Genomic DNA, 72,089 nt, shown 5'->3' on the forward strand with positions numbered 1-72,089 from the left:
ACTTCATGAAGAAGTAAGTCACACTAATGTTGTAATTATCTTTCCTGCCTGCACCTGGAAACCTTGGGCTGGCGAGGATACATAAGGAGCTGTTATCACTCGCGGGTGAAGTACTCATTAGAATCTCCCATGTGTGTTTCCCATTCAATGCCTTCATATCAGTCATTCTTGTCTCCCTGACTAACTCTGCTGCCGTAATTAAATGATGTTATTTGTTCCAATTTGCAACTTAACCCAGCTAATGGTTGTTCAGGAATGTGACTAATTCAGCTAAAAGCCATTTTGTGTCTTTAGTATTGCTAACTTAGCTAACAGCCATTTTGTGTAACTTCTTTTGATTGTATGTCTGTGTTTTCTGATATTCGTAATTCTTAGGTTATAAAATCACAAGCAATGTTAATAAGCTATCAATTCCTACAAATTGCTCTTATACAGGCATCTCAGACAGGGTATCTTTAATCTAAAATCTTCATTCCAAATCTGACTTCAACAGGGACAAATAATGTATTAATTCTGTTGTCCAAGGCCTTTGTAAGTCAACAGCTGAAGTGCTGTGTCCGGTCTTGTATCCTTCCCAAAGAAGCAATGTCGTTTCCATAGATGGCTCTAAACGAAAGTTCATTAAACTGATATCTGTGATGGCAAGAATTTCACATGTGCAAGATTGGGTTGAATAGACCAGCTTCTGAATACCGCATTGAAACGCACAAAATTCTATCAGCGCTGGGCCGACTGGATGCAGGGATGTTAGCCCGGAACTTGCGAGTATCAGCGGGAATTCACGCCCCCATTGTGACGCAGATGCAATGTCCATTGAGGTTGGACATTTAAACTGCAGATTTGAAGACAACAGGCTACATTTCGCAAATGTTTTCAAGGTATCTTGAAGTTTTCTGAACAGTTTTTTGCTCTTTCCATTACACAGGCAATGCTGCTTTAAATTAATTTTCGTATTTCTGTAATTAAAGTTGATTATTATAATATGTATGTGTGAACATGGGTTTTGGAATTTGTTTGACATCTGTGCAACTATTTAAATCTGCGCTGTATTATTTCATAACTTTATGTGCTGCAAGCTTAAAGGTATTTGCATATTTTAATTTAGATAGTGGCAACAGAAAATTTAGTTTGGAAGGAGAGAAGGCAGATCTTCTCGGATAACGAACAATGAGGATTTTTGAAGCAGGACAAAGTGTAAATAACCCCGTCTCCTTGCAGACCTGCAAAGTGCGTCATAACACGTCATTGCAAATTGGTTTTGACCAGGTAAAATGATTCAAATCCGCTCCCGATGGCTTTTTGCTTTTAGCTGTTACTGTCCTTGTGATATTTGATTTTTGAAAACATTTTATTTATCATTAATTATTCAGTTTTCTCTACCTCAATTATGTCAGCAGACTTAAATTGCATGATAGTTAAATTCTGTGCTTTGATTTTTTTGAATAAAACATTTGCAGACATTTGTAAAGTTTAATAAAAGGTATTTATGAACAAAAATAATTTTAAAGTAAAAAATGTTGAAACGAGTTAATATTTAACATAACGTTTACCTGTAGCAGCTGAGCAACGCAGTTAAATATCTGCCTTAACTTACAATAATTTATTGCAATAAGATATATTTTCTAACTTAAATGCAACAGTCAAAAATATATGTTTTTCCACATCAATACAACGGATCTCTCCATTTGTCAGCGGGAGGGGTGGGAGGAGGAAAGAGGGGAGCGACAGAGTGATATGAGGATGGAGGTTTTTTTGGCATATCGAATGTTAATTATGTTGGATCAAAGACCGAAAGTAGCCGCTGCCAGCTGATCTCAAAGGCACTTGTGTCACCTGGAGCCTCAGCTTGCACACGTGCACCGCGAAGTAAGCCAGTTTCAGGCTCCATATGCCCTTCCTCCAATCACTCAATTTCTGGTGACAAGATATATTCCAGAAATACTGTAGAATTCGTAGACCTCTCCATAATCTTCACTGGGGATGTGTCAAGACTAATATGCTCCGAAATTTTGTGCTAAATTACATTCATCACCAGGTGAGCACATCATCGCAGCACTCTGTGAAATGTTACAGTAACATGTTGAAATTACCCAGGAAAAGAAATCAGCAGTGGCGAGTGTTTCATTTTCACTGTGAAGACGGTACACCAGTTGGATTTCAGCTCCAGGTCTCTCGTCAACATTTCACAAAGGTGTCTCAATGCTTCCTTGCTGAAGCACAGGCCCACATCACCTCCGATTTAATTTCGTAAAATGTCCTTTGCATGCACACTCTTAGGGTTGTATAATAGTTTTGCTTCCTCGCCAGGCAGAGATGAAGTCTGACTCTGCTCTCACGAATCGGCACCTATGTTGAACCTCAGCAGAACGGTAAGGATTTTACGAAGCCAAGCTATAAGTGTGATGCCGAAGCGAACTTGAAACAGGGCTACAGATTTGGAATCTGCAGTGGATTCTGCAATTCCTGTTAGAGAGATAGTTCATATTAATTTATTAATTTGCAAATTTACCTCTGCTCAAGCTTTGTAGTAATCACTGAGGCTTATAAGGATCAACAATACATCCCAGAGACGCTTAAACTGCTCAACTAAAAATGCATTGCAAAATCCAAAAGTACTTTTGCACCGAAGCAGCTGTGAGGACAGGTGTGCTGACACTATTGTACTGAAAGGAGTCAAGAGTACCAGTATCGAGGCATGATCATCTGGAACGAACTCCGCTTGGTCACCCATGTGCGTAGGATGTCAGAATCCTGACACAACTCTTCGAAGAAACGTGACGGCAACAGGAGGCTCCGAAACAGAGCTTGAGAAAAGAATGGCCGCGATCTGGAACCCAAAGACCGATTGCACCTTCTGAAAACATCTGCTAGGTGTGCTGTCGGAGACGTGGCTCTACGATCGGGCTCAGAAGCCACGCAAGGCCTCAGAGAACCACTACCAATGACATGGACATCTGAGGTGGAGAATTATACTTTCTACCGAATGATCGCTCAACATTAAATGCACTCCATACCCATTCTATTCATCAAAATTCCTTTAATGGAATGAACATCGTCATGACAAACAAATGCTAAAAAAATGTATTTCACTTTCTGTGATGCAAAATTAAAGTTTACAAAATATATCTTGCTGTAGCTTTATATACAGTTTAAACATATTCATATAATCTAAATACGAATATTATAAAACATTGAAAATGCACGTCGATTTCTCCTGCATCTGCTCGATTATTCTGGAGCAAAAGAAAAAGTGCTAATAAAAAGAGTAAAAATTTGCCTAACGCCGGGGCAAGCCAGCAAAGTTAGAATTTAATTAGTTTCTATGAGATCCCCCCCTCCTCTTTCTTCTAAACTCCAGAGAATACAATCCTATCCGAGTCAATCTTTCCTCTTATGCCATACTTACCATGCCAGGAATCAGTCTGGTAGATCTTCGCTGCGCTCCCTGTATAGCTATAACTACCTTCCTCAGATAAGGAGACCAAAACTGATATTACAGGTGTGGCCTCACCAAGGCCCTGTATAATTGCACTAGGACATCCCTGCTCCTGTATTCGAATCCGCTGGCAATGAAGACCAACATACCATTTGCCTTCTTTACCGCTTGCTGCACCTGCATGCTTATCTTCAGGGACACGTTCATGAGGACACCCAGGTCTCATTACTCTTTCCCCTCTCCTAGTTTGTCACCATTCGGATAATAGTCTGCCATCTTGTTTTTGCTACCAAGGTGCATAATCTCGCAAGTCTCCAAATTATACTGCATGTCTCATTCATTTGCCCACTCACTCAACTTGTCCAAATCACAATGAAGAATCTCCGCATCCTCCTCCCAGCTCACACTTCCACTCAACTTGTTGTCATGTGCAAATTTGATGGCATGACGTTTTGTTCCATCATCAAAATCATTACTATATATTGTGAATAGCTGGGTCCTAGCACTGACCCCTGTGGTACACCACTAGTCACTGCCTGCCATTTGGAAAAAGACCCGTCAAATCCTACTCTTGTGTCCAGTTTGCAACCCAGTTTTCTGTGCATCTGAATACACTAACCCCAATCCAATGTGCTTTAATTTTACACACTAATATTTTATGCAGGACTTTGTCAAAGCCTTCTGAAAGTCCAAATATACTACATCCAATTAACCCCATTCATCAATTATATTAGTTGCATCCTCGAAGAATTGTCAAGCTGCATTTCGCCTTCATAAATCCATGCTGACTATCAACGATCCGGCCACTGTTTTCGAAGTGCTCTGCAATTAAATCTTTGATTTGGTTCAGCACAGGGCTAAAGAGCTGGCTTTGAAAGCAGACCAAGGCAGGCCAGCAGCACGGTTCAATTCCCGTACCGGCCTCCCCGAATAGGCACCGCAATGTGGCGTCCAGTGGCTTTTCACAGTAACTTCATTTGAAGCCTATTTGTGACAAATATACCAAATATATATCAAATATACCACATCCAGTGGATCCCCTTCATCAATTCTATTAGTTGCATCCTCGAAGAATTCCAATAAATTTGTCAAGCTCGATTTCATCTTCATGAATCCATGCTGACTATCACTGTTTTCGAAGTGCTCTATAATTAAATCTTTGATTTGGTTTAGCACAGGACTAAAGAGCTGGCTTTGAAAGCAGACCAATGCAGGCCAGCAGCGCGGTTCAATTCCTGTACCGGCCTCCCCGAACAGGCGCCGAAATGTGGCGACCAGTGGCTTTTCACAGTAACTTAATTTGAAGCCTACAATAAGCGATTTTCATTTCATTTTTCATAATGGACTCTAGCATTTTCCCCACGAATGACGTCAGGCGTACTGGTTTATCATTTCTTTTTAACTGTCTACTTTCTCTATAAGTCCATTTTTAAATAGAGGAGTTACATTAGCCACCCTCCAATTAACACTGCTGCATCCCGGTGCCAGGAACCCGGGTTCAATTCCGGCCTGGGATGTCGATCTGTGGGTTGTTTTGTACGTTCTCCCCGTGTCTGCGTGGTTATTCTCTGGGTGCTCAAAAGACGTGTGGATGAAGTGGATTGGCTATGCGAGATTGTCACTTAGTGTCCAGGGATGTGCAGATTAGGTCACGGAAAAGAGTCCTTGGAGTACAAGGAATTGAGTATGTGATTTTTCGAAGGGTCCGTGCAGACCCGTTGAGACAAATGTCCTCCTTCTGCCCTGTAGGCCTCACATGATGCCTCATAAATTTCTGGAAGGGGTTCTGTGCCATGGTTCCGGTGGAATCTTGCTGAGACTAGTGTCATGTGAGTGTCCATTTAAGAAAGGGTTCTTATCTTGTGACTCGCAGCACATTGGGCTGTGGCTGTGAGGTGAGAAGGGGTTTCCGTTTCAGTTTGACTGTTTTGGGCTACAGAAGGAAGAACACGTGTTTTCTCTGTTTTCAGTTGAAAAAGCTGTTCCAGTGAAAACCACATTGGGTGTGGCAAACTGCATTGGTAATTTGAAAGATGTAGTTGTTTTCCAGAAGGAGTTTGAACTTCTGACTGAACTGGATCAGAACAGTCCTGTCTAGTGAGAATACAGTGTGCTGGCCCACGTCCTTGTAAAGGGGTTTTGGATTAATTGGATTTTGGTATTGAAGTGGAACAGCTAAGGGGGAAATCATTAAGTGCTATACATAGATTACTGTCGTGTGTGGTGTCTTTACGGTTGTAATTGATAAAAATAATATTGTTGTGTTTTAATATATGTAAATGTTCGCTACAATCTTAGACTAAACCTTGTTTTGACTGAAGTGTCCAGGAAGACTGATGAATCACACCTGCAGTGAAGGTTCATCCTAGCCCAATTCAACATAACGGCTGGAGGTCAGGTGAACATCAGAATACATTTTGGAGTTTCTAAGCCATGGCCCCTAACACTGGGTTGTATGGGTTTCCCTGCTTTCCATATTTAACTGGGCCATGCTGCCCATGACGAAATGGCATAAAAATGATTTGACTCCCTAAGCCGTTTCTAAATCATTAGTCGCATGTCTCATTGTGCATTTTGAGTCTTTAACTTAACTGTCAGGATAATCCTGCCTCAGCTCTTCATTCTCGTCATGATGTGGACTCAAGCATGCCGCTGATCGGTGAGTATTCAGCTAAACAGGAGCATTTTCATGCAACAAACGTCAGTCCATTGTGCATTAATTTTAAGTACAAAATGCAGTGTGTTGTTTCACACGGCACGCTGGCACAGTGGTTAGCACTGATCCCTCACAACTCCAGGGACCTGGGTTCATTTCCGGCATCATGTGATTCTCTGTGTGGAGTTTGCACTTTCTCAAGTGTCAGTGTGGTTTCCTCTGGGTGCTGCAGTTTTGTCCCACCGTCCAAAGCTGTGCAGGTTTGGTGCATTGGCCATGCCAATTTTACTCCTAGTATTCAAAAGGTTAGGTAAGGTTACGTGGGTAGCCTGGATGTGTGGCCTTAAGTAGGGTGCACAGCAGATAGCACTGATCTATCACAGCTCCAGGGACCAGGGTTCAAATCACGGCCCTGGGTTACTGTCCATGTGGAGTTTGCACATTCTTCCGTCTTTGTGGGTCTCGTCCCTCACACAATCATGTGCACTGGGCGGATTGGCTAGGCTAAATTGATCCATAATTGGTACAAAAATAGAATTGGGTACTCTAAATCTATTTTTTTAAATGGCCACCTTCTGCACTGTAAATTCTATGATCTATGATATAACTCCAGGAATAGTTCCTACATTGAAACGCGAGTAACTGAACCTACTAACTGTATATAACTCTGTGTCAAAAGGTGTCCCCTAATACCATGCCTGTGGAATAGATATTTCAATATTTTCCAATTACGAGCAATATCTTTTGGAGTCACTCAACAATTACCCTCTCAATAATTATTTGAAAATACCAAATATTAAACGACCAAAAGAAATAAGAGAGGACTTGCACACTGGGGACCTCGAGTCTGCTCCGTCCTTCAATACAAACATGACTGACCTGACTGATGCTCCATATAATTTTCAAGCCCGTGGCCCGATAGCCCTTGACTGCCTTGTCGATATAAAATCTGACTAACTCAGCCCTGAGTATATTCCATGAACCGACCTCCACTGTTCACTGGGGAAGAGAAGTCAAACACTGAACCCTGCCGAGAGGAGATCTTTCTCCTAATCCCCATCTTAAACAGCCTATTATGAAACTATGGCTCCTTTCCTGGATTCCCCCATGAGGGGGATCATTCTCTCTGCATCTACCCTTTGAAGCTTGCTGGGAATCTTTAATGTTTCAACAAGATTGGAGTTACAATTAGGAATTTCTTTTGGATTATTTACCTGCCCGTACTTTCAGTTTGAACGGAATATTTCTCGTCATTAACGGAGGGCATGTGGAGCCTGTCAACATAATCTCCATTTGCATCCAATCCCCATCATCACTAAAACTGGCAACTGCACTGGCATCTAAGGTGAGAAGAATATGCTGTAGTTCAGAGAATTATGTCTTCGATGGACACTCATCCAAATCATTCATGGAAATAACAAAAAATCGTGGACCCAGCACTGATCCCTGAGGTACACTGCTGGTTTGAGTCCGACAGTTTGAAAAAGAAACCTCTGCAACCACCCTTTGTCCTCTGTCGTCAAGCCAATTTTGTGTCCAATTGGCGACTTCACCGTGGATACCAAGAGATTTAACCTCATGCAACATCCTACCATGCGGTACCTTGTCAAAGGCCTTGTAAAGGTCCATGTAGACAACGTCGACGTCAGTGCCCTCATCGCCCTTGTTGGTCACCATTCATGAATTTCAATTAAATTGGTGAGTCGTAATTTTCCACTCATAAATCCATGCTGACTGTTCTTCATCGGTCCTTGCCTCTGTAAGTGCCTGTTGATTCTGCCTCAGAGAAAACAAAAACAGATGGTAAGTATTTTTATCAATATCTGAAGAAGAGGAATGACCAAAGTGAATGTTTGACGTATAGAAAGTGAATCTGCAGAATGGAAATGGAAAATAGGAAAGTGGCACTTGAATCGAACAGGTATTTTGCATTGACCTTCACTGTCGAATACACAAGTTAAATCCAAGAAGCAGCAATAAGCCAGGAAATAATAATATTAATCTTTATTGGTGTCACGCGTAGTTTTACATTAACACTGCAATGAAGTTACTGTGAAAGTCCCCGAGTGTCCACACTCCGGCGCCTTTTCGGGTACACTGAGGGAGAATTCAGAATGTCCAATTCACCTAACAAGCACGTCTTTCGGGACTTGTGGGAGGAAACCGGTGCACCCTGAGGAAACCCACGCAGACACGTGGGGGACGCGCAGACTCCGCACAGACAGTCGCCCACGCCCTAGATCAAAATCGGGTTCCTGGCGCTCCGAAGCAACAGTGATAACCACTGTGCTACCGAGCCGTGGGAGAGAAGTACCTCGGAAAATTACAATCACCAAAGAGACACGGGTGAAATCTTTTGAGATGCGTGATGACAAGTGCCCCGATTCCGATGGGATATATCCTCCCGTCATAACATGTGTGTCGAGTGAGAGAATTGCAGTATTGGTTTTAATTTTCCCATTACCTTGGAAGATAGGCAACGTGACTCTTTAATTCAACAAGGATGTGAGACAGAAAGTACGAAATATAGACCAGTTGATTTAACATCTTATATGGGGAAATCATTCGAAGTTATTCTTAAAGACGGTGAAGAATGACAGTTAGATCAATTCAATGAAATCATTCAAAGTCAACATGTTTTATGCAAGAGAAATCAAGTTTAACCGACTTATAGATTTTTTTTGGACAAGTATCATGAGCTGTGAATAAAAAGGTTGGTGAGATACTTTGAGAAGAGATTTGGTAAAGTGAGACCACACGGTATTACCGAAATTAATAAATAACAAAACTGATGCTTTTGGGTAACATGTTGGTAAGTATAGACAATTAGTTGGATAAAAGGAAGCAGGGACTCGGCAGAACACGTTGGCAAGCAGGAAGGTTTGGTTGTCAAATGGAACTGTTCTGGGACCTCGACTATTTACAATTGATACAAATGACTCGTATGAAATGTTTGGAAGGGTGGTTGCCAAAATTATTGACAACTCAAATATATGTCGGAAGAAGTTGACAAATGGAGGCAACGACAAATAGAGAGAAGTTAAGGGGTTGGGCAAAGATCTGTTAGCTGGAGAATAATGTGGGGAAAATGTGAATTGATCCAGTTTGGGAGGAGGAAGAAAAGAAAAACACATTACCAAGATGATGAGAGATTGCAAATCTCTGAGGTGCGATACATCTGGGTGTCCTGGCGAATGAATCACAGTGTGCAGGCAGAGCAAGTAATTGAGAAATCTAACAGAACGTTTTCATTTACTGAGAGGAGTACTCAATGAAAAAGTAGGGAGTTTACACTTCAGTTGTACGAGCGATACCACATTTGGTATACTCTGGACAACATTGGTCACTTTAGTTAAGGAAGGATGTAAATGCGTTGGAAGTCATTCACAGAAATGCATCAGAATAATGCCCGGAATTTGTCCCATGAGGGAAAGTTGGAATGGTTATATGTATCATATCCGCTAGAGTTTAAAGAGCAAGAGGCTACTTTATTGAAATATATCAGATCCAGAAGGGTATTGAAAAGGTGGATGTGGAGAAGATGTTTTCTCTTGTAGGAAAATGTAGAATTGGGGGGTCACTGTTTAAAAATAATGGGTCGTCCGTTTAAAAGGAAAATTAGGATAATTTGTTTACTCTGAGAGGGTCGTGAATCTTGATAACTTCCATCGTTTCAATGGCGGTTGAAGGAGTATCTTTGAATCTTTTTAAGGCAGAGATTGGTATGTTCTTGGTAAGCAGGGAGTTGAGAGGTGATCGGGAGCAGGCCGTATGCTGAACTGAGGTTACTATCAGATCAGACATGGTCTGGTTAAACTGTGAAGCAGAGTCCCGAGGAGGAATAGAGCATTCCGGATCCTTCTTCGTATTTTCGTCCTTAAAACAGATAGAATTCCGAAACGATGACCACAGTAAATGTTGGAAAGATGCGTCCTCTGGTGAGGGAATAGTGAAGTAGGGAACACAGTTTCCGCAGTAAGAGGGGGACGAAGATCAATGTCTACTCTCAGTGGCTCACTGGTGTTTGAAATTCCCATTCACACAGAGGAGTGTGGCGGGGGTCATTGAATATAGTCAAGGCTGAATTAGAGCGGTTGCAATTAACAATGGAGGACAGGGTTGTAGGGAGGCAGAAAGGAGGATGGAGGTAAAATCAACAATCAGGTCAGCTATAATCTTGTTGTATAGCAGAGCAGGCTCGAGGGGCCGAATGGCCTCGTCGTGTTGCAATTTGCTATGGCCATTTAGTCTCTGCTCAGTTAAGTAAAGGCAATCGGAATTATTAATTCATCTCAGAATAAAACATGAAGGAACGTGGGAAGATTAAAGCATCAATACCATGGTTACGGCTTTGGGAATGAACTGATTTCTGAAACAGTTATAAATACAGTGAGAACACAAAGTACAAAAAATTAAGAAAATTACAGCACAGGAACAGGCCCTTCGGCCCTTCCAGCCTGCGCCGATCCAGATCCTCTATCTAAAACTGTCGCCTATTTTCCAAGGATCTACCTCCCTTTGTTCCCCTCCCATTCATATATCTATCTAGATACATCTTAAATGAAGCTATCGTGCCCGCCTCTACCACCTCCGCTGGCAAAGCGTTCCAGGCACCCACCACCCTCTACGTAAAACACTTTCCACGCACATCTCCCGTAACCTTTCCCCCTCTCACCTTGAAATCGTGACCCTTTGTAATTGACACCACCACTCTTGGAAAAAGCTTCTTGCTAACCACCCTGTCCATACCTCTCATAATTTTGTAGACCTCAATCAGGTCCCCCCTCAACCTCCGCCTTTCCAACGAAAACAATACTAACCTGTCTTAGCACCCTCCATGCCAGGCAACATGCTGGTGAAACTCCTCTGCACCCTCTCTAAAGCATCCACATCATTCTCGTAATGTGGCGATCAGAACTGCACGCAGTATTCCAAATGTGGTCTAACGAAAGTCTTATACAACTGTAACATGACCTGCCGACACTTGTACTCAATACCCGTCCGATGAAGGCAAGCATGCTGTCTGCCTTCTTGAACACTCTATCTACCTGCATTGCCACCTTCAGGGTACAATGAACCTGAACTCCCAGTTCCCTCTGTACACCAATATTCCCCAGGACTCTTCCATTGACCGTATAGTCCGCTCTCGAATTGATTCTTCCAAAATGCATCACCTCGCATTTGCCTGGATTGAACTCAATCTGCCATTTCTCTCCCCAACTCTCCAAACTATCTATATTGTGCTTTATTCATTGACAGTCTCCTTCGCTATCTGCAACTGCACCAATCTTAGTATCGTCTGCAAACTTGCTAATCAGACCACCTGTACCTTCGTCCAGAACATTTATGTATATCACAAACAACAGTGGTCCGAGCACGGATCCCTGTGGAACACCACTAGTGACCTTTTTCCATTTTGAGAAACTCCCTTCCACCACTACTCTCTGTCTCCTGTTGCCCAGCCAGTTCTTTATCCATCTAGCTTGTACACCCTGAACCCCATGCGACTTCACTCTTTCCATCAACCTGCCATGGGAAACTTTATCAAACGCCTTATTGAAGTCCATGTATACGACAGCCCTTCCCTCATTAATTAACTTTGTCACTTCCTCAAATAATTCTATTAGGTTTCAAAGACAAGATCTTCCCTTTACAAAACTATGCTGCCTATCACTGATAAGTCTATTTTCTTCCAAGTGTGAATAGATCCTATCCCTCAGTATCTTCTCGACAGTCTGCCTACCACTGACGTCAAGCTCACAGGTCTATAATTCCCTGGATTATCCCTGCTACCCTTCTTAAACAAAGGGACAACTTTAGCAATTCTCCATTCCTCCGGGACCTCAGCCATGCTCAAGGATGCTGCAAAGATATCTATTAAGGCGCCAGCTATTTCGTCCCTCGATTCCCTCAGTAACCTGGGATAGATCCCATCCGGACATGGGGACTTGTCCACCTTAATGCCTTTTAGAATACCGAAAACTTTCCCGTTCCTTATGCCGACATCCAACCCTAACCTCAACATCCGTCATGTTCCTCTCCTTGATGAATACCGATGCAAAGTACTCATTAAGAATCTCACCCATTTCCTCTGACTCCACGCATAAATTCCCTCTTTTGTCTTTGAGTCGGCCAATTTTTCCCTAGTTACCCTCTTGCTCCTTATATACGAATAAAAGGTTTTGGGATTTTCCTTAACACTGTTAGCCAAAGATATTCCATGACCCCTATTAGCCCTCTTTATTGCGCGTTTGAGATTTATCCTATTTCCCGATATTCCTCCAAAACTTCATCATTTTTAAGTCTCACAATTACAGCCGTCATTCATGGTTCCCTAATCTTGCCATTTCTATCCCTCATTTTCACAGGGACATTTCTGTCCTGCACTCTGATCAACCTTTCCTTAAAAGAATCCCAAATTTCAAGTGTGGATTTACCCTTAAACAGCTGCTCCCAGTCTACATTCCCTAGCTCCTGCCGAATTTGGTTATACTTGGCCTTTCCCCAATTTAGCACTCTTCCTTCAGGACCACTCTCGTCTTTGGCCAGGAGTATTCTAAAAATTACGGAATTGTGATCGCTATTCCCAATATAATCACCGACTGAAACTTCAAGGACCTGGCCGGGATCATTCCCCAATACCAGGTCCAGTATGGCCCCTTCCCGAGTTGGACTATTTACATACTGATGTCAGTGATGAGCTTTAAAAACACTTCACTTCCAGACTTGTCACTGTGGGGTCTGTTCATTCGGTTTACAGAAATAATAAACGCAATTAGTACTTTAAACAATGGACATTAAACATACGTTCAGTAAAATATCGGTGTTAATCATCAATATTCACCCGATCAGCCACAATATGAATTCCAAATCCAAATGAGGATGAATATTCTAGGCCGGATCATCCAGGCAGTTCCGGCAATGGATGAAAATGTACAACCCTGACAGAGAGAAAACAATTAGTAACTGCCGCTGGGTCAAATGATTCTTCATGGGAATATCTCAGAGGAAACATGACCCAATTCTGAACTCAAAGCCGGAAAATCCGTGCTGAAAATTCTCTGCAAGACTCCTCAGGAACCCAGGTAACGGAATCTTCAGCGGAATGGTGAGGAATGGAAGGTGGGAGGCAAGAGAGAAATGCATTCCTGTTGTTGTCTGTTGGCAGGAATCACTGGCAGCATGAGTTACGAAATTAGCTGTACTCAGAGTTTGACCTTTTCTGCAGAAATGCTTGACCTTCCATGGCGAAGGAGCGGGGGAGTAGAACTTGCAGCAGAGAGCGGGTCTGGCAGCAACGAGGCGCATTGGCGGTGACCGCAGCTATTTGCTTTGAGCGTTAAAAATACCTCGCCCACAGCCCAAAGCGCGTTGAAGTCTAGATATCAGTACCCGGGATTGTGACCACTCTCAGCTTGAGATGGAAAATATGTTCGAGCCAAAAGCTCTCTGTGGTTTTCATGTTTTTACAGTTGAGGCGCTTCACCCACTGAACTGCCTTCAGAGGTCACACACTGGCATTCAATGAGAAACTGCAGAAACAATGCGGGGTTACTGCCCAGAGTGGATTCAACTAAACAGAGAACAGGCTGGTGTACAATCATGCTCAGTAACAGTGTGTTTATTAATGTTATACTGATTTCCTATTTCTCTGCCCTTACCCGGCTTTGAATAAAATTAACTGATCCCCAACTTTATTCACAAGTGCACAATGCCTTCATCTTACTGGGATCGCACTGTGCAATATCGACACAGAGAACAGGGCAACACAGGAAGGGAGATGGGAACAAGACCCCAATTGTCTTCCTAACCGCACACTGGCTTGGGACTTCATCGCCATTCCTTTACTGTTCCTGGACCAAGCGCCTGGAGAAACAAGCCAAAGGTTGGTGTGCCGACACGCCATGGACTACAGAGGTGAACAAACCTGCCCCTCATCCCCTTATAAAAGAACAATCACAAATACATAATCGGAACAGGCCCTTCGGCCCTCCACGGTTCTGACCATGATGCCCTAACTAAAAAAACTGCTGCCCTTACTCGTATCCCTCTATTTCCCCTTCTTCATCTATCCATCAAGATGTCTCTTAAATGGTGTTAATGTGCCTGATTTCACCACATCCTCTCGCCGCGAGTTCCAGGCACCCACCGCTCTCTGCATGATAAACCTACTCCGCACATCGCCATTAAACAAAACTCCTCTCACCTTGAACCTGTGGCCCCTTGTCATTGACAAGTCCACCCTTGGAGAAAGACTCTGAGTTTCCACCCTATCTATTCCTCTCATAATGTAGAGACAGTTAGGGATGGACAATTAATGCCGCCCTGACCAGCGATGATCACATCCTATGAACGAACGAATATAAATTGGTGACCGCTTGCTTTCATCACAAGATAAATGCAAATCTTTGCATTTAGAAAGAAATACATGGTACAACTTTCACTCTTAATTTCTCTCCACTAATGTATTTCCATATTGCAGCTTCTAAGACATGTTCTCTGCCCGGCATGTACTGAATTTCCACTGATAATGATTTCCAAATATTTCCTGACGACTATCTTCGGAAAATGTGGGGCATTGCATTGGGAATGTCGATCACCACAAATCTTTATTCGCGGCTTTACGAACAGATGGCATGCAGGCTAAATTTACTCGAGTATCTTCCCTGTTCACCATTTAATAATGTTGTCTACTATTTTACCAAGAGGGGAAATGCTTTTAACTTAACCCTTTGGGAAGACGGAATGCAAGTCGTTTCTGCTCGAAATTTTATTTTAAAGAGAAGCCACTCGCTCAACAGCAGAATGTGCGAGTGTGAATGCGGCTCAGAATCGAAATCCAACCCAGTTGAAGAGACGCCCAGGGTTTTGGTCTGTCCCTGTTGCTACTCAAAAGATTGGTTTATTCGATCTGTGAATAATTCCAAAGCAACGCCCATTTGCATGATCTTGTTGGTGATATTCACGAGAAAAATAGATAGAAGGCTACAGAGGAAAATGATCCTAATTCTGTTGAATTGTTTTTATATATGGGTCCTTGTTTGGAAAACTTGTACTAATTGCGAATTTCTGCCCCCCACCCCCTCCCCCCGCAAATTACAAAAATGATATTGGCAATGGAGCAAACACGATTTACAAGAACGAGAGCTGGGCCGAAATGTCATAAATAACTAGAAATAGGGAACAGGCTGGGAATTGTTTAACTGGCGAAGACAAGGCTGAGGCACGACCTGGACGATGTCTTTTAAGTTGGATCAGGAACATCATTCCGATGACACTCTGGGATGGATCAACTTGAGTGAATTACTAACTGCTATATTCAGCATAGATCCCTGCAGTTATTATTCCGCCCCGCCCTCTGAACTACAGCCAATCAGATTGTTGTGAGCTCTTCTGTTCCTTGTCAGCTGTGACACCCAGGCGGTGACGGCAGCGCAAATGAACGTCACATTCACCAAGACACTGCTCACAGAATGGTGTCATACTTTCCCGACAACAGATCGTCATCGTTTCCAGCGGATCTGGCCCTGAGCTCGGGTCAGTCAGCGGGCACTCTGGCCACAGTAACAAGCGAGTGAGAGCGAAAACGGGGAGCAGGCTCCGGCTCAAGATGGCAAAGGAACATTTCCCCCTGATACTCATTTTGCTGGTTCTGCGGAGTTACGGTGAGTAAACGGCGGCGGGAAATTTAACCGGAATTAGCTTCGTTCAGTAAAATGCGAGAATGATTGTTTCCTGAGATAAAAATGTGATCCAGTGATCAGGTGAAGGGATTTCACCAGATAGTGTCAATGTGTTTACTGCTTCCTCTTACGGAAACAGAAGTAAATTGAAGAATACATCTCCCCAAAAACTCTGTAAAACTACAAAGAGATTATTCTCTCATTATAGCTAAAGCGTTTCAAAGCGGATGTTTCCAATCTGTCAATAATCACTGATAAGGTAACAATAATCTCTCTGGTTACAGACTCCGAGACCTCTTTGTCTCAGAAGCCCTTCCCAATGACCGCTGAAGTCGGACAGATGGTGGAATTAACCTGTCATTACATTTACGAAGTGGAATTGGTGTCTAGCTATGGCTGGTATAAACAAGGAGTGGGTGAAGCCCCGAAAGCAATCGACATTTCATCCTGTAACGGGGCAAATTGTAAGTTCATTTCTAAAAAAGGCAACAGCAAAAAAGTACTGATTCTGGAAATCCACAATGTTCAGGCGAATGACTCAGGTTCCTACTACTGTGCTGATATGGATAGCTATGCACCGCTCCAGAAAGCAGCTACATTATTGGTTGGAGGTAAGAGAACAATTGAAATGAATGCTGATCATGCACAGTATTATCATTTTGTGTGAATCAATCGTTGAATATGTCTCAATCTGTGTCCAGACAGTTCCACCAACAAGACGGCGGTGCTGATATTTGTGCCACAGGGTGAGGAGAATTCGAGTGAAACCGTCCCCTTGGTGTGTTTGGTCAGTGGACTTTCTTCTAACCGGATTGCTATTTTCTGGAATATTTCCGGCCTGTTAACCGAGGGATCGAGCGGTCCCGGTACAATGGCGGAGGACGGGACCTACAGCATCACCAGTCAGATCATGGTGTCGAAGGAAATCTGGACTAGTGGCGCTGTCTGTACTTGTATTGTTCAACTGGGGTCTCAAATCAAAAAATGGACAATCAAATCAGCAGAGACAAGGACAGGTGAGCTAGCGATCTTCACAATGATGGTTTAAATTCAAGTTATAATCAATAAGAATGATTAGCTGGAAGATAAGACTCTGAAGCCTGTTAAATAAATACAAATGCTCGCTAATCTTTATCCCGATAGCTCTGTCACATTTTCCCATTAAACTAGAATCTGGTTTCCCTTTTCGAAGTTATTGAATCTGCTTCAACCATCCTGTTTACGGAGTAGACTTTGGAATGGACTTGTGATCAGTTCTATGCTGGATGGGCTTTACAAACAGAAACCAGACAAAAGTGGAAATTGTTGTCTAAAAATGACTTGTTTTATGAGACATTCATTTATTTTCTCTGAATCTCATTTTCCAGAACCCATCATCCGTGAACATCTGTTTTATTGGTTGAATGCTGCTTCCTGAGACCTACAATCTTTCGAACATTAATCTCTGGGTCTAGCACTTCACACAAATGTCATTTTCAGAAATTATCCCACGTATATCGCACAGGTTTTACTTGGGCAGGGAATCGGAGCTTTATTGTCACAAACCATTGACATGGGCAGGGCGGTTACTAATGCATGCAAAGGCCTTGACATTAGCAATAGGGCAGAAAGTAGAACAAGAAGGGAGCTGTGATGAACATTAACAAAACTCTGGTTCAGCATCAACTGAAGTATTACGTCCTATCTGGGCACCAGACTGTCTGGAGAATGTGTTAGAGACAGTGCAGAAAAGATTCAAAGCAATGGTATCAAGGGCGGGAAAATTAATTCCCGTGCATTACCGATAGACATTGATGCTGTTCTCCTCGGAGAAGAGAAGTTTGAGCAGATATTTGATAGTGGCGTTTACAGATCAGGAGGGATATGGGCTGAGTACAGAGTGAAAATCAGTACCGCGTGACCGAAGGATGGAGGGCCAGGCGCTACAAATGTGCTGTGATTGGGAAAGGAATGAACTGCAACAGGAAGGAGAACCCTTCTGTACACCGAATGTTCATCATTGGAACATACTGCCTGAGAGTGTGGTTGAAGCAGTTCAATCGTGGCGTTCGAAAGGGAATTGGAGAATGGTGAGAAATGGAAGAATGGGCAGGGGGAAGAGGAATTGCAGGCGAGGAGAATAAAGCAGGTTGTTGCCGACGAGAGGTAGCAGAGAGTTGGTGGGCTGAATGGCCTCCTTCTGTGCTGCAATTATTCTCTGATTGAGTAATGTTTGGAGATGGAAATGGGAAGATAAATTAATGCTGGAAGACATCCGTAATCATTGAATTTTTAAATTGAGGAATCGAGTTTAAAAGCAAGGGCGATGTGTTGATGCGCCAGAAAGCATTGGCTGGTCACGTTCACAGTATTGTGATCAGCTGCACACAGCTTTTTAGGGGTGGAAGTCACAAGTCTACCGAGAGAGCCGCGGAGATTTGTTGGGAACTGGCCACTTCAGTTAATGTGGAGAGACTGGAGAAACTTGGACTCCTGTCCTTACGGAAGAGAAGGTTAAGAAGAGAAATGATCGAGGCGGCGATCAAAACCAGAAAGCTTCGATGGAGCAACTAATAGGAACAGTGTACAATGGCAGGAGGTGAGCAATCAAGGGGACACAGATTGAAGATAATCAGCAAAAACTGCGGATCTTTGGAGAGTGTGATTTACACTGAAAGTTCATGAAATCTGGAACACGCAGTAAAATCATATTTACTAGGTCCTTTCAGAAGGGGATCTGCAGAAATATTTAATGGGGAGCAATGTACAGGTCTATGAGGGAACGCTGAGGGAGATTGACCCAAATTGGATAGAACTTTCAGAGTTGACACGAGGACAAAATGCAGCATCATTCAATGGCTCCGTTTTTCCACTATGACACCAAGTGCTGTTTGCATCATAAAAACTGATGCACTGTGAGTGTGGAACAACACTGACAGGCCTGCCAGATAGTTAATGTCCATGGCCTAACGTTGTGCACTCGAATACTCTAGCCATTTTCTTATTCGGAGATATTTCTAACACCTTTAACATTGTTACTTTTTCAAAACACTTCAACAGAGCGAAATCAAAGGGCGGCACGGTAGCACAGTGGTTAGCACTGTTGCTTCACAGCTCCAGGGTCCCAGTTTCGGTTCCCGGGTGGGTCACTGCCTGTACGGAGTCTGCATGCTCTCGACTTGTCTGCGTGGGTTTCCTCCGGGTGCTCCGGTTTCCTCCCACAGTCCAAAGATGTGCAGGTTAGGTGGATTGACCATGCTAAATTGTCCATCGTGTCCAAAAAGGTTAGGTGGGGTAACGGGGTTAAAGGGATAGGCTGAAGGGTGCTCTTTCCAAGGGCCGATGCAAACTCGATGGGCCGAATGGCCTCCTTCTGCACTGTAAATTCTTTGATTCCATTTCATGTGTTGCTATCAGTTTCCCGGGGTTTACTTTCCCCCTTCGCTCCCAAGGTTCAGGTTCCGATTTTTTAACTGAGTTCCGTTCCCAACTGAGAATGCCAGGAGATAAGGACGAGACAGAGAAACAGATTTTAATTGTGTTGTCTCTGCAGGATGGTGCAGTCGGGCCCTTCCCGCTTTCATCACTGTCCTGGCGGTTCTGGTTCTCTTGTTGATTCTACTTCCCATTTGGATTTGTAAAGGCGGCAGATCAGGTGAGGAATCCGGTTCATGAGGGACATTGCCATGATTGCGTATCCAATGTTATTATCTTCTCCTGATTTTATTTTGCTAATTATAGTTCCTTCTTTCAGGAAAATGGGACAACAAAAGCCAAAATGAAAAGTAAGTGATTGAGACATTTGCAAACTACATCACGGACACTCTCTTTGTGTTTAGTATTGTGTGAAGTCCAGTTCAAACCCGACTCTGACTTCAATGTTTCATGTTGACATTCTGTTCGATATTTGAAGATGAATCTAAAACTACTGTACAATTAATTATTTTCTCAGCTATTTCTGGGACCTGGGCCTGGATTTGGATGACCTAACACTTCATTAATACTTCTTGTCCTTGTTCAGTTTCAGTTTGAGCGAGACAACACAAAGACAGGGGCGGAAAAAGCGACAAACGGGTAAGTTCCATTGAAACATTGGTACAGATTAAATATCAAATGGCGGGAATTCACCGATTGAGAAGTGCACTGACCGCCATCAGAATATTCTTCAATCATCTCATTCCTGTTGGTGCCAGAAAACGGCCAATTGTGGATTATTAAACCTGCCACTAATATGCCAGATGGGCAGTGGACACTAGATAGGGATTGTCCAGCCATTGGCAAATTGGACTCCATTGCCGTTTTATCTGAGAAGTGATGCATTGAGGGGCTGTTGATCTATTGGGGGAACACAGGCTTATGTGTGAAGCTTTTGGATTGACTACCATTGACAATTAAGGCCATTGGCGCATTGATTCGTCATTGTCTTCGCCTATCTCCAGCTGAATATCTATTCGCCGGAAGAAATAATATTTAAATTCATATTGTATTCTTTAATACCTAGGCGAACTCCGCCAAACACAGACACAGCGATTACATGACGGTGCGTTACGGGTAAGTGCAATTAATATGCTGTCAAGCTGCCCAGATAATTGCTGAATTTTGGAATAATGTGCACCCCATCCCACGCTAGATGTTTCACTTGGTTGGCAGAGCACATTCTAGAACACATTCATTTGTTTCAAATCACACTCGTCGCTTTAACTAAAATCAGAGCATATTCCTCTGCGGGGGCAGGAGCGGAGGAGCGAGGGGGTTGTGTTGGGACTCGGGAGCAGGAAGCTCTCAGTATCCAGTGTTGACATCAATTCCCTCAACAAACATCCAAATAAAATACATTCGCTGCGCCGTTATTAAATGGATGTTGTTGGAACACTATTGATTCCGAATGGGCTGCAGAATACCTTCATTGAAAGCTTTGACGAGTATTTTGAAAAGTTGCTGTGAAACGACCAGGGTCTTGCATAGCCGTGAAATGCGCAAAATAAGAGCAGTGTGGGTTCTCCTACCTGATTTGGAGGTTGAGGCAGAAACATTTAATAAGGCACCTGGATCTTCACTTAAAGTGTTGGAATGTTTAAAACAACGGATCGGGAGATGGGCAGTGTGATAAGAATGACCAGCGTGCTTTATCTTTCAAGTTATTTTATTTAGGCACTGACAGCATGGTCTAAATGGACTCTTGATATTCACCCCCCCCCCCCCCCTCCCTCGCCCTTCTCTGCGATTCTTCGGTGTAAGTCTCTTTATTGTGTCTGTGTTTCTGTCTGGATGTGGATTGATCTGCCGGACCCTATAGATAACACACGGGGGAAACATGATCATCAGGTTCGCTCTTTAACAATAAATATATCGAATAAAAGTAACAGGTACATCGCCGCAGTTGTCTGGTTATACAATGACCATGTCTGCTTTAATTTGCTTTCTAATTTCACGACTCTATCACAGATCATTTGTCCAGACAATTATTGCAGATACATATTAAGCAGCACCCTCGCAGATAGATATAGCGGGCACTGGAAGAAGATTCAACAGTGGTTTTCAAAAGGGAATCTGTGAAATGGTTGAAGGGAGGAGAATTGTTGAAGATATGGGGAATGTTAAACTGAGGTTGCGCTAACTGAGTAGCACATTCATGGAGCCAGTACGGATTGAATGGGCCGAATGGTATCCTTCTTAGTTGTCTCGTTTTCTCACTTCATTGAAGTCGATTTCATTTCGGGATAATTTGACATCTATGTTAACTATTTTTGAATGTCAATGCTTCATATATTTCCCAGTCTCAGGGCGGACCTCTCTATGCCTCCCTGGACTTGGCCGCTTTGGAGAAGAGATCAAAAAAGAAGGCAGGTGGCAGATGAGAACCTGGATGGCTTTTCCTTGATGAATCCGGGAGGAGACAGGATATGCCGAACAACCCGAAACTTAATGGAAATAAACATAGACCCAAATGAGACTTCTATAAAGCAGCTAAACTCTCCCCGTGCATTGCGCTAAACACTGACTCCTTTGTTCAGTGTAGAGGATAAAGTGTTGAGAATCATTTGTGATAATCAGCTGTAACCATGTCGCGAAGGTATGGCAGAATTGTACAGCAAAGTCTAGTCACAGTGAAAACTCTCTGATGATGGGATAGTTCCAGTGACATTTCATTCCAAATGTCGATATGTAAATATAAATAAATTGATCGACCATTAAACGATGTTGCAATACGACCAATAATTGACAAATAATTGAATGTAGGTTAGTGAGGCATGACCTACCCTTCAGAAAGCCATGCTAACTAGCCCTGATCATATTATTCCTATCTAGATGATTATAAATCTTGTCTCTTATAATCCCCTCCAAGACTTTACCCACTACAGACGTGAGGCTCACCGGTCTATAGTTGCCGGGGTTGTATCTACTCCCCTTCTTGAACAAAGGGACCACATTTGCTATCCTCCAGTCCTCTGCCACGATTCCTGCAGCCAATGATGACATAAAAATCAAAGCCAAAGGTCCAGCAATCTCTTCCCTCGCCTCCCAGAGAATTCTTGGATAAATCCCATCAGGCCCCGGGGACCTATCTATTTTCAGCCTGTCCAGAATTGCCAACACCTCTTCCCTACGTACATCAATGCCATCTATTCTAATAGCCTGGGTCTCAGCATTCTCCTCCACAACATATTCTTTTTCCTGAGTGAATACTGACGAAAAATATTCATTTAGTATCTCGCCTATCTCTTCAGACTCCACACACAACTTCCCATCCCTGTCCTTGACTGGTCCTACTCTTTCCGTAGCCATTCGCTTATTCCTGACATACCAATAGAAAGCTTTTGGGTTTTCCTTGATCCTACCTGCCAAATACTTCTCATGTCCCCTCCTTGCTCGTCTTAGCTCTCTCTTTAGATCCTTCCGCGCTACCTTGAAACTGTCCATCGCCCCAACTGAAACTTCACACCTCATCTTCACATAGGCCTACTTCTTCCTCTTAACAAGAGATTCCACTTCTTTGGTAAACCACGGTTCCCTCGCTCTACCCCTTCCTCCCTGCCTGACCGGTACATACTTATCAAGAACACGCAGAAGCTGATCCTTGAACAAGCTCCACTTATCCAGTGCGCCCAACACTTACAGCCTACTTCTCAACCTTATCCCACCCTCCCACCCACCCCGCAAGTCGCGTCTGATGGCATCATAATTGCCCTTCTCCCAGCTATAACTCTTGCCCTGCGGTGTATACTTATCCCTTTCCATCATTAACGTAAACGTCACCGAATTGTGGTCACTGTCCCCAAAGTGCTCTCCTACCTCCAAATCCAACACCTGGCCTGGTTTATTACCCAAAACCAAATCGCCTCTTGTTGACCTGTCAACATATTGTGTCAGGAAACCCTCCTGCACACACTGTAAAAAAAACGACCCATCTAATGTACTCGAACTATATATTTTCCAGTCAATATTTGGAAAGTAAAAGTCTCCCATAATAACTACCCTGTTACTTTCGCTCTTATCCAGGATCATCCTCTCCATTCTTTCCTCTACATCCCTAGAACTATTTGTTGGCCTATAGAAAACTCCCAACAGGGTGACCTCTCCTTTCCTGTTTCTAACATCAGCCCATACTACCTCGGAGCATGAGTCCCCATCTAGCATCCTCTCTGCCACCGTAATACTGCTCTTGACTAGCAGCGCCACACCTCCCCCCTTTTGCCTCCTTCTGTGAGCTTACTAAAACACCTAAACCCCGGAACCTGCAACATCCAGTCCTTTCCCTACTCTATCCATGTCACCGAAATGGCCACAACATCGAAGTCCCAGGTACCAACCCATGCTGTCAGTTCCCCTACCTTATTTCGTATGGCATTGAAGTAGACACACTTCAAACCACTTACCTGAACACTGGCCCCCTCCTGCGAAGTCAAATCTGTGCTCCTGACCTCTATACTCTCATTCTCCCTTACTCTAAAACTACAATCCAGGTTCCCATGCCCCTGCTGCATTAGTTTAAACCCGCCCCCCAAAGAGCACTAACAAATCTCCCCCCCCCCAGGATATTTGTGCCCCTCAGGTTCAGATGTAGACCATCCTGTCTGTAGAGGTCCCACCTTCTCCAGAAAGAGCCCCAGTTATCCAGAAATCTGCATCCCTCCCGCCTGCACCATCCCTGTAGCCACGTGTTTAATTGCTCTCTCTCCCTATTCCGCATCTCATTATCACGTGGCACGGGCAACAACCCAGAGATAACAACTCTGTTTGTTCTAGTTATGAGCTTCCATCCTAGCTCCCTGAGAGCCTGCCTGACATCCTTGTCCCCTTTCCTGCCTATGTCGTTGCCAATGTGGACCACGACTTGGGGCTGCTGTCCCTCCCCCTTAAGGACCCGGAAAACACGATCCGAGACATCACGTACCCTTGCACCTGGGAGGCAACATACCAAACGTGAGTCTCTCACGCTCCCACAACATCTCCTATCTGTGCCCCTGACTATCGAGTCCCCAATTACTAATGCTCTCTTCCTCTCCTCCCTTCCCTTCTGAGCAACAGGGACAGAGGCTCGTACCCCATGGCTTACCCCTGGTAAGTCCCCCCCCCCCCACAAGTATCCAAAGCGGTATACTTGTTTCTCAGGGGAACGACCACAGGGGATACCTGCACTGACTGCTTCTTCCCAGTCCCTCTTACAGTTACCCATCTATCTCCAATCTTTGGTGTAACTAATTCCATAAAGCTGCTATCTATGACCCCCTCTGCCTCCCGAATGATCCGAAGTTCTTCCAACTCCAGCTCCAGTTCCCTAACTCGGTCTTGGAGGAGCTGGAGATGGCAGCACTTCCTGCAGGTAAAATCAGCAGGGACACTAACGGCATCCCTCACCTCAAACATCCTGCAGGAGGAACATTGCACTCCCTTCCCTGCCATCCCTCTAACTTTCTACCAAGATCTGGCTAACAACTAAATTTTTTTTTAAAAAAAATTAATAATAATAATAAAATATGGTACTTACCTCACACCAATGGGTGAGGAGGGCGGGTGGGAGACTCTCCACCAGAATTTATTGGTGAGGGACTTCCCAGAAGTCCGCGGGTCTAACTTCCTGTTCCCGCCTTAAACACTAAAATTTAAAAAAAAACATCTGCGATTTCTGTTGAAAATATCAGTTCAGGATTCAGATGCGTTTCACGGGTTGAGATGTGAATTGGGGAAAGTGATCAAAGTAACAATAGCCCCAGATGACCACAGGCTGCTTTCCCCTTTGAGTGGCAGAGCTGACTGGTGCTGAGGTAACCTGAGGATCGCAGCACCTCATGCGAGCGGCAATAGGCCAGGACGGGTCTACCGGCCTTCATGAACAGCCTCAGCCGGTACGGAAGTTTAACTTCGTGAACACACTGTTGAGCCAGATGGTGTAAACAGGCCCTGAACAGTCAGAGACAGATGTGGAGAGTGATGTATGAAATTTCCCATGATTCCATCTTTCCTTGACCCAGGAAGTATTGATTGAAACCAACATGTCAGAGATGGAAGATGTAGAGTATGTTTAGAAAGAAGGGGCGCATTTGGAACTATTCTCTCCACAAGTGGTAGATTTCCTCGTTATGTCAGGACGAGTTCTGAGCTAATTGGTAGGAATTCAGTCCATCATCTTAGCGCAATGGCCGGATTCCATCTCGATGGACTTTTGGCGTGTTCTGTCTGGATATTCCAATTTATATCTCCATTCTGATTACTCCGGATGAACAGATATTTTGTTACACCGAGTCACAACTTAGACATCTCCCGAGTACAAGAAACTCTTTTCCATATCAATCTCCCAGAAATTTCCCAACCAATATCTTGGTGATTGTAATTAACACGTAACAGCATTCTAATTGTTAATGTGAATTTAGATAGTGCGGCAGGATTAGAGGGGACAAATGGCCAGTTGCTTGCTGGAAATGGCGTTGCGATATTTCGAATGATTTAGAGCAATAATAATAATAGCGTTTAATTTCCCATGCAAAAGTGTACAATTGTATTTGGTTTCACATCCAGTATAGCAGTAAAAACAGTTCAAAAGAGTAAATATTGCTTGTATGCCACCATCCATTCTTTTGCGAATACATGTCGTGCATCCATACCACACACGCAGAACACAATTCACTAAATATATATGAAAAACAGCAAGTTAAATTATAATTATGTTACTGAGTGTTCATGGTACTGGGAACAAAATACCTCTGGAGCCGATTGTCCCACGCAACATTATAAAGCATCGGCTCAAAGAGTGAGAGGGTCTACCGGTGATGGTCTGAACATTCCTCTGAGCTACTTTGTGAAACAAATTATTGAGTTGCGTCTGCTGTCTACCAACTGTTTCACCTGAAGTGTTGACAATTCTCGCGAGCTTACCGTTGCTGTTCACACTGTGGTAACCATACCAGACTGCCATGTTAACCGTTCAAATAATATCTGCCCGAACTTTTTATACCTTCTCTGAAGCATTAAGATTCATTTCAAACACTTTTAGTTTCTAATTAAAAGTAATTTTTAAATATGCTGCCGCTGTTCTCTGTGAAGCTTAGCTTCTGGTCTACATATGTTCCCGGACTCTTGAAACACACTTCAAACTCTGCCGGTTGATCATTAAGATACACAGCGTCACACGTATGTAGGTCATTAATATACAAAAGTAGTGCTTATACAAATCTGAAGAGAATTCAATTGGCGCGATTTCTGAAGAGTGGTCACACGTTCAAAGTAGAATCGAGGGACAACGTGGTAAATGGAAATTGGTTTCAATTTCATCATTGGAAAGTCAAAATAACGTCTTAAATCATCGAAAGGTCACGGTACAGAAGGAGGCCATTTGGCCACGTTATCCATGCCAGCCCGAGGACGCTCAGATTCCATACTCATCCCACTATCTCCCGCCAGTCACGTGTATTCTAAATACTGATAGGGTTGACAATTCAGAAACATAAAGATAGAAAGAGTAAGGTGTATGAAATATCTTGGTCATATAAGTACACGTGGACACATGGACTCGCACTTATAAAGCGATGACACATAAGTAGTTCAATAAAAGTGGTGTGACCCTCCGTATCCCGCCCTGTAAACATTCTAGTGGATAGCAAAGGAATTGGATTCCAAACTCCTCACCAAGCATAGGAACAATCCTGGCAATTTCAGCCGTTGGTGTAATAATGAGAGAGGTGACTGGAAAGCTTCTTGGGATGGGGAGTTTCGGATCGACCACAGTTGTACCGAGACTCCTGATTATTAAAGAAGGAATCGCAAGTTTTTGTCGTGCAGAGCCAATTGGAGCCATTTCCACCTACCAAGGACATCCCTGAGAGCTCCTTCCTTTCATAAATAAATGACAGAATCACTGTCCTAGACACCCGCAATGATCAGAGAGCAGAGAGTCGATGTGTCCATACCAAGCCGTGTCTTCCGTCATTAAATTATTCCCGGTGCTGCCGTTCATTCATGCAGATCGGACATGCTGCCAAACAAGCCTTGTGATTGTGCACCTTTTAGGTAGTTCAGCCAGAAAGTGAATTGCCGGAGGCTGGGACAAAACTACCTGAAACACAATAACTGTGAGAGACAAAATCATTCACCAGTGGTTCTGTTGTATCAGGAAGAGACAATATTCCAAATTAAGGATGGGGTGCAAGAGTACACTATAAAATAGCCCATTCCCTCATTAATGAATCTAATTTGAATCAAATGCCGAGACTAACAATTGAATGGTGAATGATTTTGTCTCTCACAGTTATTGTGTCTAAGGTTGTTTTGTCCCAGACTCCGGCTCTTCAGGATCTCTGACTTTCAACTATCTAAATGTGCACAGTCACAAGGCTTGTTTGGCAGCATTTCCCTTCTGCTTGCATGGACGGCACCACCGGGAGTAATCTAGTGACAAGATACAAATGAATGAATACCAGGACAAAAAGAGAAAGGGACACACTTCCGGACTAATGGAAGTATAGTGGATGTTGCTATGTGGGGAACGCTGCTGAGCAAGAGCTCACAATCAACCATGTGTCAATGGCCAAGGTTATGTTTTTTTATTATATATGTTCAGGGCCAATCATTGATCCTGATACACGGGGGCGAATGCCTCCCTCCCCCACGCGAACACCACTGACAGACGCAATCCACTCTTCCGCTCAGAGAGAACATGTTCTTTCTTTACAGCCCAGAAGGGCAGGCAAGGCTTTGCGATTTAAAATTTCATACCAATATTAAATACTCATGGTATGGGAGTGATTTCCTACACGAATGACGATATCAATGACCCACCTCCTGCAATTGGACAGTTCTGAATGAGGAATTATACCATTCCAGTATAATTCCTCCATTATATTCTACCATTATACAGTGAATGGTAGAACCCTCAAGAGTATTGAAAATCAAAGAGATCTAGGAGTACAGGTCCACAGGTCATTGAAAGGGGCAACACAGGTGGAGAAGGTAGTCAAGAAGGCATACGGCATGCTTGCCTTCATTGGACGGGGCATTGAGTATAAGAATTGGCAAGTCATGTTGCAGCTGTATAGAACCTTAGTTAGGCCACACTTGGAGTATAGTGTTCAATTCTGGTCGCCACACTACCAGAAGGATGTGGAGGCTTTAGAGAGGGTGCAGAAGAGATTTACCAGAATGTTGCCTGGTATGGAGGGCATAAGCTTTGAGGAGCGATTGAATAAACTCGGTTTGTTCTCTCTGGAACGAAGGAGGTAGAGGGGAGACCTGATAGAGGTCTACAAAATTATGAGGGGCATAGACAGAGTGGATAGTCAGAGGCTTTTCCCCAGGGTAGAGGGGTCAATTACTAGGGGGCATAGGTTTAAGGTGAGAGGGGCAAGGTTTAGAGTAGATGTACGAGGCAAGTTTTTTACGCAGAGGGTAGTGGGTGCCTGGAACTCGCTACCGGAGGAGGTAGTGGAAGCAGGGACGATAGGGACATTTAAGGGGCATCTTGACAAATATATGAATAGGATGGGAATAGAAGGATACGGACCCAGGAAGTGTAGAAGATTGTAGTTTAGTCGGGCAGTATGGTCGGCGCGGGCTTGGAGGGCCGAAGGGCCTGTTCCTGTGCTGTACATTTCTTTGTTCTTTGTTCTTTGTTTGAATGAAGAGGTCTGATCCGGGAAACAGCTGCTGCAGCGTACTGGACATTAACCAGTTCACTGGTACTCTGGGATTGACACCGATTAGGCGCTCCATAACTCTGTACTCGCAAAGCATTTTGAAAATGCTCATGTTGCGGAAGTTACGTGCAGTGTTTAAAAGTTGCGCACTGGAAAATTGAACGAGGTGCACATCTTGGATGAGGGCGTCCTGTTGGGTACCTGATAGGTACTTAGTAAAGGTACTACCGCAGTGCTCTGCCTTGAAAGAGCAAGATCTTCAACTCGTGGTTATCGCTGCTGAAAATGTGGTGTAGGGACCAGACTCAACAAACTGCATCAAACGTCAATGGTGCTAAATCCAACGACATCATTGCTGTTACATAGAACATAGAACGATACAGCTCAGTACAGGCCCTTCGGCCCACGATGTTGCACCGAAACAAAAGCCATCTAACCTACACTATGACATTCTCATCCATATGTTTATCCAATAAACTTTTAAATGCCCTCAATGTTGGCGAGTTCACTACTGTTGAAGGTAGGGCATTCCACGGCCTCACTACTCTTTGCGTAAAGAAACTACCTCTGATCTCTGTCCTATATCTATTACCCCTCAGTTTAAAGCCATGTCCCCTCGTGCCAGCCATTTCCATCCGCGGGAGAAGGCTCTCACTTTCCTCCCTATCTAACCCCCTGATCATTTTGTATGCCTCAATTAAGTCTCCTCTTCACCTTCTTCTCTCTAACGAAAACAACCTCAGGTCCATCAGCCTTTCCTCATAAGATTTTCCCTCCATACCAGGCAACATCCTGGTAAATCTACTCTGCACTCGCTCCAAAGCCTCTACGTCCTTCCTATAATGCGGTGACCAGAACTGTACGCAATACTCCAAATGCGGCCTTACCAGAGTTTTGTACAGCTGCAACATGACCTCCTGACTCCGGAACTCAATCCCTCTACCAATAAAGGCCAACACTCCATAGGCCTTCTTCACAACCCTATCTACCTGGGTGGCAACTTTCAGGGATCTATGTACATGGACACCTAGATCCCTCTGCTCATCCACACTTCCAAGAACTTTACCATTAGCCAAATATTCCGCATTCCTGTTATTCCTTCCAAAGTGAATCACCTCACACTTCTCTACATTAAACTCCATTTGGCACCTCTCAGCCCAGCTCTGCAGCTTATCTATATCCCTCTTAACCTGCTACATCCTTCAGCACTGTCGACAACACCACCGACTTTAGTGTCGTCTGCAAATTTACTCACCCATCCTTCCGCGCCTTCCTCTAGGTCATTGATGAAAATGACAAACAGCAACGGCCCCAGAACAGATCCTTGTGGTACTCCACTTGTGACTGTACTCCATTCTGAACATTTCCCATCAACCACCACCCTCTGTCTTCTTTCAGCTAGCCAATTTCTGATCCACATCTCTAAATCACCCTCAATCCCCAGCCTCCGTATTTTCTGCAATAGCCTACCGTGGGGAACCTTATCAAACGCTTTCCTGAAATCCATATGCACCGCAACAACTGCTCTACCCTCGGCTACCTGTTCAGTCACCTTCTCAAAGAACGCGATAAGGTGTGTGAGGCATGACCTACCATTCACAAAGCCATGTTGACTATCCCTGATCAAATTATTCCTATCTAGATGATTGTAAATCTTGTCTCTTATAATCCCATCCAAGACTTTACCCACAACAGACGTGAGGCTCACCGGTCTATAGTTGCCGGGGTTGTCTCTACTCGCCTTTTTGAACAAAGGGACCACATTTGCTATCCTCCCGTCCTCTGGCACTATTCCTGTAGCCAACGATGACATAAAAATCAAAGCCAAAGGCCCAGCAATCTCTTCCCTGGCTTCCCAGAGAATCCTAGGATAAATCCCATCAGGCCCCGGGGACTTATCTATTTTCAGCCAGTCCAGAATTGCCAACACCTCTTCCCTACGTACCTCAATGCCATCTATTCTAATAGCATGGGTCCAGAGAAATGCCCATTATTCAGAGCGTTGGTTGTGTTACATTTACCCGCAACACATTAACTTGTTCGGAATTCAACAAAAATATACCAAACTAAAAATCGCCAGAATTCGATGTCTATATTTTAGTAACAGTCTCACCCAATTGCGTCTCCCCGCCTGTCTCTTCGAGTCAGATTTGCATCTCTGGTTCTGGGGAGTATGGTAATTTTATGTTCTACTGGTAACTCCTTCCACCTCCTCTTTGTCTCGACCCATCAACATATACATTCTATACATTCCTCCATGTGCTGATCCAGCTTCCCCACTGAAATGCAACACTGTTATTCACCAGGATCTTTTCCTTTGGGAGCTCGGTCAACATTCACCCCATACTCTGTTCAAAGACCTTGCACCTGAGCTCCGCCGATTGGATGTATGATAATGTCTATGATATTGATGGACGCTCAGTCATTTCTCTCCCCCACAAGTCGAATTGTTGTTTTTCTCTATCTCCGCTGAAGCCTCTTTCATAATTTTCAACAGCTCTATCAGTTCGCCCACCAGCCTGTTCTTTCCTGGAGTTCAGAGCGCCAGCCTATGCAATCTTTCCCCACAGTAACAGCCTCGAAACACGAGCAGGCAATTTCTTGACAAGGAGCTAATCTTTCCATCCGGTGTCTCCGAATCTGCATTTTGTGACATCGGCATTTAACACCGTTAACGTCTCTCCCGGTTCCCGCCCTCCTCACTCCCTCATGTGCTCACCTCTGTCCCTCTTTAGTCCCTAAATGCCACGCTATAATCAATCCCTTCTACTGCTGTTTCTATGTTCACTTTTCTGCAAGAACTTGGTGGCCTCCTCCGCGTTGGCGAAATAGTGGTCCTTTACCTGCTAGCTGACCCATAGCTCGTGGGGTAGAGCATGCCAAACTGCACCTTGCTGTTATACAGTCAGGATTCGGAGCTGTTACATTCTGCCCAGCGCTTGGCCAGGTCTGCTCCAATGTCCACGTGCAGGCGAATGGATTGTCCTTCCCATTTGCATCCTTTCCTGCTTATTGCCATCCTCAGGATCCGCTCCTTATCCTGGCGCCTTGGGCCATTGCGAAGCTATATGTGAGCGAGGTCTACCTCCGCGGCTTTGGCGAAATGTTCCTCGCTCACCAGCTTCCTGAGCATCGCTGCTCCCTATTCGACTGGGATCCTCCCTCCGATCCCTCTGGAAGTCCCACGATCTGCAGCTTTTGCCGACTTGAGCTGTTTCTCTCGTCATCGCCATTTCCCCTCAGCCCTATCTAAGACCTGGCCAACCTCGCCACCTCGGCTTCCAGATCCGCAATCCGATCCCCCTGATGTGTGGCGACTTTCTCGAGGTCTCGTGTGGTTACCTCTTGGGCCTCAAGCCTCCTTCATGGGGTCATCGCGGCCTCCACTGCCGCCCCCACGCCTGCCATGACGTCTACCTGCATTGTTGCCCTGTGCTTCTGGAACTCGGAGGGAATGAAACTCAGCATGTTACATCTGCCTGTGTCTGCACTGGAAATTCCGTGAGGTCATCCGTCGCTGCTCCGTGTCGCCACGGGGTCATCCCTTCTCCAAAGTTGAGGGATCGCTCTCCTCAGTTTTGCTGCTTTTCCGGCCGGGTTGCATGTTCCTCGGCATGTTGCTTGGCCCTGTGGTTCATGCGGTGGCGGGGGGTGGCGGGGGGGTGGGGGGGGGGGGGGGAAGTGGGGGTGTTGCTAAATTTCTGTCCTTTTGGTTCCCGGCTGTTTCGGTTAAAGAGTCTTAGCGAAAGTTTATAAACGAGAGCAACCTTCTGTGAGACCGCTCAGCTCATAGCCACCACTGAAAGTGGACAACAGGTGATCTCGGGTCACACTGATTGCTTACGGACGCAAATCGCCAAAAGTTTCTGAATTTCAGGAAATAAGTGGGACTGACTTATGTTCCCTGTGAAAGGGTTAAGCAGAGCAATTGTAATAGGTGGAAAGGAGAATTGGGGGATCAAACTGCCTATGGGCCTCTGACAGAAATCATTCTCTTGGAATAATCTATGATTCATGCCCTTCTCTGATCAGAATCCATCTTGAAGACAAAAGGGTTATGGCCGCCCGACAGCCAGCAATGATGGCTGACAATAAGCTGATCCATAAATTTAAATCTTTGTTCCATCACCCCTTTGAAAGGGAAGGAGGTGAGACAATTAAAATAAGGCAGGACGCCAAGGTAAGGAATGGACAGCTGGCAACGCTCTGAGATCGCATCCTCAGACCAGGCTGGAAGGAAATTAGGGTGGAGATTAGACTCGAAAGCTGAGGTGTTCCCATTGCTATAAGGTGCGGCACGTCTGTTCAGCATATTGGAAGTTGTTGGAAAAGTCCATGGGACTTGTTGGATATCAGAAAGTGTATTCTGAAATGGGAACAGAAGTGGAGAATACTACAGGCCAAACTTCAGATCGAGCAGTAACTTTGAGACCTGAGATAAACACTGCCGTGACAGCAGGTGTGGCGAACGAGGTATATGGGAAATGTGTCGAAGGGGAACTATCCTTGAGGATGAGAGTAATTCCAATGAGATGTTCAGTAGGCCATCATGAATGGAGGAACGAGGGGAACGTGCAGTTGGTGGTGTTCCCGACTGCCTGTTCCCCTTGTCCTTGTAGACGTCACTGGTTTGGAAGGTGCTGCAGAAGGAGCTTCGGTGATTCTCTGCAGTGCACCTTACAGATGGTACACAGCTGCCACTGTGTATAGGTGGCAGAGGGAATGAATGCTTGTGGAAGGCATTCCAATCAAGTGCGCTACTTTTGTCTTGGATGGTCTCGAGCTTCGTATTCAAACGTGCCCACCATTGATCTGGACTGTGGTCTGATGTCGGTCAAATTAATTAACACAACTATACTCTGCTTTTCTTTAGAATATTCAAATTGAGCTTCTGACTGGAGCTAAATTCAGTCAGTGTGTCTTATTTCTGTAGCTGTCTTCGTTCTATTCTTCTTCTATTTGTCTAACACGACACGTTACTCCCTCGCGTTACTCATTCCTATTTTCCTTTGCGGTCTGAACACCACCTCATAACTTTGTAACTCTTTCGAGCTCTACTATCAATCTCTGAGTGACTTGTCTGTATTCCACACTCACGCTATCTCTCTACGTGTTTTTATCGCTACATTCCTCTGCCGTCTTCAATGTGCATGGTTTGCATTCTTCTCTTTGTCCTTTTAGTTCCGTCTTGATATCTTCATCTCTCTCTGTTTTCCCTGCCATTAACCTCTCATGCCGTCTCTCATTTTGTCCATCTGCCTCTCACCCTCGCGATCGCAGTGAAGAGTCTGAGTAAAGGCCTTTACCGAAGTATTGGATACAGTTAAGTTTGACGATTTTATGACAGCATGTGGCGCAGTGGACCGCACTGGGACTGCGGCGCTGAGAACCTGGGTTCGAATCCCCACCCTGGGTCACTGTCCGTGTGGAGTTTGCAAATTCCCCCCATATCTGCTTGGGGTTCACCCCCACAACCCAAAGATGTGTAGGTTAGGTGGATGAGCCACGCTGAAGTGTCCCTTAATTGGAAATAAAAATATTTCGGTAATCTAAATGTACATAACAAAAAAAGATTTGGCGATGAGGGAAGACCCTCCTGTTATTATAGAGGGAAATAGAAAATGAGTCAGCTCCTTCTGACCAGGGAACCGCTTCAACAAATTAAGGCAAATTCCACAGCTCCTTGTGGAATGATACCATTCAGTTACAAACTGACTTGGACAAGCAAATGGAAAGAAAATGCTTAAAAATGACGACAGATGACGAGAAAAGATGCCGACAGGCAGGCACAGGACGTAAAAGAGTCCATGGAACGAATGTCGATTGATTATCATGTCCAAATAATGAGAACCGCGTATGTAATCTGCGATTAACTAGAAAATATTTGGAACTCTGTTGTATGTTTAAAAATGGGAACGTTATGTGGAAGCTGCTAAAAACTCACCTTGCTCCATACCTTGTGTCTCATCCAGATCTGGTGAGCGCAAAGTAGGACGAATATATGGTCCTTTGAAAGGGTGGAGACGAAGTCTGCAAGAATAGGTAAAGTAATGATACATTTGGAACTACAAGGTTTGTTTGGAGAAATGTAGGTTGTTTCGCTTGAAGGGAAATGATTGTGGGAAGTCGTGAGAGAGGGAGGCGCGATTATTACAGCATTGTATAAAGTAAACAACAGAACATGCTGCTACTATTGCTGGTACAAAGGCGAGATGATATAGCTTTTTACTTCGCCAAGAGTGGCAGGGACATATGAGGAATATCTTTACTTTATTATGCGAGTGGCAATGACATCTACTCTCAGTGACAATGTGTTCTGGAAGTTGAAAGCACTCGTATTTAGAACAGGGAACTTGATGATCGAAACTACATTACAGGGTTAAGGGAATGAGGCGATGTGAGGGGATTGAATGGATTATGATACAGGTAGCTGGCATCAATTTGCAGCCCGAATTGGCTTTTGCATATGCTGTATTCATTATTTTGTTATCCGCCTGTTTCAGTCACATTGAGCTATATCAGCTACACATAGACAACATGATTTTATTGTACAGACAACCCATTAATTGATTGATCTGCCAGATGAACTGAACTTCGTTACTGGGGAATGTGAAACGCTTCACCATCAATCGGTGATAGCACAATCGTGAGTGAATGTTTCTGAACTGTTTTGTTCATCAACATGAAACTTGATCAGTCCCCTGTATCTCCGATTATATTTGCTGAGCCAGAGACATATGTTCAACATATTCAGCGCAAATAATAATAATCCAGTCCAACATCAGAGTTGGAGACATAAAGTGAATCTCTTTGAGCCGAGAGAACAGAGCAGAGATTTGAGGAAATAATGAAGCGATATAAATGTTGCCAAAAACATCAGGACAGTAAAAAACGTTTTATAACATCATCAACACATGAAATAAAGGTTAAACTCCAATTTAACTAATTTCACAATGCGACGGTGAATACGCTCGATTAGAAGAAAGAGTGAACATCCCATGACTAAGCAAATGTAGGCTGGAATCTGAACTGCAAAATTCTCTCCAAGTTTATGTATGTGAACACGCGCTTATTTACAGAGGTCCTTGTTCTCCGGTGGCATGGTTACATTCACATCATTCTTCGTGGTTCTATTCACCCGAACAAGCAACAGCTTTGGCTCCAGTGGAAACTACATGGTGCACAAGGGAAAGACGATGATGTACTCGTAATGATACTAAACTACAAATTGAGAGGTCCAGGCTGTCTGCACTGGCGATATAGATTCAATACACAGCACCACAGCTAATGGAATTTACATTCAGTTCTTAAAATCTTGAACAAAATCGAGTCTCAGTAATGATGAATAGAACATTCTCAGTGGTTGTTGTTAAAATCTGGCTGCGACATCTACATCCCACGAATATATACAGAGAAAAAGTAGAAACATCAAAGTACTGATTGAGGAGAAAACTGTTTTACCCAGAAGGTGGCGACGGTTCGGAATGCACTGCCTGGTTGGGTGGTGGAGGCAGCTTGACTCAAATCGTCAAAACAGCACTTGGCACATCATAATATTCAAGGCTGTGGGCCAAGTGCTGGCTAATGGGATTCGGGAGGCAGATCAGGTGTTTTTCATGCGTTGGTGCAGGCGCGATGGGTCGAATGGTCTCTTCTGCACTGCATTATTTTGTGATTCTAATTTTGTGAATGGGTAACATTGTAATCATATCATATTCACAAATATCATAAAGGATTAATAAGTATAAAGTGTTCTAAAACATTCTTATTGCTGGGAAAGTTAACAAAATATTGGATCGGATTGCAAAGGATTATGAATGTTGAAAGGAATTCATTATATGGTGATATAAATTAGTTAGATGCAGCTATTCATAGAACAGTAAACAGTCTATGTACACAGTGCCCTACAGTAAACAGTCTATGAAAACAGTGCTCTACAGTAAACATAATCTATGTGAAGTGTGCCCGACATACAGTAAACCGAGTTATGCCAACCGTACTCTGCAGTAAACAGTCTATCTAAACAGTGTCCGGCAGTAAACAGTCTACCTAACCTGTGCCCTACAGTAAACAAAGTCTATGTGAAGAGTGCCCTTCAGTCAAGTGAGTATATGTGAAAAGTGCCCTACATACAGTAGACCGAGTATATGTTAACAGTGCTCTACAGTAAACAGCGTCTATATAAACAGTGCCCTACACTAAGCAGTCTTTTTAGCAGTGCCCTACAGTAAACAGTCTATATAACCAGTACCCTACAGTAAACAGTCTATATAAACATTGCTCGACATTAAACAGTCTATGTAAACAATGCCCGACAGAAAACAGTCGAAGGAAACAGTGTCCTACCCAAAACAGTCTCTGTAAACAGTGCCCTACGCTGAACAGTCCATGTGAACAGTTCCGCACAGTAAATAGTCTATGTAAACTGTGCCCTACAGTAAACAATCAATGTAACCACTGTCCTGCAGTAAACAGACTATATACACAGTGCCCGACAGGAAACAGTCAATATAAACTGTGCCCTACAGTAAACAGTCTACGAAAACAGCGTCCTGCAGTAAACAGTCTATGTAAATATTGCACTACAGAAAACAGGGTCTGTGTGAAGAGTGCCCTACATACAGTAAACCGAGTCTATGTAAGCAGTACGCTACAGGAAAGAGTCTATCTAAACTGTGCCCGACAGTAAACAGTGTATGGCAACAGTGCCCTACAGTAAACAAAGTCTATATAAAGAGCACCCTACAGTAAACAGTCTATATAAACAGTGCCCTGCTGCAAACAATCTGTATAAACAGTGCCCTAAAGTAAATAGAAGATGTACACAGTGCCCTACAGTAAACTGTCTATGTATACAGTGCCGACAGTAAGCAGTCTATGTTAACAGTGCCTAGCAATATACAGTCTTTATAAACAGTGCCATACAGTCTATATCAACAGTGCCCGAAAGTTATTAATGTCTGTAAACAGTGTCCTACAGAAAACAGTCTATGGGATTAGTGCCCTACTATAAACAGTCAATACAAACAGTGGCTTTCAGTAAACCGAGTCTATGTAAACAGTGCCGCACAGTAAATAGCCAGTGTAAACAGTGCCATGAAGTCAGCAGTCTATAAAAACAGTACCCTACAGTAGACAGTATATATAAAGAGTGCCCTACAGTAACAGACCCCTACTTTAAGCAGTCTTTGTAAACAGTGCCTTGCAGTAAACAGTCTATATAAACAGTGCACCACAGTACACAGTCTATGGAAACAGTGGCCGACAGCAAACAGTCTATATAAATAGTGTCCTACAGTAAGTGGTATATGTAAACAGTGCCTTGCAGTAAACAGAGTCTGTGTAAACAGTGCCATACAGTAAGCAGTCTATATAAACAGTGTCCTACAGTAAGTAGTATATGTAAACAGTGCCTTGCAGTAAACAAAGTCTGTGTAAACAGCGCCATACAGTAAACAGTCTATATAAACAGTGCCCTGCTGCAAGCAGTCTGTGTAAATAGTGCCCTGCAGTAAACAGTCCAAGTAAATAGTGCTCTAGAGTAAACAGTCTATGAGATCAGTGCCCTACAGTAAACAGTGTATGTAAACAGTGCCCTACTGTAAGCAGTCTAAAAAACACAGCCCTACTGCAAATAGTCTATGTAAACAGTTCCGTACAGTAAACAGTCTGTGCAAACAGTGCCGAACAGTAAATAGTCTATATCAAGAGGGCCCTACGCTGAACAGTCTAGTAAACAGTTTCCCACAGTAAACAGTCTATGTACACAGTGCCTTGCAGTAAACAGAGTCTATGTAAACAGTGCCTTGCAGTAAACAGTCTATATAAGCAGTGGCCTACAGTAAACGGTCGATGGAAACAGTGGCCGTCAGTAAACAGTCTATATAAACAGTGTCCTACAGTAAATAGTCTATGTAACCAGTGCCTTGCAGTAAACAGAGTCTATGTAAACAGTGCCGCACAGTAAACAGCCTGTATAAACAGTGCCTGGCAGTAAACAGTCTAAAAAACAGTGCCCTACAGTAAACACTATGTGCAAACAATGGCCGACAGTAAACAGTCTATATAAACATTGCCCGAATGTAAACAGTCTATATAAACAGTGCCCTCCAGTAAGCAGTCTATATAAACAGTGCCCATCAGTAAACAGTCTTTATAAACAGTGCCCTACAGAAAAAATTAGATATAAACAGTGCCCGACAGGAAACAGTCTATGTAAACATTGTACTACAGAAAACAGTCTCTGTAAACAGTGTTCTACAGTAAACAGTCTATAAACAGTGCCCGACGCTGAACAGTCTGTGTAAACAGTTTCCCACAGCAAACAGAGTCTCTGTGAAGTGTGCCCTACACAGTAAACCGCGTCTATGTAAACAGTACTCTACAGTAAACCGCCTGTCCAAACAGTGCCCGACAGTTAACAGTCTATGTAAACAGTGCCCTGCAGTAAACAAAGTCTACGTTAACAGTGCCCTACAGTAAACCGAGTCTATGTAAGAGTGCCCTACATACAGAAAACCGAATCTATATAAACAGTACTCTTCAGTAAACAGCCTATATAAACAGTGCCCTGCTGCAAGCAGTCTGTGTAAACAGTGCTGTGTAAACAGTCTCTGTAAACAGTACACTAAAGAAAACAGTCTATATAAACAGTGTCCTACAGTAAACAATCTACGTAAACGGTGGAGCGCTGTAAACAGTCAGTGTAACAGTACCCTACTGTAAACAGTCTACGTAAACAGTGCCCTACAGTAAACAGTCTATGTAAACAGTACCCTACAGTAAACAGTCTATATAAACAGTGCCCTACAGTAAGCAGTCTATGTAAACAGTGCCTTGCAGTAAACGGAATCTATATAAATTGTACCATTCAGTAAACAGTCTATATCAACAGTGCCCTAAAGTTAATAGTGTACGTAAACAGTGTCCTACAGAAAACAGTCTTTTTATACAGTGCCATGCAGTAATCAGTCTACGTAAAGAGTGACCTACAGTAACAGTGCCCGACTGTAAGCAGTCTTTGTAAATAGTGCCTTGCAGTAAACAGAGTCGATGTAAACAGTGCCGCACAGTAAACAGTCTATATAAACATTTCCATGCTGTGAACAGTTTAGATAAATAGTGCGCTACAGTAAACAGCCTATGTAAACAGCGGCCTACAGTAAACAGTCCATAGAAACAGTGCCCTACATTAAACATTCTATGTAATCAGTGGCCTACAGTAAACAGTCCAGATAAACACTGCCCGACAGTAAACAGTCTATATAAAAAGTGTCCTACAGTAAACTATGTAAACATTGGTACTACAGAAAAAAGACTCTGGAAACAGTGCCCAACAGTTAATAGTCTATGTAACCACTGTACTACAGTAAACAGTCTATATAAACAGTGTCCAGCAGTAAACAGTCGATGTAAACGGTGCCCGACAGTAAACAGGGTATGTGTGAAGAGTGCCCTACATACAGTAAACCGAGTCTATGTAAGCAGTACTCCACAGTAAACAGACTATCTAAACTGTGCCCGAAAGTAAACAGTCTATGGCAACAGTGCCTTACACAAGGTCTATATGAACAGCACCCTACAGTAAACAGTCTATATGTACAGTGCCCTGCTGCAAACAGTCTGTATAAACAGTGCCCTACAGTAAACAGACGATGTACACAGTGCCCTACATTAAACTGTCTATGTAAACCGTGCCCGACAGTAAGCAGTCCATGTAAACAGTGCCTTACAGTAAACAGAGTCTATATAAACAGTGCAATACAGTAAACAGTCTCTATCAACAGTGCACTAAATTTATTAGTATATGTAAACAGTGTCCGACAGAAAACAGTCTATGTAATTAGTGCCCTACAGTAAACAGTCTATATAAACAGTGCCCTATATTAAACAGTCTATATACACAGTACACTACAGTAACAGTGCCCTCGTGTAAGCAGCCTTCGTAAACAGTGCCGTGCAGTAAACAGAGTCTATGTAAACAGTGCTGCACAGTAAACAGCCTCTATAAACAGTGCCATGCAGTAAACCGTCTTTATGAACAGTGTCATAGAGTAAACAGTCTGTGTAAAAAGTGGCCTACAGGAAACAGGCTATGTATACGTTGTACTACAGAAAACAGTCTCTGTAAACAGTGCCCAACAGTAAATACTCCATATAAACAATGCCCTACGCTGTACAGTCAATGTAAACAGTTTCCCACAGTAAACAGTCTATGTAAACTGTGCCCTAAAATAAACATGCTATGTAAACATTGCCCTACAGTAAACAGAGTCTATGTAAACAATGCCCTACAGTAAATAGTCTACGTAAACATTGCCCTACAGGAAGAGTATGTGCTAAAAGTGCACTACAGTAAAGAAAGTCGATATAAACAGCACCCTACAGTAAACAGTCTATATAAACAGTGCCCTGGTGCAAACAGTTATGTAAACAGTGCCCGACAGTAAACAGTCTATGTAATTAATGCCCAACAATGAACAGAGTCTGCATAAAGAGTGCCCTACACACAGTAAACCCAGTCGATGTAAGCAGTACTCTACAGTCTACAGTCTATCTAAACATTGATGTGGAGATGCCGGCGTTGGACTGAGGTGAGCACAGTAAGAAGTCTTAAAACACCAGGTTAAAGTCCAACAGGTGTGTTTCAAACACTAGCTTGAGGAGTACTGCTCCTTCCACACCTCCGAAAGCTAGTGTTTGAAACAAACCTGTTGGACTTTAACCTGGTTGTAAGACTTCTTACGATCTAAACAGTGCCCGGCAGTAAACAGTCTATGTAAACAGTGCCCTTCAGTAAGCAAAGTCTGTGCTAACAGTGTCCTACAGAAAACAGTCTATATGAACAGTACCCTGCAGTAAACAGTCTATATAAACAGTACCCTACAGTCTATGTAATCAGTGGTCTACAGTAAGCAGTCTATGGAAACAGTGGCCGAATCGACAGTAAACAGTCTATATAAGCTGTCCTACAGTAAGTAGTCTATGTGAACAGAGCCTTGCAGTAAACAGAGTCTATGTAAACAGTGCCATACAGTAAACAGTCTATATAAACAGTGCCCGACAGTAAACAGTCTAGAAACAGTGCCCTACAGTAAACAGTCTATGTAAACATTGCACTAAAGAAAGCTGTCTCTGTAAACTGTGACCAAAAGTAATCAGTCTCTATAAACAGTGCCCTACGCTGAAAAGTCTACGTAAACTTCCCCACAGTAAATAGTCTATGTAAACAGTGCCCTACAGTAAACAGTCTATGTTACCACTGCCCTACAGTAAACAGTCTATATAAACAGTGCCCGACAGTAAACTGTATATATAAACAGTGACCAACAGTAAGTAGTCTATGTAAACTGTGCCTTGCAGTAAACAGAGTCTGTGTAAACAGTGCCATACAGTTAACAGTCTTTATTAGCAGTGCCCTACGCTGAACAGTCGATGTAAACAGTTCCCCACAGCAAATAGGCTATGTAAAAAGTGCCCTACAGTAAACAGTCTATGTAACCACTGTACTACAGTAATCAGCCTATATAAACAGTGTCCTGCAGTAAACAGTCTATTTAAACAGTGCCCGACAGTAAACAGGGCCTGTGTGAAGAGTGCCCTACATACAGTAAACCGAGTCTGTGTAAGCAGTACTCTACAGTAAACAGTCTATTTAAACTGTGCCCGACAGTAAACAGTCTATGGCAACAGTGCCTTACAGTAAGCAAAGTCTATATAAACAGCATCCTACGTAAACAGTCTATATAAACAGTGCCCTGATGAAAACAGTCTGTGTAAACAGTGCCCTACAGTAAGCAGTTTATGTTAACAGTGCCTTGCGATAAACAGAGTATTTATAAACAGTGCCATACAGTAAACAGTCTATAACAGTGCCCTCAAGTTATTAGTGTATATTAACAGTGTCCTACAGAAAACAGTCTATGAGATTAGTGCCCTACAGTAAACAGTCTGTGTAAACAGTGCCCTGCTGCAAACAGTCTGTGTAAACAGTGCCCAATAGTAAACAGACAATGCACACAGTGCCTTACATTAAACTGTCTCTGTAAACAGTGCCCGACAGTAAGCAGTTTATGTTACCAGTGCCTTGCGATAAACAGAATCTTTATAAACAGTGCCATACAGTAAATAGTCTATAACAGTGCCCTCAAGTTATTAGTGTATGTAAACAGTGTCCGACAGAAAACAGTCGTGAGATTAGTGCCCGACAGTAAACAGTCGATACAAAACATGTGCCTTTCAGTAAACAGAGTCTATGTAAAGAGTGTCGCAAAAGAGTCGATTCAAAAAGAGTAAATAGCCTGTATAAACCGTGCCATGCCTTCTAGATAAACAGTGCCCTTCAGTAAGCTGTCTATGTAAACAGTGGCACATAGTAAACAGTCTATAGCACAGGGCTAAATCGCTGGCTTTGAAAGCAGACCAAGGCAGGCCAGCAGCGGGGTTCAATTCCTGTACCAGCCTTCTCGAACAGGCGCTGAAATGTGGCGACTAGGGGATTTTCGCAGTAACATCAATTGGAGCCTACTTCTGACAATAAGCGATTTTCATTTTTTAATTTCATAAACAGAGCCCTACATTAACAGTGCCCTACTGTAAGCAGTCTTTGTAAACGGTGCCTTGCAGTAAACAGAGTTCATGTAAACAGTGCCGCACCGCAACCAGACTGCATAAACAGTGCCATTCAGTAAATGGCCCCTCGTCGCCACATTCCGGCGCCTGTTCGGGGAGACTGATATGTGAATTGAACCCGTGCTGCTGGCCTTGTTTTGTATTATAAGCTAGCTGTTTAGCCCACTGTGCTAAACTAGCCTCTACATAGGCAGGCGGATGTAAAATGGGCAGAAGTTCATCAAGCAGTATTGCCAGTGCGGTATAGAAAGGAGGTGTTGCGAGTTGCACATTAAGTACCAAGGGGAGGTCATTTGGGAATAAGGAAAACTCAAACTAAAATCCAGAAATATTTTATTGGCCTGGACTGCATAAAGATGTAGTTAAATTTTGTCAATCATGTCACACATGTCAAGTGATAGGGAAACTTTAAGCAGTATAAAACCAGCGCGCTTAATACCCATTCCAGCATTTGAGGAACCTTTCACAAGGCTCCTAATTGATTGCGTAGAACCGCTTCCTAAAACGAAAAGTGGAAATCAATACCTTTTGACTCTAATGGATGTGTCTTCTAGGTTTCCAGAGGCCATTCCAGTACGTAATATTACAGCTAAAAGGATTGTGGAGGGGTTACTTAAATTTTTTACTAGATACGGGCTACTCACAGAAATCCGATCTGATCAAGGATCAAATTTTACTTCAAGGTTATTCAAAGAAGTTATGGATAGCTTAGGAATAAAATAAGTTAAATCAACTGCGCACCATCCAGAATCGCAGGGAGCATTAGAAAGGTGGCATCAGGCATTAAAGGCAATGTTGAGCGTTTATTGTCAAGATGATCCAGAGGATTGGGATAAAGAAATTCTATTCGGACTGTTTGCAATGAGGGATGCACCACATGAGTCAACGAAATTCAGTCCTTTTGACCTAATTTTTGGTCATGAGGTAAGAGGAGCGCTGAAATTGATTAAGGAACAATTGGTGAGTGAGAAATCGGAAATTACATTATTGGATTACGTGTCAAATTTTAGGGAATGATTAAACAGAGCAGGTGAATTGGCTGGACAGCATTTAAAAGTTGCACAAAATGTGATGAAACGGGTAGCGGACAAGAAATCCAAAATTCGTAGTTTTGCCTGTGGAGATAACGTTTTAATATTGTTACCAGTGGTGAACCTAGATGGAAAACTCACCGAGTGTGTCATGTGAATATGCTTGAAGGGTACTGTGCTTCCGAAAAGACTGCAGTTAAGAGGAGAGTCAGTAGATTGCTTCATCACAGCTCGCAAGTTGCGAGCGCAGTCCTGTAATCTTTCCTCAGCCTCTGATTCGATGCTGCGTGATCAGGTAGTTTTCTGGCTAAATGATGAACGTTTGCGCGAGAAAGTGCTAAGACGACCGGATTTATCGATTGAAGAAGCTATTAATTTGTGTAAGGTCAGCGAATAGGCATCAAGCGAATATGCCGAGTTCGTGGCAAAGAAAAAGAGCGCGAAAATGGGAAAGGTAGCTAACGCCATTAATGCTGTGTCACAACAAAGAAAACTGCACACTCTGTGGACACGCCCAAAACTAAAACAATTGGCCGGGCCTTCAGGTGACGACGATGTGCTGAGCAGTCGCACAGCAGGTGGCTGTTCTCCCGTGGACCTGCAAAACAGGCACTTTTTAGTGAAAACTCGCCAGAAAACTCTACAGTAAGACGCGGGAAGAAAGAAAAAGAGTGACAAATGCCCTGAAAAGTCCAGTCCAGGGGCCGAGCAGACAGCAGGAGTGGAATGGGCCAGGAACGGGGACAGTCGGACAACCGATCAGCGCACAAAGTGGCGGAGCGCAAGATTCACCTGTAATGGCCGGGGGCTAAACGGCCCAGTGAAAAGATTCAGAGTCTTCACCCACCTAAGAAACATGAAAGCTGGCATTGTCTTCCTCCAAGAGACACACCTGAGAGAGAAGGACCGACTGTGCGTAAGGAAGGTTTGGCTTGGACAGACCTACCATTCCGGGCATAAGACGAGGGCCAGGGGGTGCGGCAATAATGATCAACAAGAGGACGATGTTTGGGTGATGAAGACGGTCACGAACCCAGGAGGACAGTACGCCACGGTCAGCGGGGCCCTGGATGGGGCAGCGGTAGTAGTTAACGTGTACCGTGCCCAACTGGGACGACACGAAATTGATCAAAAAGACCACGGCAGAAATCCCGAGACATAGCGACGCACCGATGGATCATGGTTGGGGGGGGGGGGGGGGGGGGGGCACTTTAACTGTGCACAGGACCCACGGACAGACAGGTCGTACCCCAAAACAGGGAAGACCTCGAACTCGGTTGTTTTATGGAGCAGATGGGGGTGGTGGAACCCTAGATGTTCACCCAACCAGGAGAAAAAGAGTTCTCCTCCTTCTCCCCAGTACATACTGTATACTCGAGGGTCAGCTTATTTGTGGCGCGGAAATCGGTGCTTCCAGGGCTGGTCATGGCGGAATACCCTGCGATTGTAATCTCTAACCACACTCCACATTACATGGATGTGAGGTTGGAGACGGGCAGGGCCCAATGCCCGCATGGAGGTTGGACACGGCCCTACTGGCCGACATGGCATTCAGCGAGAGAGTGTCACAGGCCATAACTGAATATACAAAAAAACAATTAAAAGGGGGAGGTCTAACTCTCCACGTTCTTAGAGGAGAATTGACTGCCTTTAAGGCACTATGAGACAGGGATGAGGGAGTGGCTAGTCGGCAGCTGGTCGACTCCATACTGGAGGTAGACCGTAAACACTCCGAGACCCCGACTGTAGAGCTCTTGGCGGAGAGGAAAGTGCTACAAATGGACTTTAACCTGCTCTCCATGAGGAAAACATTTCACCAACTCCGCAATGCACAGGGGACCCTATACGAACACGGAGGCAAAGCCAGCCCCCTGCTGGCACATCAGCTGAGAAAGCAGGCAACCTGGATACATCACGCAAATTAGAGACAACAGAGGCACATTGGAAACAGAACCAGAAAAGGTCAACAAAACCTTCGAAGCCTTTCACCGGGGACTGTAAACCTTGGAGCCCCCAGCAGGGCACTCGGGTGTGTAACAGTTCCTCGATGAACTGCACATGCCAGTTGTGGGGGGAGAGAAGAAAATTGATCCTGGAACTGGGAGAGATCATGGAGAGTATTAGCTCCATGCAGGCGGGGAAGAAGATGGGTTCCCGGCTGACTTCTACAGAAGATTCACGACAACACCTGCGGGAGATGTTCACAGACTCGCTGGCGAGGGGCACACTGCCACCTACGTTAGCACAAACCTCAATCTGGCGAATACCTAAAAAAGAAAAAGACACAACAGAATGCGGGTCCTGCAGACCCAACTCGTTACTAAACCGAGACGACGAAATACTGGCCAAGATTCAAGCAAAGAGGCTGGAGAACTGTGGTCCAGAGGTGGTCACAGAGGATCAAACGGGCTTCATCAAAGGTAGACAACTAACCTCGAACATTAGGCGCCTGATGGACGTGATTATGACCCCATCTGGGGAGAGATCACTCGAGGTGATCGTCTCCCTGGACGCAGAAATGGCATTTGGCAGAATCGGGTGGCATTACCTCACCGAGGTACTGGAGCGGTTCGGGCTCGGATCAGGGTACACCGCCTGCATGACAATCCTATACAACGCTCCCATGGCGAGCGTACAGAGGAATAACATCAGCTCCCAGTACTTCCAGCTGCACAGGGGCAACAGGCAGGGATGCCTACTGTCCCCGCTGCTGTTTGCCCGAGCGATGGAACCACCAGCGATCGCTCTCAGACCAGCAGAAATTCGGAGGGGGTTCCAAAGAGGAGGCAGAGAGCATAGAGTCTCACTCGACGCGGATGACCTGCTCCTCAACATCGCCACACACAAAGCAGCATGGACGGAATCATTGTGCTCTGAAAGAGTTTGATGCCTTCTCGGGCTACACACTCAACATGAGCAAAATTAGATGTTCCCGGTCAACCCACAATGGAGAGGGGCAGCACTGGTGGGACTGCCGTTTAAACAAGCCCGTCACAAATTCCACTACCTGACGATTCACTTCGCTCATGACTGGACGGGGGTCCACAAATGGAACCTGACCAGTCAGACAGAGGAAGTAAAAAAGGACCTCTAGAGGTGGAACACACTCTCACCTCTCCCTGGCGCGAAGAGTACAGATGATCAAAGTGAACGTGCTGCCCAGGTATATCTCGCTACTTAGATTTATCCCCATCTATATCTCCAAGGCCTTTTTCAACTCACTGGACAACCTAATCATGGCGTTTGTATGGGGGGAGAGTTTGGGGCGGGGGGGGGGGGGTGCAGAATGCTAACATCATAAAGAAGGTCCTACAGAAAACAAAATCCAGGGGGGACTCGCCCTCCCAAACCTTCCAAACCTACAATACTACCACATGGTCAGTTGCCGCGGAAACCGTGATGGGATGGATAAAGGAGCCAGAAGCGGAGTGGGTGCGCGTGGAGGAGGTCTCCTGCATGGGCACCTCTCTCTGGGCCCTCGCCACGGCGGAACTCCGATCCCCACGAAAGAAACACTCAGCAGACCAATGGTGGTCGCCACCCTCCAGACCTGGAACCAGCTACGGCAGCAATTCGGACTGACCAAAATAACCGACAAAGCCCCTTTCTGCAATAACCACAGATTCACGCCAGCACTCACCGACGTCACCTTTAAAAGACGGAGACAGGGTGGGGGTCACTGACAGTCAGTGACCTATGCACTGACGGTAGGGTCACAACATTGTACAAACTGACGGAGAGATTCCAGCTGGCTACGGGAAGCAAGCTCAGATACCTGCAGCTTAAAATCTTCCTCCGAAAGGAGACAAGGACGGACCCACGAACATCACGACAGACCCGATTAGAAGAGATATTGGACGCAGACATCCTAAGCAGAGGGAACTGTGGTGACATGGACGGGCGACTGCTAGAGAGGGCCGACACCTAACTGGAAACGACGGGGAAGAAATGGGAGGAAATGGGAGGAAGACATGGGGCTCACAAGCGGATGGGGTTTCTGGAGCGAAGAACTGCACAGGGTCAACTCCACCTCCACATGCGCAAGACAATCAAACGCAGCTAAAAATCGTTCATAGAGCCCACTTCAGCTAACAAACAAATAAATAAATAAGTTGCCAGGAGCCAGGGAAAAGCAGCCAAGACTTGATAGAGGAGAGTGAGGGAAGACCCGGGGTGGGAGGGGGGCGGGGGGGAGGGGAAGGGGGCGCGGCGAGAAGGAGCAGTGAAAACCAGCAGGGGCAAAAAAGAAGCGGCTAGTAGATTATGAAGGGCAAGGACAGGGTAAAGGAGTGTATGCATGTGGTAAATAGTGAAGGAGAGAAGAAAGATGCTTACTCTGCAAGTAAGGTTAGATTATGGTTTAAATGTGAGTTTATCAGTAAATCAGTGTATTTAGAGTAGAGCTAATCATCTGAAGTTCGGAATCCGATGTTGAGACCGGAATGCTGTAGCGTGTTGCTTATCACCTTTGGACTGTGCGCATTCAGGACCCTGACTTCTCATTGCTTGCCATTTTAACCCAAGACTCAGCTCCCATGCCCACATGTCTGTGAAGCTAACGCAAACTGGATGAACAACAGCTCATCTTCCAGTTAGGAACGCTACAGCCTTCCGGCCTCAACATCAAAATCAACAACTTCAGATGAAATGAATGAAATGTATTGTCACAAATTATTGTCACAAATAGGCAATTCAAATGAAGTTACTGTGAAAAGCCCCAAGTCGCCACATTCCGGCGCCTGTTCGGAGAGGCTGTTACGGGAATCGAACTGTGCTGCTGGCCTGCCTTGGGCTGCTTTCAAAGCCACCGATTTCGCCCTGTGCTAAACAGCCCCTCTGCTGATCAGCTCTACCCCACCTCGACCCATTTGTTTTCATCCCATTTTAGTTGAATTGTCTTTTACCATTTCTTTCTTTCTTATCTTTCTTTGTATATAGTTACCCCCTTATCTTATCCACATTTTCATACCATTTCTCACCTTTGCTTCCCCCTTCCCGTCCCCCCACTTCTACATAAAAGCAAATTACTGTGGATGCTGGAATCTGAAACGAAAGAGAAAATGCTGGGAAATCTCCGCAAATCTGGCAGCATCTGGAGGGAGAGAAAATAGCTAACGTTTCGAGTCCAGGTTACACTTTATAAAAGCCCCCCCACTTCTACACCTGTCACAGTTTACCCTCTGATGTTAATTTCTCTGCTGTTCGGCCTGTCACAGTTTTTGTTCTCTCTGGGGACTGCCATTCGCACTCTTTCCCCCTGATTTCTCTGGCCATTAGCATCCCCGTTTCCATGGGTTCCTGTGGCTATGGCTCATCTTTCATTCTCCACAATATAAATATTTCCCACTTTCTCTGTCTTTTGGATTTAACAAGGGGTCATCTGGACTCGTAACGTTCGCTCTTTTCTCTCCCTACAGAGGCTGCCAGACCTGCTGAGATTTTCCAGCACTTTCTCTTTGGTTTTTGATTACAGCATCCGCATTAATTTGCCTTTTTCCAAGTGTGGCAAACTGAACCACTTTGCAGCACTTAGCAGCACAGTGTCGTTTATCAGCAACTGTTCCAGTAACCAAATTTTTAAAAGTCCTACAATGATTTCGGACGGATACAAAGTGTACGGAGTGCAGAGACAAAATCCAACATCGCAGTGGGTAGGGAGGATTGCTCACCATATTCACTTTCGGATACCTTTATGGTAGAAGCTATCACTAATATTGATTTACTGCTTCGAAAGTAAAAGCACTGTGGAAGTTAATTAAGGAGTGGACTGTCTCTATACATGGAGAAATGATACCATTTAAGTTTGACACAGGAGCACACACAAATATTATCACCTACCGATCTTTAAAGCAAGCTATTGACAAATCATTAATAACACAATCCACTTGTCGGCTCGAAGATTACAGCGGTAACACGATAGTCACAAAAGGTTCCTGCTGTCCTTGTTGTTAAGAATGGGAACATCGAGATACCCATCGACTTTGAGGTGGTAGAGGGTGAGGAATCATCATTAATTGGAGTGGATGCGTGTGAAAGATTGCAGCTAGTTGAAAGGATTCACTCAATTTCAAGATGAAGAGTCCAGGAAAGAATTAGATGTTGTGAACGACCAAAGCAACCGCTGATGCTGAAACATCAGAACCAGAGATAGCCCAAACCGTGGAATCTTAAGCTCGTCTATTTAACAAGATACTGGAAGTGCCTTTCCGCAAACTACAGACTATAACAGCGGAAACTGAAAAGGATGTGACGCTCCAGAAGGTGAAACAATACCTAAAAGAAAGATGGTCTGCTGGATGTCAATCTGCCTTTTGAGATGTAAGAGATGATCTTTCTACAGTCGGTGGTTTCCTGCTCAAGGGAGATAGGATAGTAATTCCTGCCAGCTGACATTTAGGGATTCTGCCGCAGATGCACGAGGGTCATCGAGGCAGCGGAAAGTGTCATAGGACAGCCAGACAGTCAGTGTATTGGCCGGAATTAAACAGTGATGTCGACTAATATGTTCAAGCATGCACAATGTGTCAGATGCATCATCCTGCACAGAGCAAAGGAACCATGCAACAGATGGAAATCGTTACCAGTCCACAGAACAAAGTGGGAATAGATCTATTTCGTTTCCAGAGTCATAACTATTTGATAGCCATTGACTATTACTCCAACTTTCCAGAGGTGATGATGCTGAAAGATTCGACTGCCAGATCGGCAGTAAAGGCAACAAAATCATTTTTTGCACTCCATGGGATACCTATTGTCTCTGACAATGGCCCGTGTTTCTCCTGTTGGGAGTGGACACAGTTTGCAGAGCAATATAACTTCAATCGTGTTACTTCTAGCCTATGTTATCTCAGTCTAATGGGAAAGCAGAGAAAGGAGTAGGGATAATTAAGACGTTGTACCGCAAAGCGAGTGAAGATGGTCAAGGTATGTTGTTAACGTTGTTTGCATACCGAGCAACACCGTTACCAACTGGTCTATCACCTGTTGGGGAGTCGACTAAGAACCACTCGACCAGAGATCACGTGAACGTGTCTAATTGATAATAAAGAGATGCGTGAATAAATCACAGCAACTAAAAAGAAGTAACAAGAGGTCAACAGTAATCAAATCAAACCTCTGTCTGAACTTGTGTTAATGTAGTGTCGAGAGTAGCTACTAGAGGGAGCTACAGTTATAACTATGTAAGGCAGTGATGCGAGAAATTAGGTGAGGAGAGTATGCAGGAGGTTGCGAATGAAGGTAAGAAGAGCAGATAGTGCAAGTAAGGTTAGATCATAGTTTAAACCAGTAGTGCGATTATCAGTAGTTGAGTGTTGTTAGTTGTTATTAATCACTTGTGTATTCTTTAGGGTTACGTGTCGAATCCAAGTGATTAGTGTAAATAAAATCGTAACTGTGTTTACGTTAAAGCTGTTTTATGGCCTTTGTGAACACTACGCCAAACGTCCTGAAATAAGCAACACAAAGAACACCACACCGGGAGACATTTTCTTTCACTTTACTGAGATTTTGAAATTAGAATTCTCTCATCTTTTCCTCTGTGTCTCCACATTTCTCCCCAATGAAGATACATTGATGGAAGGGTTAATTGAGGTAGGAAAGGGAAGTGAGGGCTCTTAGTCGGCAGTTCGTGCTCCTGATTGGCTTCAGAGGCCTTAAGCGACTTCCGATTGGCTGGGGTGGCTGTCTGTCTGCAGATGGAGCTCCTGATTGGCTGAGAGATTGTCAGTGAGCGGCTGGAGCTCCTGATTGGCTGAGGGGCTGCCAATCAGTGGCTGGAGCTCCTGATTGACAGGGGGCTGCCAGACAGTTTTATTTATTGATAAATTTAATAATTGATGTAATCGGATATTTCACCGCGATCTTGATCTGGAGATGCTGAAGAGTAAGATCATTGACTTCCTCCTGCTCTTCATCTCTTGGTCTGTGCGATTGTCTCCCTGACTCTGAACTCTCAGTGTTTTCCGGACGCGACTGGTGAGTAAAATGTGTCTGACTGTCAGAGCGTTGATTAGGAGGATTGCAAAGAATGGGATCAATGGGGTTGAATCCCGCTCAAACCAGTTGAATACAACCGACCTGGCGTCAGCCGAAAAGCTTCCCTTTGTCTGACGGAACCACTGGACTTTGTCAACTATCTGTCTAGTTTCACATGCAAAGTACCAGGGGATCTTTTTGACACAGAGCAGGAGGCCATTTGTTGACAGAACCACAGCCGCAGTTTTCCCGGTGCAATATTTAATTTTCGCTTTCTGGCAGCGAATGGCCATAAATCGATCAAAGGAGAACGCGAGGGTGAACCACACAGAACAGTCCATGGCTGTAGACCCCAGGGCAGCTTTAATACAACACACAGGGGTAAGGTTCAGGAAAATCCAGGTAAAATAATAACCACTGTTCAGAGTAGTATTGATTTAATGATAATAAACAGCTGATCCGCCATCGCCATGGCGACCAGGTAGCGAGTGGTGCAGATAGAGAGGCCACACTTTGCCCGACTCAGGATTGCAATTCCCAGTAAATGAACTGTCAGGGAGAGAAGGGAGAAGAGACTAGAAATAAAGATATTATAGGTGAGGACCTTGAGATGATTGTAATCACTAAGGAGGCAGTATTGGGCAAGCTAATGGGGCTAAAGGTAGACAAGTCTCCTGGCCCTGATGGGATGCATCCCAGAGTGTTAAAAGAGATGGCTAGGGAAATTGTAAACGCACTAGTGATAATTTATCAAAATTCACTAGACTCTGGGGTGGTCCCAGAGGATTGGAAAGTAGCAAACGTGACACCGCTGTTTAAAAAAGGAGGTCGGCAGAAAGCGGGTAATTATAGACCGGTAAGCTTAACTTCGGTTGTAGGCAAAATGCTGGAATCTATCATTAAGGAGGAAATAGCGGGGCACCCGGAGGGAAATTGTCCCATTGGGCAGACGCAGCATGGGTTCATAAAGGGTAGGTCGTGTCTGACATATTTGGTAGAATTTGTTGAGGACGTTACCAGTGCAGTAGATAACGGGGAACCAATGGATGTGGTATGTCAAGATTTCCAGAAAGCTTTTGACAAGGTGCCACACAAAAGGTTGCTGCATAAACTAAAGATGCATGGCATTGAGGGTAAAGTGATAGCATGGGTAGAGGATTGGTTAACTAACAGAAAGCAGAGAGTGGGGATAAATGGGTGTTTCTCTGGTTGGCAACCTGTAACTAGTGGGGTCCCTCAAGGATCAGTGTTACCCTCAGTTGTTCACAATTTACATCGATGATTTGGAGTTGGGGACCAAGTGCAATGTGGCAAAGTTTGCACACGACACGAAGATGAGTGATAAAGCAAAAAGTGCAGAGGATACTGGAAGTCTGCAGAAGGATTTGGATAGGTTAGGTAAATGGGCTAGGGTCTGACAGATGGAATTCAATGTTGCCAAGTGTGAGGCTATCCATTTTGGGAGGAATAACAGCAGAATGGATTATTATTTAAACGGTAAGATGTTAAAACATGCTGCTGTGCAGAGGGACCTGGGTGTGCTGGTGCACGAGTCGCAAAAAGTTGGTGTGCAGGTGCAACAGGTGATTAAGAATGCGAATCGAGTTTTGTCTTTCATTGCTAGAGGGATGGAGTTCAAGACTAGGGAGGTTTGCTGCAATTGTATAAGGTGTTGGTGAGGCCACATCTGGAGTATTGTGTTCAGTTTTGGTCTCCTTACCTGAGAAAGGACATATTGGCACTGGAGAGAGTGCAGAGGAGATTCACTAGGTTGATCCCAGAGTTGAGGGGATTAGATTATGACGAGAAGTTGAGTAGACTGGGACTGTACTCATTGGAGTTTAGAAGGATGCGGGGGGGGGGGGGGATCTTATTGAAACATATGCAATTATGAAGGGAATAGATAGGATAGATGCGGGCAGGTTGTTTCCACTGGTCGGGGCAAGCAGAACTAAGGGGCATAGCCTCAAAATAAGGGGAAGTAGATTTGGGACCGAGTTCAGGAGGAACTTCTTCACCCAAAGGGTTGTGAATCTCTGGAATTCCTTGCCCAGTGAAGCAGTTGAGGCTCCTTCTTCAAATGTTTTTAAGAAGAAGATAGATACCTTTCTAAAGAATAAAGGGATTCGGGGATATGGTGTACGGGCCGGAGAGTGGAGCTGAGTCCACAAAAATCAGCCATGATCTCATTGAATGGCGGAGCAGGCTCGAGGGGCCAGATGGCCTACTCCTGTGCCTAGTTCTTAAGTTCTAAATTAGTGATTCTCCGTGTCTGAATCAGGACAGGATTTCAGCATCAATAAAATGGGCAGTGGCTGGCTGAGTGTTGCTAGAGGAGTTGCCACAGAGTTTGACATTACAGAGAGGGAAGTAGCAAATCACCTCTCAGTGATTAAGAGGGGGAAGGAGGAATCTGTTCATTGATGTTGGTTTAAACTCCGTCTGGGAGAATCAAGGGACGACAACACCACGAACAGATGCCTACTTATGTGTGTAAATAGTTTTGCCAAGTGTACAGAGCTGCTGCTGTTTAGCGGGGGCATAATACCGTCTATGGCTTCTGAGGGAAAATTAAAACGTCAGCAGCAGCAGGGCAGTGGGGGTGAGCGCTCCGTTGGGAGGGTGTGGGAAGACTGAGACGCGTGGGGTCACGTCTAGTCAATTGCTATTTTATATTCTCTTTTTGCACTATGTTAATGTTCACTCGATTTTGCTGTGTTAGGATTATTACTATTTATTATGAAAAACTTGCAAAACTTTAATTTAAAAAAATATTTTTAAAAAAACAATGGCACCACCATTGTCAGCAGATCAGACCACCAGGTCAGAGGAATGGAATAAGAGAGGAATGGAGCAAGTTCAGAGGGAGACAGGATAGAGTGGATAAGTGGTGGAGGAGGAATTGAGATGGCCAATGTCGCACTGACGGAGCTCAATGTAAAGAAGAAGAGCAGGTAGGAGGCCAAAGGATGGGGGTCCAGTTCGAGGGAGATGACCGGAGGTGGATGTATTTCAACCGCAAATATTCATAAAATAGACAGTGAGAAACAGCAGAGATACTATTATCTATTCACCAATCATCATCAGAATATTACAAAAGAATTGGAAGGCCGCAGACGGTGTCTGTTATTCTTGAAACAGAAATGAAAACAGTTCCAGAAAGCAATCTCCCAATCACAACATCAATAATAGGAAAACTGGTATTAAAATGGTGATGTAAAAAATCTAGTAACACAGTCAGCACATATTCCAAAATCAATCAGTCCTGACAGATTTGATTCAACCATTTCAATAACTAGAGGTAATTAAAGATTCCATTAGTATGATATATGTGAAACCAGTCGATTTTCTAAAGGCTGTCGGTCAGATCAGGCATAACAGACGCATGAGTAATGTCAGAGCCAGTGGCGTTAGGGGACACAGCAGCAGAATTAACAGCAAGCTGGAGACACGCAGGGAGAGGAGTTAAAAGGATTTATTCTGATTGGTGGAAGGTGGGAAGTGGTGCTCCACAAGGAACACAACTGGGATCACGCCCCATCATCATTTACATCAACAATATGGAATCGGGAAGCAGAATGATAATTACAGAGATTACAAGCACATCCAAATTTAGAGGAAAAATACAACTAAGCATCGTCACACATTCACCATCAATTATAAACTTGCAAAGTGGGTATTTCAATGGGAAATTAATTTGCCCACAGCTCAGTGTCCGCTGCTGCATTTTGATCAGAACAATAAGTCTCCCAATCAGACCTTGAAAAAGAAGGGTCTGAATGTAATGGAGGGGTTTCTGTGTTCAGGTAAACATATTCCCGATTCATTCGAAGCAAGAACACAGTTTCAACGCACCCATACAATTTGAACAAACATTGGATTAAATCCCAGATGAATAGAAATGAGAAGGATATCACAAAACCTATTGGAATACTGGACTGTTGTGGTTTTTTTAATGCCAGGCTGTATGTGATAGCTGTTCCTGTTGGAGCAGCTCAATAGAAAATTGAGATATCGAGATATTTCCTTCACACAATAAATATCCAACATCTGCAAAACACAGACAAACTCTTCCTGTTTTTAATCTAATCCAAAGGTCAAAGACAGACCGAGCGTTCCATAGAATGGAGCATCCATTCGCCAATAAAATACCTTATTTCAAAACAGAAACAAGTTATTTCGGAACAGCCCCTCACCCATACACAAAACTATTCTACACGGACAGACAGTCCCAGTAATAGATTGATATTTGGATCAGATATTCCACTCCTAACCTCATAATAAGACCCATTGGTGTGAGGTAAGTGCCATATATGTATATACATATTTTAAACATTTATTTATTAACCAGATCTTGGTTGGAGTTTAGAGGGATGGCAGAGAAGGTACTGCAATGTTCCTCCTGCAGGATGTTTGAAGTGAGGGATGCCGTTAGTGTCCCTGCTGAGTTTACCTACAGGAAGTGCCGCCATCTCCAGCTCCTCCAAGACCGAGTTAGGGAACTGGAGCTGGTGTTGGATGAACTTCGGATCATTCGGGAGGCAGAGGGGGTCATAGATAGCAGCTTCAGGGAATTAGTTACACCAAAGATTGGAGATAGATGGGTAACTGTGAGAGGGACTGGGAAGAAGCTGTCGGTGCAGGGATCCCCTGGGGTCGTTCCCCTGAGTAACAAGTATACCGCTTTGGATACTTGTGGGGGGGGGGGACTTACATAGAACATAGAACATAGGAAATACAGCACAGAACAGGCCCTTCGGCCCACGATGTTGTGCCGAACCTTTGTCCTAGATTAATCATAGATTATCATTGAATTTATCGTGCAGAAGGAGGCCATTCGGCCCTTTGAGTCTGCACCGGCTCTTGGAAAGGGCACCCTACCCAAACTCAACACTTCCACCCAACACCAAGGGCAATTTGGACATTAAGGGCAATTTATCATTGGCCAATTCACCTAACCCGCACATCTTTGGATTGTGGGAGGAAACCGGAGCACCCGGAGGAAACCCACGCAGACACTGGGAGGACGTGCAGACTCCGCACAGACAGTGACCCAAGCCGGAATCGAACCTGGGACCCTGGAGCTGTGAAGCAATTGTGCTATCCACAATGCTACCGTGCTGCCCTTGAGAACAAATAAAACTACACTATATCATTTTACCGTAATCCATGTACCTATCCAATAGCTGTTTGAAGGTCCCTAATGTTTCCGACTCAACTACTTCCACAGGCAGTGCATTCCATGCCCCCACTACTCTCTGGGTAAAGAACCTACCTCTGATATCCCTCCTATATCTTCCACCTTTCACCTTAAAAACCAGGGGTAAGCCATGGGGTACGGGCCTTTGGCACTGAGTCTGTCCCTGTTGCTCAGAAGGGAAGGGGGAGAGGACCAGAGCATCAGTAATTGGGGACTCGATAGTCAGGGGCACAGATCGGAGATTTTGTGGGAGCGAGAGAGACTCACGTTTGGTATGTTGCCTCCCAGGTACAAGGTTGCGTGATGCCTCGGATCGTGTTTTCCGGGTCCTTAAGGGGGAGGGGGAGCAGCCCCAAGTCGTGGTCCACATTGGCACTAACGACATAGGTGGGAAAGAGGACAAGGATGTCAGGGAGCTAGGATGGAAGCTCAGAACGAGAACAAACAGAGTTGTTATCTCTGGGTTGTTGCCTGTGCCACGTGATAATGAGATGAGGAATAGGGAGAGAGCAATTAAACACGTGGCTACAGGGATGGTGCAGGCGGGAGGAATTCACATTTCTGGATAACTGGGGCTCTTTCTGGGGAATGTGGGACCTCTACAGACAGGATGGTCTACATCTGAACCTGAGGGGCACAAATATCCTGGGGGGGCGGAGATTTGTTAGTGATCTTTGGGGGGGGGGGGGGTTTAAACTAATACGGCAGGGGCATGGGAACCTGGATTGTGATTTTAGGGTACGGAGATTGAGAGTATAGAGGTCAGGAGCACAGAATTGACTTCGCAGGAGGGGACCAGTGTTCAGGGAGGTGGTTTGAAGTGTGTCTACTTCAATGTCAGGAGTACACAAAATAAGGTAGGGGAACTGGCAGCATGGGTTGCTACCTGGGACTTCGATGTTGTGGCCATTTCGGAGACATGGATAGAGCAGGGACAGGAATGGTTGTTGCAGGTTCCGGGGTTTAGGTGTTTTAGTAAGCTCAGAGAAGGAGGCAAAAGAGGAGGAGGTGTGGCGCTGCTAGTCAAAAACAGTATTACGGTGGCGGAGAGGATACTAGATGGGGACTCTTCTTCCGAGGTAGTATGGGCTGAGGTTAGAAACAGGAAAGGAGAGGTCACCCTGTTGGGAGTTTTTATAGGCCTCCAAATAGTTCTAGGGATGTAGAAGATAGAATGGCGAAGATGATTCTGGATGAGAGCGAAAGTAACAGGGTAGTTATTATGGGAGACTTTAACTTTCCAAATATTGACTGGAAAAGATGTAGTTCGAGTACATTAGATGGGTCGTTTTTTGTACAATGTGTGCAGGATGGTTTCCTGACACAATATGTTGACAGGCCAACAAGAGGAGAGGCCACATTGGATTTGGTTTTGGGTAATGAACCAGGCCAGGTGTTAGATTTGGAGGTAGGTGAGCACTTTGGGGACAGTGACCACATTTCGGTGAATTTTACGTTAGTGATGGAAAGGGATAAGTATACCCCGCAGGGCAAGAGTTATTGCTGGGGGAAGGGCAATTATGATGCCATTAGACATGTCTTGGGGGGGGGGGATAGGCAGAGGGTAGCAATGGAGGGATGCTTTTCTAATTGGAGGGCTGTGACCAGTGGTGTTCCACAGGGATCAGTGTTGGGACCTTTGCTGTTTGTAGTATATATAAATGATTTGGAGGAAAATGTAACTGGTCTGATTAGTAAGTTTGCAGACGACACAAAGGTTGGTGGAATTGCGGATAGCGATGAGGACTGTCTGAGGATACAGCAGGATTTAGATTGTCTGGAGACTTGGGCGGAGAGATGGCAGACGGAGTTTAATCCGGACAAATGTGAGGTAATGCATTTTGGAAGGTCTAATGCAGTTAGGGAATATACAGTGCATGGTAGAACCCTCAAGAGTATTGAAAGTCAAAGAGATCTAGGAGTACAGGTCCACAGGTCATTGAAAGGGGCAACACAGGTGGAGAAGGTAGTCAAGAAGGCATACGGCATGCTTGCCTTCATTGGACGGGGCATTGAGTATAAGAATTGGCAAGTCATGTTGCAGCTGTATAGAACCTTAGTTAGGCCACACTTGGAGTATAGAGTTCAATTCTGGTCGCCACACTACCAGAAGGATGTGGAGGCTTTAGAGAGGGTGCAGAAGAGATTTACCAGAATGTTGCTTGGTATGGAGGGCATAAGCTATGAGGAGCGATTGAATAAACTCGGTTTGTTCTCACTGGAACGAAGGAGGTTGAGGGGCGACCTGATAGAGGTATACAAAATTATGAGGGGCATAGACAGAGTGGATAGTCAGAGGCTTTTCCCCAGGGTAGAGGGGTCAATTACTAGGGGGCATAGGTTTAAGCTGAGAGGGGCAAGGTTTAGAGTAGATGTACGAGGCAAGTTTTTTACGCAGAGGGTAGTGGGTGCCTGGAACTCGCTACCGGAGGAGGTAGTGGAAGCAGGGACGATAGGGACATTTAAGGGGCATCTTGAGAAATATATGAATAGGATGGGAATAGAAGGATACGGACCCAGGAAGTGTAGAAGATTGTAGTTTAGTCGGGCAGTATGGTCGGCACGGGCTTGGAGGGCCGAAGGGCCTGTTCCTGTGCTGTACATTTCTTTGTTCTTTGTTTGTTTGTTGATCGGTTGGAGAAGTAGGCTGCAAGTGTTGGGCACACTGGATATGTGGAGCTGGTTTAAGGAACAGCCAATGCGTGTTCTTGATAAGTACGTACCGGTCAGGCAGGGAGGAAGGCGTAGAGCGAGGGAACCGTGGTTTACCAAAGAAGTGGAATCTCTTGTTAAGAGGAAGAAGGAGGCCTATGTGAAGATGAGGACTGAAGTTTCAGTTGGGGCGCTTGATAGTTACAAGGTAGCGAGGAAGGATCTAAAGAGAGAGCTAAGACGAGCAAGGAGGGGACATGATAAGTATTTCATAGATCATAGATCATAGAATTTACAGTGCAGAAGGAGGCCATTCGGCCCATCGAGTCTGCACTGGCTCTTGGAAAGAGCACCCTACCCAATGTTAACACCTCCACCCTATCCCCATAACCCAGTACCCCCACCCAACACTAAGGACAATTTTGGACACTAAGGGCAATTTATGGTGGCCAATTCACCTAACCTGCACGTCTTTGGACTGTGGGAGGAAGCCGGAGCACCCGGAGGAAACCCACGCACACACGGGGAGGATGTGCAGACTCCGCACAGACAGTGACCCAAGCCGAAATCGAACATGGGACCCTGGAGCTGTGAAGCAATTGTGCTATTCACAATGCTATCGTGCTGCCCCCTATTTGGCAGGTAGGATCAAGGAAAACCCAAAAGCTTTCTATAGGTATGTCAGGAATAAAAGAATGACTAGGGTAAGAGTAGGGCCAGTCAAGGACAGGGATGGGAAGTTGTGTGCGGAGTCTGAAGAGATAGGCGAGACACTAAATGAATATTTTTCGTCAGTATTCACTCAGGAAAAATATAATGTTGTGGAGGAGAATGCTGAGACCCAGGCTATTAGAATAGATGGCATTGAGGGAAGGGGTGTTGGCAATTCTGGACAGGCTGGAAATAGATTAGTCCCCAGGGCCTGATGGGATTTATCCTATGATTCTTTGCGAAGCCAGGGAAGAGATTGCTGGGCCTTTCGCTCTGATTTTTATGTCATCATTGGCTACAGGAATAGTGCCAGAGGACTGGAGGATAGCAAATGTGGTCCCTTTGTTCAAGAAGGGGAGTAGAGACAACCTCGGCAACTATAGACCGGTGAGCCTCACGTCTGTTGTGGGTAAAGTCGTGGAGGGGATTATAAGAGACAAGGTTTTTGGGTAGGGTCGACAGTGAGGGCCTTCTCCCGCGGATGGAAATGGCTGGCACGACGGGACATAACATTAAACTGAGGGGTAATAGATATAGGACAGAGGACAGAGGTAGGTTCTTTAGGCAAAGAGTAGTGAGGCCGTGGAATGCCCTACCTGCTACAGTAGTGAACTCGCCAACATGGAGGGCATTTAAAAGTTTATTGGATAAACATATGGATGATAATGGCATAGATGGTTAGATGGCTTTTGTTTCGGTGCAACATCGTGGGCCGAAGGGCCTGTACTGCGCTGTATTGTTCTATGTTCTATGTTCTAAGGTTTATAATCATCTAGATAGGAATAATATGATTAGGGATAGTCAGCATGGCTTTGTGAAGGGTAGGTCATGCCTCACAAACCTTATCGAGTTCTTTGAGAAGGTGACTGAACTGGTAGACGAGGGTAGAGCAGTTGATGTGGTGTATATGGATTTCAGTAAAGCGTTTGAAAAGGTTCCCCACGGTAGGCTATTGCAGAAAATACGGAGGGTGGGGATTGAAGGTGATTTAGAGATGTGGATCACAAATTGGCTAGCTGAAAGAAGACAGAGGGAGGTGGTTGATGGGAAATGTTCAGAATGGAGTTCAGTTACAAGTGGCGTACCACAAGGATCTGTTTTGGGTCCGTCGCTCTTTATCATTTTTATCAATGACCTAAAGGAGGGCGCAGAAGGGTGGGTGAGTAAATTTGCAGACGACACTAAAGTCGGTGGTGTTGTCGACAGTGCAGAAGGATGTAGCAGGTTACAGAGGGACATTGATAAGCTGCAGAGCTGGGCTGAGAGGTGGCAAATGGAGTTTAATGTAGAGAAGTGTGAGGTGATTCACTTTGGAAGGAATAACAGGAATGGTCAAGATCTTGGAAGTGTGGATGAGCAGAGGGATCTAGGTGTCCATGTACATAGATCCCTGAAAGTTGCCACCCAGGTTGATAGGGTGTTGAAGAAGGCCTATGGAGTGTTGGCCTTTATTGGTAGAGGGATTGAGTTCCGGAGTCATGAGGTCATGTTGCAGCTGTACAAAACTCTGGTACGGCCGCATTTGGAGTATTGCGTACAGTTCTGGTCACCGCATTATAGGAAGGACGTAGAAGCTTTGGAACGGGTGCAGAGAATATTTACCAGGATGTTGCCTGGTATGGAGGGAAAATCTTATGAGGAAAGGCTGATGGACTTGAGGTTGTTTTCGTTGGAGAAAAGAAGTTTAAGAGGAGACGTAATAGAGGCATACAAAATGATCAGGGGGTTAGATAGGGTGGACAGTGAGAGCCTTCTCCCGCGGATGGAAATGACTAGCACGAGGGGACATAGCCTTAAACTGAGGGGTAATAGATATAGGACAGCGGTCAGATGTAGGTTCTTTACGCAAAGAGTGGTGAGGCCGTGGAATGCCCTACCTGCAACAGTAGTGAACTCGCCAACATTGAGGGCATTTAAAAGTTTATTGGATAAGCGTATGGATGATAATGGCATAGTGTAGGTTAGATGGCTTTTGTTTTTTGACTTCCAATGTCGGTGCAGCATTTTGGCCCGAAGGGCCTGTACTGCGCTGTATCGTTCTATGTTCTATGAGAAAACCACATCCAGTAGAATTCTACGCTGGCAGATACTTCCAGTAATACTTGTTTACCGCTGTCAGATATTCCACTCTGATTAGTGATCCACGCTCGATGTGATTGCATTCTTGCTCCAACTGAACCTTCCTTCAGAGAGGTTGCCTTCACTGAGACCCAATCTTCCATTATACAAGATACCACTCAATATAATAACTTCATTGGTAAGAGATCCTTGGAGTTCCAAACAGAGGTTTATTGTCAGTTGGTAAAAGGAATGCATACAAACAGACATGTTTAAAAACATTTGACTGAAGTGAATTACATCATTGATCAGGTGTCTGTATAACAGTGAGCACGAGATCAGCATTGAAGATTTACCGCCAGAGTTTAAAATAAGAGAGCCGCTCACACACAGATAGTAATTTTCCTGGGTACTTCTCTCCCACGGCTTGGAAGCACAGTGTTTATCACTGTTGCTTCGCAGCGCCAGGAACCGGGTTTTGATCCAGGGCGTGGGTCACTGTCTTTGCGGAGTCTGCGCATTCTCCCCGTGCCTGCGTGGGTTTCTTCCGGGCGCTCCAGTTTCCTCCCACAAGTCCCGAAAGATGTGCTTGTTAGGTGAATTGGACATTCTGAATTCTTCATCTGCGTACCCGAACAGGTGCCGGAATGTAGCGACTAGGGGCTTTTCAAAGTAACTTCCTTGCAATGTTAATGTAAGCCTACTGGTGACAATAATGCAGATCATTATTATCATTATCCTCTTGCTTTCGCATTCTCTCTCACGCATTTTCTCTCTCACCCTCTTTCTAACTCACTATTCTCTCTCATCCTGTTTCTCACTCACTCTCATTCTATCTCACCTTTATTCTCGCTCACCCTCTTTCTCACTCACTCTCATTCTTTCTCAGCCTCTTTGTCTCACACTCTTTCTCTCTCATCCTCTTTCTCCCTCGCGCTCTTTATCTCACCTTCCTACTCCCTCACTCGTGGTATCATCATACATAAAGTTATGGTTAATGAAACGTGTACAGGCAGCCACTAGTGGGATCTGGAACCATAAGTACACAAGGGATCATGTTAAGCCTCGGTGGTTGGGGGACTGATGATAGTGACGGTGGTAGCAGAAGGAATGACGAGTCAGTTCAAAACAGACTGAAGTGAGAGAGAGCAGATAGCAGTTTAAACTCATTGTGAGTTTAAATGTATAAGAGAGTATTTTACCTGTTGTTTTCTCAACTGTATGTTTCTGGGGGATGTGCCGAAGCCAGTCAGCAGCGTTCAATAAAGTCGATTTGTTTGTTAACAAAGGTTGTTGTACTTCGATCACCACTATGCAGCAAAACCACCCGGGTAAAGTAAAGCAGAGAACAACACAACTCTCATTCTCTGTCACACTCTTTGTCACCCACCCTCTTTTTCTCTCACCCTCTCTCTATCTCACCCTCTGGCACTGTCTGTGTGGAGTCTGCACGTTCTCCCGTGTCTGCGTGGGTTTTCTCCGGGTGCTCCGGTTTCCTCCCACAAGTTCCGAAAGTAGTGCTTTTTAGGTGAATTGGACATTCTGAATTCTCCCTCTGTGTACCCCACAGGCGCCGGAATGTTGAGACTAGGGGCTTTCCACAGTACCTTCGTTGCATTGTTAATCTAAGCCTCCTTGTGACACTAATAAAGATTATTATTATCATTGCCCTCTTGATTTCTCTTTGTCTCTCGCCGTCTTTCTCCCTCACTCTCATTCTCTTACCCTTTTTCTCTCACCTTTCCCTCTCACTCGCCTTCTCTCTCAACCTCTTTCTGTCTCATCCTCGTTCTCTTTCACTTTCTTTCTCTCTTCATCACTTTCTCTCTCACCCTCTCTCTCTCTCTCACCTTTCTCACTCACCTTCTTCCTCTCTCGCCCGCTTCCTCTCTCACCCCCTTTCTCTCTCACATCCTGCTGCCTCATCCTCTTTCTCCCTCACCTTCATTCTCTCTTAACCTCTTTTTCACCCACCCATTTCTCTCTCAAGATCTTTTTCCCTCACCCACTTTCTCCTTCACCCTCGTCACTCTCATTTTCCGTCAGCTTCTTTCTCACTCACCTTCATTCTCTCTCACAATCTTTCTCTTTAATCCTCTGTCTCTCAATTTCCCTCAAAATGTCTTTCTCACTCACCCTCTAACTTGTTCACTCTCTCAGCCACTCTCATTCTGATGTCCCACTTTCTCTGTCACTCTCATTCTCTCTTGATCCCTCACCACTTTCTCCCTCAGCGTCTTTACCGCACCCTTTTTTATCTCACCCTCTCAATGTCAATTAAGGGGTTCAGTAAACAAAGAACAAAGAAAAGTACAGCACAGGAACAGGCCTTTCGGCCCTCTAAGACCCTGCCCGACTAAACTACAATCTTCTGCACTTCCTGGGTCCATATCCCTCTTTTCCCATTCTATTCATGAATTTGTCAAGATGCCCCTTAAATGTCATTATCGTCCCTGCTTCCACCAACTCCACTGGCAGCGAGTTTGCAGCACCCCCTACACTCTATTTCAAAATCTTCCCTCGTACATCTACTCTAAACCTTGCCCGTCGCACCTTAAACCTGTGTCCCCTAGTAATTGACCCCTCTACCCTGGGGAAATACCTCTGACTATCCACTCTGTCTATGCCCCTCATCATTTTATAGACCTCTACCAGGTCGCCCCTCAACCTCCTTCGTTCCAGTGAGAACAAACCGAGTTTATACAACCGCTCCTCATATTTAATGCCCGCCATACCAGGCAACATCCTGTTAACTCTCTTCTGCACCCTCTCTAAAGCCTCCACATCCTTCTGGTAGTGTGGCGACCAGAATTGAACACTATACCCCAAGTGTGGCCTAACTAAGGATCTATACAGCTGCAACATGACTTGCCAATTCTTCTACTCAATGTCCCGGCAAATGAAGGCAAGCATGCCGGATGCCTTCTTGACTACCTTCTCCACCTGTTTTGCCCCTTTCAGTGACCCGTGGACCTGTACTCCTAGATCTCTCTGGCTTTCAATACTCTTGAGGGTTCTACCAATCACTGTACATGCTCTACATGCATTAGACCTTACAAAATGCATTACCTCACATTTGTCTGGATTAAACACCATCTGCCATCTCTCCGCCCAATTCTCCTAACAATCTAAATCCTCCCGTATCCTCTTACAGTCCTCATCGCGATCCGCAATTCCACCAACCTTTGTGTCGTCTGTAAACTTACTAATCAGACCAGTTACATTTTCCTCCAAATCATTTATACATAGTGCAAACAGCAAAGGTCCCAGCACTGATCCCTGCGGAACACCACTAGTCACAGTCCTCCAATTAGAAAAGTATCCTTCCATTGCTACTCTCTGCCTTCTATGACTTAGCCAGCTCTATATCCACCTTGCCAGCTCACCCCTGATCCCGTGTGACTTCACCTTTTGTACCAGTCTACCGTGAGGGATCTTGTCAAAGGCCTTACAGCAGTCCATATAGACAACATCCACTGCCCTACCTGCATCAATCAACTTTGTGACCTCTTCGAAAAATTCTATCAAGTTAGTGAGACGCGATCTCCCCTTAACAAAACCATGCTGTCTCTCACTAATACGTCCATTTGCTTCCAAATGGGAGTAGATCCTGTCTCAAAGAATTCTCTCCAGTAATTTCTCTACCACTGACGTGAGGCTCACCGGCCTGTAGTTCCCTGGATTATCCTTCCTACCCTTCTTAAACAGAGGAACAACATTCGCTATTCTCCAGTCCTCCGGGGCATCACCTGAAGACAGTGAGGATCCAAACATTTCTGTCAAGATGGTGAGAAGGTCGTGGTGGCAAATTACTTTGTTTACCATCTTTGCATTCTCATTCTCTCACCCTCTTTCTGTCTCAACCCCTTTCTCGCTCACCCACTTTCACACACACTCCTTCTCTCTTGCTCTCCTTTGCTCTCACCCTCTATCTCTCTCGCCCTCTTTCTCTTTCACTCTTCTCCTCCCTCACCCTCTCCCTCTCACCCTCTTTCTGTCTCATTCTCTTTCTCCCTCACACTCTCTTTCTCTCTCACCTTTTTTCTCACCCTCGTTCTCTTTCTCTCACTCTCATTCACCCACACCTTCTCTTCTCTCTCACCTTCTTTCTCTCTCACCTTTCTCTCTCACCCTCTTTCTTCCTCACCTTGTTTCTCTCTCGCCTTCTTTCTCTCTCACCCTCTTTCCAACTCACCGTCTTTCTCTTTCATCCTCTTTCTCTCTCATCCTTTTTCTCCTTCACTCTATTTCTCTCTCACTGTCTTTTTAACTCACTCTCTTTCTCTCTTGCCCTCTTTCTCTTCTACCCTCGTACTTTCTCACCTTTTACTCTCTCTCACTCTTATTTTGCATCACCCTCTTTCTCCCTCATACTTGTTCTGTTTGTCACTCACTCTCATTCTCTCCCACCCTCCTTCTTTCACCTTATTTATCTCTTACACTCTTTCTCACTCACCCTCTTTCTCTCTCACCCCATTCCACTCTCACCCTCTTTCTCTCACCCTCATTGTCTGTCACCATCTGTGTCTCTCACTCTCTTTCTCCCTCACCCTCTTTTTCTCTCATCCCCTTTCTTTTTCACCATCTTTTTCCGTCACCCTCATTCTCTGTCACCCACTTTCGATCTCACCCACTTCATCCCTCAGCCTCTTTGCCTCATTCACTGTTTCTCAGCCTTTTTCTTTCTCACCATATATTCCCCTAACCCTCATTCTCTCTCGCTCTCTTTCTATCTCACCCACTTCCTCTCTCACCGTCTTTCTCTCTCACTTTCTTTCCTACTCACCTTCATTTTCTATCATCATCTTTCTCTATCTCCCTCTTTCTCACTCACCCTCATTCTCGGTGACCCTCATTCTCGTTTACCCTCTTCCCCTCTCCCTCTCATTCTCTCTCAAACTCTTTCTACCTCACCCACTTTCTCTCACCCTCTATTTATTTCACCCTCTCTCTCGCGCTTGTGGTATTCTCAGACATGAAGACAATACAAGGAACAATGAAACGTATACAGGCAGCCACGAGAGGCAGTTAGTCCCATAAGTATATGAGGGATGATGCTAAGCCTTGTGGGGGTGATGACAGAGAAGGTGCTAGCACATTTTTATTTTCATATCCTCTTGCTTTCTCATTCTCTTTCACCCTCTTTCTGTCTCACCCTCTTTCTCTCTCATGTTCATTCTCTCACCCTCTTTCTCGCTCACCTTTTTTCTCTCACCCCCTCTGATTCTCTCACCCCCTTTCTCTCAAATCCTCTTTCTCTCTCATTCTCTTTCTCTTCCACACTTTTTATCTCCTGCCTCTTGCCCTCTCACCATCTTTCTCTCTCAGCCTATTTCTCCCTCACTCTCGTTCTTCCTCACCTTCTTTTTCTCTCACTCACATTTTCCCTCACCCTCTTTCTCTCTCGAACTCGTTCTCCCTTACTCTGTTTCTCCCTCACGGTCTTTCTCTCGCCCTGTTTCCCTCCCACGCACTTTCTCTCTAAATCCCTTTCTCTATCATATTTTTTCTCTCTGGCCCTCGTGCAGGGCAGCAAGGTAGCATGGTGGTTAGCACAATTGCTTCACAGCTCCAGTGTTCTAGGTTCGATTCCCAGCCTGGGTCACTGTCTGTGCGGAGTCTGCACGTTCTCCACGTGTGTGCGTGGGTTTCCTCCGGATTCTCCGATTTCCTCCCACATTCCAAAGATGTGCAGGTTAGGTGGATTGGCCATGTTAAATTGCCCTTAGTGTCCAAAATTGCCCTTCGTGTTGGGTGGGTTACTGGGTAATGGGGATAGTGTGGAGGTGTGGTCTCGGGTATGATGCTTTTATGGAGCAGACTCGATGGGCCGAATGGCCTCCTTCTGCACTGTAAATACTATGAAATCTGTGTTCTCGTTCTCTCATTCTCGCTTCGCTTCTTTCTCTCTCACCTCGAGGGGCTGATGATGGGGAAATTTGTCTCAAATTATTATTAACGGTAATATTACCCTCTTGCTTTCTCATTCTGTCTCATCTTCTTTCTCTCTCAATATCTTTCTCGATCACCCACATTCTCGCTCACCCTCTTTCTCTCTCACCCTCTTTCTCTCATTCACTTTCTCCCTCAGCCTCTTTCTCTCTTGCTCACTTTCTCTTTCACCATCTTTCTCCCTCGCCCTCTTTCTCTCTCATCCCTTTCCACTCTCACGCTCATTCGCTCTCAACCTCTTGCTTTCTCTTTCACCGTCTTTCTCCCTCGCCTCTTTCTCTCTCATCCTTTTCTCTCTGACGCTCATTCGCTCTCAACCTCTTGCTTTCTCTCTCTCATATTCTCTCGTCCTCTTTCTCTCTCACTCTCATTCGCTCTCACTGTCTTTCATTCTCACACTATTTCGCTCTCACCCTCCTTTATCTCTCATGCTGTTTCTCACTCTCCTTCTTTCTCTCTCACTCTATCTTCCTCAGCACTTCTCATAGACCAACTCTCTCTTCCTCCATATCTCAATCCCTCTCTCTAAGTGCAGGGCCAGTATCAGTTAGAGACCGTGTCAAATTATTCACAGTTAAACATGTTTTCTCTGGCCCTATGGGTGATGCGTTTGTATCTGCTTCAAGTTCTGAGTATTCTGAGTTTCCAATGTTTCAAAATGTTTCCTTAGCTGCACCCAGAGAAACACACTGACAATTGGAACTGAATCACTGAACGGTCACAGTTTCAGAGGCAGCTACATCCCAGAGAGCAGTGGAACCACCCAGAGTAACACATTGACAATTGGAACTGTATCACTGAATGGTCACAGTTACAGAGGCAGCTGCACGCCAGAGTGCAGTGTAACCCCCCAGAGAAACACATTGACAATTGGAACTGATGGCGCGAGAGGATATCAAAGAATTTGTGTAAATTGGGCAACACGGTAGCAGAGTGGTTAACACAATTGCTTCACAGCTCCAGGGTCCCAGATTCGATTCCCGGCTTGGGTCACAGCCTGTGTGTGGACTCTGCACTTTCTCCCTGTGTCTGCATGGGTTTCCTCCGGGTGCTCCGGTTTTTTGCCATCGTCACTAAATGTGCAGGTGAGGTGGATTGTCCATTATAAAATGCCCTTAGTTCCCAAACGTGCCCTTAGTGTTGTATCGGGTTACTGGGTTATGGGTACAGGGTGGAGGTGTGGGTTTGGATCGAGTGCACTTTCCAAGAGCTGGTGCAGACTCAATGGGCCGAATGGGCTCCTTGTGCACTGTAAATTCGATGTAAATCACTCAATGCCCAGGGGTACTGGTCCTCGCATCAAAAGGTTTATTTTGCCGGCAGGGAGATGACGTCAGTTAAAGTTCCAGACAGCCTCTCCACCGAACAAAGAGAAACATCCATTCTTATACATTTTTCAAAACAGCTACACAGTCCATTTCGGCTGGACCATAGAACATAAAAAATACAGCACAGAACAGGCCCTTCGGCCCACGATGTTGTGCCGAATCTTTGTCCGAGATTAATCATAGATTATCATAGAATTTACAGTGCAGAAGGTGGCCAACAAGACCATCGAGTCTGCACCGGCTCCTGGAAAGGGCACCCTACCCAAGGTCAGCACCTCCACCCTATCCCCACAACTCAGCAACCCCACCCAAAACTAAGGGCAATTTTGGACATTAAGGGCAAATTATCACGGCCAATCCACCGAACGTGCACATCTTTGGACTGTGGGAGGAAACCGGAGCACACGGTGGAAACCCACGCACACACGGGGGGGACGTGCAGACTCCGCACAGACAGTGACCCAAGCCAGAATCGAACGTGGGACCCTGGAGTTGTGAAGCAATTGTGTTATCCACAATGCTACCGTTCTACCCTTAAGAACAACTTAATCTACACTATATCATTTTACCGTAATCCATGTACCTATCCAATAGCTGCTTGAAGGTCCCTAATGTTTCCGACTCAACTACTTCCACAGGCAGTGCATTCCATGCCCCCACTACTCTCTAGGTAAAGAACCTACCTCTGACATCCCCCCCTATATCTTCCACCATTCACCTTAAATTTATGTCCCCTTGTAATGGTTTGTTCCACCCGGGGAAAAAGTCTCTGACTGTCTACTCTATCTATTCCCCTGATCATCTTATAAACCTCTATCAAGTCGCCCCTCATCCTTCTCCATTCTAATGAGAAAAGGCCTAGCACCCTCAACCTTTCCTCGTAAGACCTACTCTCCATTTCAGGCAACATCCTGGTAAATCTGCTTTGCACTTTTTCCAAAGCATCCACATCCTTCCTAAAATGAAGCGAGCAGAACTGGACACAGTTCTCCAAATGTGGCCTTACCAAAGTTTTGTACAGCTGCATCATCAGCTATTAAATTCAATCCCTCAGTTAATGAACGCTAGCACACCATAGGCCTTCTTCACATCTCTATCCACTTGAGTGGCAACTTTCAAAAATGTATGAACATAGACCCCAAGATCTCTCTGCTCCTCCACATTGCCAAGAACTCTACCGTTAACACTGTATTCCGCATTCATATTTGTCCTTCCAAAATGGACAACCTCACACTTTTCAGGGTTAAACTCCATCTGCCACTTCTCGGCCCAGCTTTGCATCCTATCTATGTCTCTTTGCAGCCGACAGCAGCCCTCCTCACTATCCACAACTCCACCAATCTTCGTATCATCTGCAAATCTACTGACCCATCCTTCAACTCCCTCATCCAAGTCATTAATGGAGATCACAAACAGAGGACGACCCAGAACTGATCCCTGCGGTACGCCATTGGTAGCTGGGCTCCAGGCTGAATATTTGCCATCCACCACCACTCTCTGACTTCGATCGGTTAGCCAGTTCGTTATCCAACTGGCCACATTTCCCACTTTACCATTGCTCCTTACTTTCTGCATACGCCTACCATGGGGAACCTTATCAAATGCCTTACTAAAACCCATGTACACTGCATCCACTGCTTTACCTTCATCCACATGTTTGGTCACATC

At 44.7% G+C, this 72,089-nt stretch overlaps 1 long non-coding RNA gene across 1 annotated transcript; it reads left to right on the plus strand.

Moving 5' to 3' along the window:
- The first annotated feature begins 19,340 nt into the window (after positions 1-19,340).
- On the plus strand, positions 19,341-20,295 carry LOC140403068 (uncharacterized). The gene is made up of 4 exons (XR_011938242.1): positions 19,341-19,409; positions 19,509-19,539; positions 19,776-19,828; positions 20,256-20,295. It is a non-coding gene; the product is annotated as an uncharacterized lncRNA (long non-coding RNA).
- Positions 20,296-72,089: the final 51,794 nt, after the last annotated feature.

Source organism: Scyliorhinus torazame, chromosome 26, assembly GCF_047496885.1.
Source record: "Scyliorhinus torazame isolate Kashiwa2021f chromosome 26, sScyTor2.1, whole genome shotgun sequence".
Taxonomy (NCBI): Eukaryota; Metazoa; Chordata; class Chondrichthyes; order Carcharhiniformes; family Scyliorhinidae; genus Scyliorhinus; species Scyliorhinus torazame.